Source organism: Schistocerca serialis, chromosome 1 (assembly GCF_023864345.2).
Source record: "Schistocerca serialis cubense isolate TAMUIC-IGC-003099 chromosome 1, iqSchSeri2.2, whole genome shotgun sequence".
NCBI lineage: Eukaryota > Metazoa > Arthropoda > Insecta > Orthoptera > Acrididae > Schistocerca > Schistocerca serialis.
This window is the reverse complement of record NC_064638.1, coordinates 893,128,309-893,200,397: the sequence shown is the minus strand read 5'-3', so window position 1 is coordinate 893,200,397 and position 72,089 is coordinate 893,128,309. Positions and strand designations below refer to the sequence as shown.

At 40.7% G+C, this 72,089-nt stretch overlaps 1 protein-coding gene across 1 annotated transcript; it reads right to left on the bottom strand.

Moving 5' to 3' along the window:
• Positions 1–17,895: 17,895 nt before the first annotated feature.
• On the bottom strand, positions 17,896–61,043 carry LOC126458477 (protein lin-37 homolog). Its single transcript, XM_050095574.1, has 6 exons — positions 60,877–61,043; positions 59,967–60,120; positions 37,644–37,844; positions 31,370–31,559; positions 23,056–23,204; positions 17,896–18,643 (listed from the first exon to the last, which is right to left on the bottom strand). Exons 1-6 carry the CDS (start codon positions 60,896–60,898, stop codon positions 18,628–18,630), a joined length of 732 nt encoding a protein of 243 aa, XP_049951531.1. The 5' UTR covers positions 60,899–61,043; the 3' UTR covers positions 17,896–18,627.
• Between the last annotated feature and the right edge of the window lie 11,046 nt (positions 61,044–72,089).

Sequence of the window (72,089 nt, the reverse complement as noted above, 5' to 3'; positions counted from 1 at the left end):
AGTTGATTTAAGTGGGAGGTGGTTCACATGGAGTATCTGAGTGCAGTGGACGTCTGCAGTCTCAACATGTGGCACTGAAACTGCAGTGGGAAGACTTGTGTCCAAACTTCCAGCACTTAAAGCACCGGGGAGGGACATATGGTTTAACGTCACAGTGGTAAACCATCACATTAACCTTTTCAGGCAATGAATCACCCTCAAAGGCCAAGATGAAGGCACTGCTAGCAATCTTGTTGTCTTTGAGTCCCCTGTAAATGCACTGGATGAAATGAACACCCCACCATTTTAAATTGGTGCGGAGCTCGTCGTCAGACTGTAAGAGGAGTTCACAATTGAAAATAATCCCCTGGACCATGTTGAGGCTTTTATGGGGAGTGATGGAAACAGGACTATCACCCAGCTTGTCACAGGCGAGTAACTCTCGGGATTGGGCAGGGCATGCTGTCTGAATCAACACTGCGCCACTTCACACCATGGACAGCACTGTCACTCTCCAAACTTACCCTCTTCAAACTTATCCTCAACAAAAAATTGAGGCTTCATAGGTAGAAAAGAGTCCCCATCGGTTCTGCTACAGACTAAAAACTGAGGTGAATATGGCTCTCTCCATTCTGTAGCTCTATGTTCCTCCCATGGTGTAGCGAGGGAGGGTAACGATTTAGGGTCATACCTGTCAGCATTGTATTGTATCATGCCCTTCTTAGAGACTATAGGTGCCATACAGTCACCTGCAAAAGATGACTTAATCCGCTTCATTGCGGGTCATCTGCCCTGATGCCACCTGCTCCGATCAGGGGCTCTACCCACGGGCGCCACCCAGCCACAGCAAAAGACAACTGGCATGATGGCCATTGCCGGGGGTCCTGATGCCCCAAGAAGACAGGCATCTACTCCTTGGCATATGTGGGGAGTTTACAGCTCAGGCATCAGCAGTGTGATCCCTGCATTGTCAGGGGGCTACTACCAAATGGGTACATGGTGGCCCCACCACAATGAACTGGCTACCGTGCTGGATATTGGGTGCAGAGAAATCCAATATTGTCATGGGGGTGAAAGAGGACGGGAGACAATGGAAGAAGATGACATACCCCAGAAAGTGTCCTTGCCCAAATAGTTCAATCGCAGGTGGAAATGCAAAGCCATGACAAGAAATTCAGGAGAATGAATCTAAGGGCACTTGTGCACCACATAAGGTGTCCTTCCCCATATGGCCTGCACTTCTGTAAAATTTTGAAAGTGGCAGGTCAAACCATAGAATGGGACCTGAACTCATAGGGCTGAAAAGTGAGTGACTCCTTTTAGTCACCTCTTACAACAGGCAGGAATACCTTGAGCCTATTCTAATCCCCGGACCCACAGGGGGGAGATCCAGAGTAACAAAAGGCGCAAGAGATATGTAGATGATGAAGAATAGTGGAGAGTGGGGAATTGTTCTAACCTGTGTAATACACAAAAACTGCTAACTGAAGGGGAACCGATTATGGCACAAAAGCCATGGATGTGCAGAAGTCAAAAAATGACGTGGCACAGTGATTGAGACACAAGTCTCACATCTAGGTGGAGAAGGGTTCAAACTCTCATCAATCCAACTATTTTTAGGTTTTTTTGGTTTCCCTAAATTGTTTAAGGGTGGTAGGACATCAAACGAGCTGACTTGGAATGAGACAGGTAACACAGGATATTTTGATTTCCACTGTCTATACTTTTACACATAAATTCATAAAACTTTGTCAGCATGACCAGGAAGGATTCAGGATTCACACTCATAGCAATGGAAGTTCAAATACATAGCCAAATAATTTTTTTTACATGTGAAATTTCATCATTTTTTTCACTTACTATTGGTTGCATTTGATGCCATTGTTGTTGTGGCCTTCAGTCCAGAGACTGGTTTGATGCAGCTCTCCATGTTACTCTATCCTGTGCAAGGTTCTTCATCTCCCAGTACCTACTGCAACCTACATCCTTCTGAATCTGCTTAGTGTATGCAAGTCTTGGGATCCCTCTAGGATTTTTTCCCTCCACACTGCCCTCCAATACTAAATTGGTGATCCCTCGATGTCTCAGAACATGTCCTACCAACCAATCCCTTCTTCTAGTCGAGTTGTGCCACAAACTCCTCTTCTCCCCAATTCTGTTCAATACCTCCTCATTAGTTATGTGATCTACCCATCTAATCTACAGCATTCTTCTATAGCACCATATTTTGAAAGCTTCTATTCTCTTCTTGTCTAAACTATTTGCTGTCCATGCTTCACTTCCATACAGGGCTAGACTCCATACAAATACTTTCAGAAACGACTTCCTGACACTTAAATCTACACTCGATGTCAACAAATTTCTCTTCTTCAGAAACACATTCCTTGCCATTGCAAGTCTACATTTTATATCCTCTCTACTTCGACCATCATCAGTTATTTTGCTCCCCAAATAGCAGAACCCCTTTACTACTTTAAGTGTCTCATTTCCTAATCTAATTCCCTCAGCATCACCCGATTTAATTTGACTACATTCCATTATCCTCGTTTTGCTTTTGTTGATGTTCATCTTATATCCTCCTTTCAAGACACTGTCCATTCCGTTCAACTGCTCTTCCAAGTCCTTTGCTGTCTCTGACAGAATTACAATGTCATCGGCGAACCTCAAAGTTTTTACTTCTTCTCCATGAATTTTAATACCTACTCCGAATTTTTCTTTTGTTTCCTTTACTGCTTGCTCAATATACAGATTGAATAACATCGGGGAGAGGCTACAACCCTGTCTCACTCCTTTCCCAACCACTGCTTCTCTTTCATGACCCTCGAGTCTTATAACTGCCATCTGGTTTCTGTACAAATTGTAAATACCCTTTAACTCCCTGTATTTCACCCCTGCCACCTTCAGAATTTGAAAGAGAGTATTCCAGTCAACATTGTCAAAAGTTTTCTCTAAGTCTACAAATGCTGGAAACGTAGGTTTGCCTTCCCTTAATCTATCTTCTAAGATAAGTTGTAGGGTCAGTATTGCCTCACAAATGTTCCAACATTTCTACGGAAAAAAAACTGATCTTCCACAAGGTCGACCTCTACCTGGTTTTCCGTTTGTCTGTATAGAATTCGTGTTAGTATTTTGCAGTCGTAATTTATTAAACTAATAGTTCGGTAATTTTCACATCTGTCAACACCTGCTTTCTTTGGGGTTGGAATTATTATATTCTTCTTGAAGTCTGAAGGTATTTCACCTGTCTCACACATCTTCCTCACCAGATGTCATGGCTGGCTATCCCAAGACTATCAGTAGCTCTAGTGGAATGTTGTCTACTCCCGGGACCTTGTTTCGACTTATGTCTTTCAGTACTCTGTCAAACTCTTCACACAATATCATATCTCCCATTTCATCTTCATCTACATCCTCTTCCATTTCCATATTTCCCTCAAGTATACTGCCCTTGCATTAACCCTCTATATACTCCTTCCACCTTACTGCTTTCCCTTCTTTGCTTCGAACTGGTATTACACCTGAGCTCTTGATATTCATGCAAGTGGTTCTCTTTTCTCCAAAGGTCTCTTTAATTTTCCTGTAGGCAGTATCTATCTTACCCCTGGTGAGACAAGCCTCTACATCCTTACATTTGTCCTCTAGCCATCCCTGCTTAGCCATTTTGCACTTCCTGTCAATCTCATTTTTGAGACGTTTGCTCTCCTTTTTGCCTGTTTCATTTACAGCATTTTCTCCTTTCATCAATTAAATTCAATCTCTCTTCTGTTACCCATGGATTTCTGCTAGCTTTTGTCTTTTTACCTACTTGATCCTCTGCTGCCTTTACTATTTCATCTCTCAGAGCTACCCATTCTTCTTCTACTGTATTTTCTTCCCACCATATTTGTCAATTATTCGTAACACTCTCTCTGACACTCTCTACAACCTCTGGTTCTTTCGGTTTATCCAGGTCCCATCTCCTTAAATTCCCACCTTTTGCAGTTCCTTCAGTTTTAATCTACAGCTCATGACCAACAGGTAGTGGTCAGAGTCCACATCTGCCCCTGGAAATGTCTTACAATTTAAAACCTGGTTCCTAAATCCCTGTCTTAGCATTGTGTAATCTATATGAAACCTTCCAGTGTACCCAGGCCTCTTCCATGTATATAACCTTCTTTTATGGTTCTTAAACCAAGTGTTAGCTATGATTAAGTTATGCTCTGTGCAAAATTCTACCAGGTGGCTTCCTCTTTCATTCCTTACCCCCATTTCATATTCACCCACTACTTTTCCTTCTTTTCCGTTTCCTACAATCAAATTCCCAGTCCCCAATGACTATTAAATTTTCATCTCCCTTCAGTATCTGAATAATTTCTTTTATCTCATCATACATTTCTTCAATCTCTTCGTTATCTACAGAGCTACTTGGCATATAAACTTGTACTATTGTGGTAGGTGGGGACTCCGTGTCTATTTTGGCTACAGTAATGCATTCACTAGGCCGTTCATAGTAGCTTACCCACATTCCTATTTTTTTATTCATTATTAAAGTTACTCCTGCATTACCCCTATTTGATTTTGTATTTATCACCCTGTATTCACCTGACCAAAAGTCTTGTTCCTCCTGCTACCGAACTTTACTAATTCCCACTATATCTAGCTTTAGCCTATCCATTTCCCTTTTTAAATTTTCTAACCTACCTGCCCGATTAAGGGAGCTGACGTTAAACACTCCAATCCATAGAATGCCAGTTTTCTTTCTCCTGATAATGATTTCCTCCTGAGTAGTCCCTGCCCGGAAATCCAAATGGAGGACTATTTTACCTCCAGAATATTTTACCCAAGAGGGCCATCACCATTTAACCATACAGTAAAGCTGAATGCCCTCGGGAAAAATTATGGCTGTTTTCAGTACCACCACAGCAAGGCCGTTTTGGTTAATGTTACAAGGCCAGATCAGTCAATCGTCCAGACTGTTGCCCCTGCAACTACTGAAAAGGCTGCTGCCCCTCTTCAGGAACCACACGTTTGTCTGTCCTCTCAACAGATACCCCACCATTGTGGTTGCACCTGTGATATGGCTATCTGTATCACTGAGGCACACAAGCCTCCCCCACAAGGACCACGGTTCATGGGGAGAGGGGGTGGGGGGGGGGGGGGGGGGTGAGGCCTTTGTTGCTGTAAGTACACTTTTCTTCGTAAGTAAGAGAGATTCTTCGATGAATTTTGCACAGTGCACAAACCATACTTACAGCTGTATGGAAGTCTAGAATTTATTTTATTTGTGATAAAATGAATGAGCTGTTACTTTTTAAACTTCATGTTTAAAAAAAACTCAAATTTTATAGATAATTTATCTCAGTTTTTACCACCGTTTTTAATAGATTTGGAAAATTCTACAGTTTTGCATTTAGGAGTTTGTGTTTAATGAGCATAGCGTGTCTGAAAGTAATAGGATATTTATTTTGGATGTTACTTGTACCTAAGTAACAAATTTGTGTTTTGCAGAAAATGGCCGTTAAAGTTTCTGCTTGTATTTGGCATTCTTTTAGAATTGTCCAGCACGATAAGCAGGTTCTTTTTCATTTCCTAAATCAGTTTTCTTCCATTTCACATTCCTATGATGCACTTTTCTTGATTTTATCACCTCCAAAAATAATTTGTCTGCTTTCACTACACGTTCTTTGTCTATCGCATACAAAGCTTTGATGCAGTTCACTCCGGGCTTAATTCCTATTTTCTCTAAAACATATTTCCTGCTTTGCACACCATCATTAAAACATGTAACTGCCTCATAAACACCAATAGCAAGTGCATTTCTTTCCGCAAAAAAAGGCTTTTGGAAATCTTTCCCATACACATTGGTTAAAACTTTCATCTGGGTTTTGGGTACTGCCATGGAGACATTTCTTCAATATGTTTTCATTTGCAAGGTCCTTGAATATAAGTTTGATGGCTTCCATTACAGCAGTTGGTAGGGAGTTCCTGTGAAGATATTCTTCTCTTGCGTATGAGAGAAGAATGCTGTGCAAAGGGGTGTGGCACTGCATCTTGATACACTTAAGACCAAATAATGTGTCTTATAATCTCTAAAATATATATGTTTTATGCATCAAACTATTCAGAAAGATGTGCGCTACAAAATAGGCATATTTTTGAAAAATTGATTTTTTTTTTAAATTTGTGACATCCTATTCCCCTTAATACTACCTTCTCCATCCTTGTAGAGACTAAGTTTACATTCCATCTCTAATTACCTTGTCAAGGAAGGAACATTAAACAATAATCTTCTTTCTTTCCTTCCTTTTTGTAAAGCAGTCACCACAGCAACAGCAGTATGCTGAGCAGAATTCTAGACACATAGGTTGTGTAGATGGCCACTGACCACAAGTTGGTGGTGGCCATTCATCAAAATGAAGAGGCTGCTTTCACAGGGGCCTCTGGTTGTCTGAGAAATCCCAGTGACAGAGGCAATTAAGAAATGGTGTGCGGATATATGGAATAGTCCTTGTAACTGGGTTTTCTATAGAAATAAGAACTATGGAGTAAGGATGTGCATAGGCACAAAGACAGCTAAGTATGTTACAGAGGTCATGCTGACAATGAAATGTCACTTTTGGAGGGATAGAAGGATAGTGGGAGGGATATTTCATACTTAAGCGCATATCAAGGGATAACCAAAGCCACAGCAGAGAACATGCTTAAGTTTTACAAGTCCTTTGTGTTATTGTGTGATTAAATGGTGTAAACTGGCAACCGCAGTGCAAGAGGTAATGGTAAGAGAGAGCTGTTTCTGGATAATATGGAGAGTACAGTGTCGGTCTGTAATGGCCTTGGGAACAAAAGAGTGGTTGTCAAGAGTGCTTGTCACTTGGAGTTGTCAAACATAAAGGTAGCAATTTATGAGTATAAAGTGGTGGCAGAAATTTCTGGATCGACATTTGTGGATAGTTAGGTGTGAGTGGAAAAGGATTATGTGTAGCTGGAGATAAAAACTGAGGCAGGATTCAGAGTTCACTCTGGGATAATTCTGGTCAGTTGAGTAGGTGCCAAAGAAGCTGCAAGACCCCATCCCTGCTGACAGATACTGATATAGTTCCCATATAGTTAGCTAACTACTAAGAGTACCAGTCATACACAAAAACTTGTACTGCAGCAGTTTGTACCAAGAATTCTACTCAACAAAAAAATCCCACAAACCAACTCTAATCTCAGTTTACTTCTCATCCTAGCCACATACACCTTAAAAGATTCTTGCATAATGTAACAAATCTATGTACTACATACATTTTCCATTGAATGGGACTAGGTGAATGGATTGTGGCAGATTTCTCACAGATGAATTTGGTGACGCCTTTAAGCACAGTTACGACAAGTTGAGCACTCAAAATACTTTTTGGCACATTTCATTTCAGGGCAAACATGGTACAATATTATATGTGCTGTGAACTGCAGGTGTGGTGGCACCTTACTTTAGTTCAAGAAACCATTCCTAATACACAATATTGTTTAATCTTGACTTCCTTTATGTTGCATTTATACATTTGACTCCTCCTTGATTAACAACTGAAAAATTGTGTAAATGTACATGTTCCCACTAAGCCCCAACAAGTCCTCATGCTGACTCCCAGTGAAGTTCCAATGCTTCTCAGCTTTTGGTGATTGTGGTAACCATTACATCTGTTGCCTGCTGGTTGTGACAATTGAATTCTTTGCAGTAACTTAACACCACTTCCTCTACAATGTCTGTTCTTTACTGTTAAATGAAATAAAAAATAAAAGATGAATCTACATCTACATCTGTAATCAGCAAGCCACCCTGAGGTGCATGGTAGAGGGTACGTCCCATTGTACCAGTTATTAGGGCTTCTTCCTGTTCCATTCACATATAGAGTGCAGGAAGAATGGCTGTTTAAATGCCACTGTGTGTGCAGTAATTATTCTAATCTTATCCTCAGAATCTCTCTGTGAGTGATACATAGGGGGTTGTGGTATATTCCTAGTCATCATGTAAAGTTGGTTCATGAAACTTTGTTAATACACTTTCTCAGTATAGTTTACATCTATCTTCAGGAGTCTTCCAATTCAATTTCTTCAGTATTTCTGTGACACTTTCCCATGGATTAATCAAACCTGCGATCATTCGTCCTCCCATTCTCTATATATGTTCAATATCCCCTGATATTGGTCCCATACACTTGAGCAACAATCTAGAACCAGTCGTACGAGTGATTTGTAAGCGGTCTCCTTTGGAGACTGATTGGACTTCCTCAGTGTTCTACCAATAAACCGGCATGTACCACCTGCTTTACACACAACTGTACCTATGTGATCATTCCATTTCATAACCCAATAAAGTGATACACCCAGGTATTTGTATGAGTTGGCTTTGGCTGGTTCTAATAGTGACTTATTGATATAGTCACGACATAGTATGTTTTTAGTACTTTTTTTTCGTTTTGTGAAGTGTAAAATTTTACATTTATGAACATTTAGAGAAAATTACCAATCTCCGCACCACATTGAAATCTTATCATTATCTGGCTAAATATTTATGCAGCTTCTTTCAGACAGGACTTCATTGTAGATAACTGTATTATCTGAAAAAAGCCTGATTTTGCTATTAATATTGTCTGCAAGATCATTAATACACAACATGAACAAGGATCGCAGTACACTTCCTTGGGGCACACCTGAAGTTACTTCTACATCTGATGATGACTCTCCATCCAAGATAACACGAATTTGCATGAAACATCAATGCTCCTGTTGTAGGGATCTGGCAGATCTTCAATAAATCCATCAAGGATGATTTTTGTTGTGGGCCTCAGGATACAGAATTCCAGAAGTGCTGAAATATTTGTAGGACTGCAGTCTCTGAGAATAGTAATGTCTCCAGAATTGATTGTGGCCACTCTGTCCTGAGACAACTGGACGGACAAGGTTCTTTGACAAGCTAGGTTGCTTCTTCTTGGATTTGGCTGAAAGCTGGGGGGTCTTCCAACACTGTCACTGTTCAGGCGCGCATAACACATTAGAGGCTTAGATGACCAACTGTGTGAGGAGTGCACCCTCACAAATGGATTCTTTTTAGCTTAGGTGTCTCTCAATGTAATTCAGATAATGGTACTGCACAAGGCTTCAGAGTATTAGCGTAACCCCTTCCACAATACACACAAATGAGATGATTAAAATCCTAGCGATAATTGTTGAAACATTCACAATAAGGTGCCAACAAGATTTGAAGTACTGTTAAAAAGCAGTGGAGCTCACATAATATCAGTCAGTTGCAGAAAGCTTGCTGAACCCCAAAATTGACAGCAATGAGGGTTATGGGAAAAATCTAAGTGTATATCAGAAGGATAGGCTAATGAGAATTGGATGAAGTTAATTTGTCACACTAGACAAGAAACTCAAATCCACCACTAAAATAAAATAGAAATATTTACATGTTCAGTAAGGGAGATGATAAGGCAGTTATGTCACATCTCTAAGAGGAACTCAAAACGTTTAGCTCCATGCAGAGCATATGGAGAAACTATGCCTCAAGTGTAAAGGAATCTGAATAGTCGATCATGCAATGGATAGATATGTGCTTATTAAAACATTTCATGATTTTAGGGACCCTCCTAGGTATACAGTAACTGTAAAGGAATCTCTACGGAAACTTACTGCATGACAGGTGTAAAGCAAAATATACGTTTACAGATAGAGAAATGCTGTATTGACAGCGTTTGGCTGTCAAAAGAAAATGCATGACACCTTCAGTGACTACTGTAACAAAATATTATCAAATGTTCTCTCTCAAAATCCGAAGAAATTTTGGTCATATACAACGGCTGCTGGTCACAATAAAGTTAAGTGTCCAGGCTCTCATGTATAACAGAAGAACTAGATAGAGGGTAGCAGATCAGAAGCAGAAATATTTAGCTCCATTTTCAAATTTTCCTTTACGAAAGAAGAGACATGAGTAGTCCGCAGTTTAATTCCTGCATCACTACTAACTTAAATGATAAAGATAGCAGTGTCAGTGGCATTGGGAAATTGCTGAAATTACAAAAAATTGAATGAGGCTCCAAGGTTCAAGGAACCCCTGTCAAATTCTATATAGAACTTGCAACTGATCTAACTCCCATTTAAAGCACAAAATACTGCATATCCCTTAAACAAAGAACAATGTCTAGCGGTTGGGCGAAAGTACGTGTCATCTGTTTACAAGGAGAGTGCCAGAAGTGATTTGCATTTATTGTCCAATCTAATTTAAGTAAATCTGTTGTAGAATCTTAAAACATATTCTGAGCTCAACACAATGAGATCTCCTCCATACCAAACAGCATGGATTCTGCAAACATCATTAATGTGAAAACCAAATTCATGCTTTTCTCACATGGTATACTGAAAACCTTGGATCAAGTCGACCTGGTGGATGCAGTACTTCCAGACTAAAAGCATTTGACTCAGTGCCATACCAACATCTACTATTAAAAGAATGATCACATGTAATATCAAACAAAATTTGAGACTGGATTAATGATATCTTGGTATGGAGAATGCATTATTTTGTTTTGGATATAGAGTCATTGACAGAAGTAAAAGAAACTTCAGGCATGCCCCCTCAAAGTGTACTGGGACCCCTACTATTCATGTTGAATATTAATAATCTCATAGAGTGTTACTAGTAACCTCAGACTTCTTGCAGATAATGTAGTTATCTGTAATGAAGTACTATCTGAAATAAACTGCACAAATATCCATTCATATCTTGAAAATATTTCAACACAGTGACAAAATTGTTTACTTGGTTTAAATGTTCAGAAATATAAAGCTGCACGCTTCACAAAATGTAGAACTGTAACATCCTACAGCTAAAACTCAAAAGGGTTACAATTTGTATGGACATGAAATGGTACAAAATGAAATATTCCATAGGCTTATTTAAAGCAGGTGGCAAATGTCAGTTCGTTGGCAGCTTACTGGGAAAATGCAGTCAGTTTATAAATCACTTTGAGAGTTCCATTTTCGATTCATTTAGTTTTTTGCATGTTCCATGGATCAATAACTGCAGCCTCTCACTATACAGTGATTTGTACTTAACTGTGTTCAGTCTCTCTGCCAAATGCCATATTATTGCCAGTTCAGAAATTCTTTTCTGGAGTAGGCATGGCCAAGCAGATATGATTTCTGTTAGTAAGTGAAGTTAATATTATTATCTGTTACTCTGGCTCTGAGCACTATGGGACTTAACATCTATGGTCTTCAGTCCCCTAGAACTACTTAAACCTAACTAACCTAAGGACATCACACAACACCCAGCCATCACGAGGCAGAGAAAATCCCTGACCCCGCCGGGAATCGAACCCGGGCGTGGGAAGCGAGAACGCTACCGCACGACCACGAGATGCGGGCTTATCTGTTACACTGTTTATATCACTAGACTTCGGCAGGATACAGTACTTCTTTCCGTGCAACATATAGACTGAATGATGGACAGTGAGAGCCATTTCTTATTCTCATATTATATTTATGAATCTTACTGCCGTTTTTGATCTGGAATTGTAGACAACAAACAATATTACAATAAATATGATTAACAGGGGATATTGAATGCATACAAAGGGCAGCACAAATGGTCACAGGTTTGTTCGAGTAATGCGAAAACATATGGAGCATGGGTCCATGGAATACGAAAATAGCTAAACTACTATCTATACAGGTTCACTATCTAATCAAAAGTATCCAGACACTTATTAGTGGGCATTAATATGGGGTGTGTTCACACTTCACCTTTATCACAGCTAGAACTCTACTGGGAACACTTTCAATAAGGTGTCTGAACATATGTGGACAAATGGCACGGAAGGTACTGATATCGGATGCTGGGTTCTGGAGTGAAGTTGATGTTCTAACTCACCCCAAAGGTTGGTGTTCTATTGGGTTCAAGTCAGGACTTGGGGCAGGCCAGTCCACTTCAGGAATCTTATTGTCCACATATCATTGCCTCACAGGTGATGTTTTGTGACAGGTTGCACTGTCATGCTGATACAAACAATCATCATCTCCAAACCGTTCCTATACTATACACAGCACACAATGTTGTAAAATGCATTCATACACTTGTGCATTTAGCATTTCATTAAGTGCGATAAGAGGACCACATCCTAACTATGAAACCACACTCACACAAAAACACCCCCACACTTTAGCACCACCTCCTCCATACTTCACTGTTAGCACTATACATGATGTTAGGTATGTTAGCACTATACATGATGTTAGGTAATGTTCTCCACACATTCACCAAATCTACACCCTTCCATCACATTGTTACAGTGTGCAGTGTGATTCATCACTCCAAATCACCAGTCATCTACTATCCAATGTCATCACTCTCCACAGCACCTCAAGCATCTTTTAGCAGCCATTATGCTAGCTGGACTGCTGGTAGCAGTTTGGAACTCGCAAGTGTTTCCTTCTGCTGAGTTCATGTGGTTTTTACAACCTCCCTCCTCAATGTTCAACAATCCCTGTCTGTAATTACATGAGATCTGCCTGATCTTGGTTTAGCTGTGGTTGTTCCTTCTCATTTGTACTTCACATTCACATCACCAACAGTCAACACAGGGAAATTTAGAAGGGTTGAAATGACCCTGATGGATTTGTTACTCATACAGTTTGAAGTCGCTGAGCTCTCCTGACCAACTCTTTTGGTTGTTACTGCTTCTCTACTAACAACACAATACTTCCAACTTCTTTTATACTGGCATGTCTGCCTTTCACGACACCTAGTGGTCAGTTCTACAATACAGGGTGATTCAAAAAGAATACCACAACTTTAAAAATGTGTATTTAATGAAAGAAACATAATATAACCTTCTGTTATACATCATCACAAAGAGTATTTAAAAAGGTTTTTTTTCACTCAAAAACAAGTTCAGAGATGTTCAATATGGCCCCCTCCAGACACACAAGCAATATCAACCCGATACTCCAACTCGTTCCACACTCTCTGTAGCATATCAGGCGTAACAGTTTGGATAGCTGCTGTTATTTCTCATTTCAAATCATCAATGGTGGCTGGGAGAGGTGGCCGAAACACCATATCCTTAACATACCCCCATAAGAAAAAATCGCAGGGGGTAAGATCAGGGCTTCTTGGAGGCCAGTGATGACGTGCTCTGTCACGGGCTGCCTGGCGGCCGATCCATCGCCTCGGGTAGTTGACGTTCAGGTAGTTACGGACAGATAAGTGCCAATGTGGTGGCGCTCCATCCTGCTGAAATATGAATTGTTGTGCTTCTTGTTCGAGCTGAGGGAACAGCCAATTCTCTAACATCTCCAGATACTGCAGTCCAGTTACAGTAGCACCTTCGAAGAAAAAGGGACCAAAAACTTTATTGGCTGAAATGGCGAACAAATGTACAACTAAATGAAACTTTATAGCTCCCTTAATTCGCCGACAGATAGTGCTTAGCTCTGCCTTTTGTCGTTGCAGAGTTTTAAAGTCCTAAAGTTGTGGTATTCTTTTTGAATCACCCTGTATAGTGGAGTGTCCAGATACTTATTGATCAAATAGTGTACATTACTGTTATTATACTCTTAGCATAGTAATTTTTGTTTCCATATCAGAATCCTGTATTGGCATGTCAATGTCCTATGATTAGTTTAAAATAATAGTTTAATCTCATGACCATGTGGCACACGAATTCATTTATTTAAATATTGTTTTCTGAAGAGAGGACCTTGACGGGCGTGGAATTATTATTACTATTCAGGGGGAGAAGTAGCTGCCAGGTATCACCATTGTAGACTGTATTAACAATTAACTATCATTAAATTAATTCCATTTGTGCTTATAAAAGGTATAAATGAACATGATAATTACCAGAGAAATTGCAATTCTGAAAGCAAAAGCTGCTCTCACAGTTCTGCTCAGTAACTGCTATTTATCTACTTCTGCATGCTTAGCATTGCTGCTGTTATTGCATATACTGTAAGCTTAGAGGCCTATTTACAACTGTTTAAGTTAGTAAGTTGGGTCATTAATTTTACTCAGATGTAGCTATTCAAATAATCTGCAAGATGATTTGACAGTAAGAGATGTTAGTAATTTTCTTTCAAATTCACAGAAATTTCCAATTTCTTGGTTTAAGTTTGCAGACATCTTGTTAAAGATCTTTGCACTGGAACACAGTATCCCACTCTGTACTTTGATATAAGGGCAAAAATCTATATTTTTTAAAAGTTGTGACTATCAATCTTAACTCTTCCATAAAATGGCTAATGGGGTTATATAGCATTCTTGCATTGCTTCTTTTTCAACAAAGGAATCCCAGAGAATGTGAGCAGTAATTCTCCAAAGTAGCAAAGATTTTTTTTCTGAGGACATAGGGTAAATTGTACTTTGGTTCTACAGGGGAGTTTCTTTCAGTCTTTCAGTGTAACATTGTTTATATGTATTCTCACATTTAGAGGAAAATCTTTTGGAAAAACAAAGCTTGCTTTACTAGCAATACATTCATTTTAACGTACTACAAACTTAAACAAAACCATCAAGTTCTTTAGGCAGTATAACACTCTTTCAATGTTCCAGTCAAGTGCAAGGTATCTTTCCTCTTGCAGCAAAATATGTCAAGGAGTTCCATTCCAAAATTGTGACAGCAGTTAAGTTGTCTACACATACCTAAAAGTCAGAATTGGCAGCTCACACATGGCTGAAAATTAACAATGATATTATGCTGAAGGCATCATGTTCTACATGGTCATCACATTATAAAAGTTACAGCTCCATTTAACATCCCACTTTCTACTGTGTGGGGGACAGACACACATTCATTATGTGCCTGTATCATTTTGATCACACAATACCATCTGTAATACAAAATAAAATTAACTTCAGATGTCTTCTTTAATGAATTTCATTCTCCATATACCTTCCAACACTTGTATCATGGCCATTTAAAAACCTTTCACTCATACCAGGTGCAGCAACATAATTTTCTTGTTGGTCATGCGCACCGTTGAGGCTGTTGCAGTTGTAGCAGGATGGGAGTGGTCTCACTTGGAAGACAGTTTTAAAGGGTTTTTCTCTTCAAGGACAGTCACCTCCATGTGTCGGTACAGTGAGGAGCATGTAGTTGTTGTCAAGGCCTACTTTTTGAACTGATGCTCTGTGATCACAACCCAGCGTGTCTTCCGCAACTGCTTCAATGAAGCCCAGTTGGTTTGTGTCCCAGACCAGAAATATATTATTACATGGGTCAGTTAGCTCAGACAAACCACGAGTATGCCAAGACAAAGAACTGGAGTCTCTCAGCCCATCAGATCATGTAAGAACACTGAGGCAGTGAGAGCTTCAATCTTGCAATCCCCACAGAGTTCTCTGCCCGTGGACTTTCCGGTCATTCAATGGGTCAAATTCTTCGTGACCACCTTTATTACCATCTGTATAAGTTGGCGACTGTGCAGCAACTCTCCGAACGCGACTTCAGTTCTTGGAGGAATCATGTGCCACACTTCTCGAAAATGTTCCTGAGGACACAATTGGTTTTTCAGCGATGAAGCCCATTTTCACTTGACTGGATGTGTCAACAAACAAAACATGAGCTACTGGACTGACAGCAACCCTTGAGAATTGCATTAAACTGTGGTGTGCAATTTCCTTAGCTGGGATTGTTGGTCCTTGGTTTTTTGAAGAAAATGACGCCCAGCAACAGTTTACAACTTGATGAATTGGACTTGCAACATCCAGGCAGAAATTGTCATCATATACACTGCTATGCTCATAAGGGTAATGAGAAACATCAGAAATTTGCTTATTGACGGTATGGACAATGTGGGGGACCACTTGTCTGATAGTTTTCAAAACTATGTCAAACAAAATGTAAGATATGTACCTATATTATTAAAACTATAATAAATCCTTATTCATAAAATGGATTTTATTGTGTTTTGAAATTAGGAAGTTAATGTTGCTGCACCCTGTAGTTTGACTACATAATAAACAACAATTTTTTGTAGTCCTAACAACACACTTATAGAAATGTCTTTAGTGGTCATCATTCCTTACAGAATTACTACTTTAAAACCGAATATTACACCAGAGGCAGGGTATACTCATTAGTGTCATATTAATAAATGAAGCATACATGAGGGACAAAGTATATCTTTATAATGTAAATGGATAGATACAAAATCTGCTCACCAAGCAGCACCAGGGGAACATACACATGAAAGGATTTAAGTTTTACAAGCTTTTGGAGCCAGTGGCTCCTTCGTCTGGCAGAAGAGTTGGAGGGGAAGGAAGAGGGGTGAAGGTAAAGGAGTGGAGAGTTTTAGGGAAAGGCGTACACTTCAGAAAAGTCACCCAGAATCCTGGGTCAAGGGACTCTTTCCTTCACATCCCGTCCGCTAAGTCTCCCCTGACCCGGGATTCTGGGTGACCTTTCTGAGCTGTACCCCTTTCCGTAAACTTCTCCAGTCCTTTTCCTTCACCCATCTTCCTTCCTCTTCAACTCTTTTCCCAGAAGAAGGAGCCACTGACTCCAAAAGTTAGTAAAAGTTGAATTCTTTTGTGTGTTGTGTGTTCCCTTGCCACTGCTTGGTGAGTAGATTTTTTCATCTATCCATTTACATTATATTAACAAAATTATATCTTTAGGAAGATGCAGAACTGAAAGAATTCCACATGGTTGGTTCAGTCTTCAGCAGGTATCAGTGGTGGTCTCCAAAAAGTAAATAGACAGCTATAAGGTAAATAGCTCACCAAACAGTGCCATCCAGCCTTCACACTTTCTGTGGCATTTCCATTTGAGTAAAGCAAACTTGCGATTCCTATTTCAATAGCCATCCAACTGTGAGGATGAAGACCTATCATTTCTGGAGCACTGAGCTGTTTTACATGGTGTTTGTGTTGCCATTGATTTGTGTGTAAGTAATCTGCAGCTACGTCACAGCACAAGGTCACAATGGCTCACTGGCTGTTTTCAGCGTGCTTCTCAGAACTGTGCTTGCAATTTTATTTCCTTACAATGAGCACTTCTGCAGTTGAACACTGAATTTAAGAATGATATCTTTGACCAAAACCACTTCCCCTACCAGCCCTGTTCAGTTCTTTCTGGCAAAAAGTATGCAAGAAAAGAAGGAGGCACTACGAGTATCTCTGCACTACCATAAAGAAGTAGATGAAATGACGTGTCCAAGCAGCCCAGGAATTTGTCACTTCCAATTTAAGACTTCTGTGCAATTGTCTAATTTTAGGTACCACAAGATTTGTTCTCACCACAGTGCATATTCTCCCATTTTAACCCAAAGATAAAATTTTAAAATTATAATCTACACCAAGGTCTGTACAATCACTGTTGTACATCAGTTTGTGATAAACCAACAGTTCATCAAACTATAAAATAATGGTCTCTTGTTCAAATTGCATGATGACTGTAACTTTGCTGGAGCAATACAGGGTGACTTGTAAAAATGATACATTGACCTGAGTATAGATTCTATGTTCACTGTCATGAAAGGTCAAGTGAGCCAGCTATTAGGCCAGAGGAAGGCTAGACATAAAACCACCTAAGTCTGTGCCTGGTAAAGCACTGTAATGTTCAAACCATTTGTTTCATTCTGAGAAATGCTCTATTATTTTACAATGACACAATTACTTTATAATATCAGCTGTTTATGCAATGTATTCCTACGTTCATAATTTGCGATGGAATTACTTGAGTGAGGTTATATTTCTGGTTAAAAATAAAGAGTCAAACATGCACCAATCTTCTGAGCTTCCTTAATTTCTAATCATTTTACTGAATCGACCATAACAGAACGTTACCGAAATTACTTGTTACTAGTGTTGTCTTCTTATTTTAGCTGCAATTTTCTTGGCCCAATCACCAAAACAACTGTAAATTGTAAGGCATAAAAGAAAAAAAATGATGTAAAAACTTTTTAAATTTCAAATATATTTATACCATCTGAACAAAATTTTGAGTTCTATCTGAACACAATTAACATTTTAGCTGTTACTGTCTGGCAGTCACTCAAATTTCTGACAGTATTCTACATTCTAGTTTCATCACACACAGTAAGGTACACACATATACAACAATTACTATTAAATTGCGTATTTTACACAGTCCACTGATCATATAATTCTACAAAAATTTAATCTTGTGGGGGAAATAATAATTTAGAGGTGTGTCAGTTTTAGCTGTATTAAATATTTGGAGATCAAAGAATTGGTATTTCACCAGTGGAGAAAGAACAATCCTCAAAGAAATATGTTCATAAGTTGTTGAAAAAAGTAGAATGGAATATAGTATTGATATGAGTACTGATCACTATTCAGTGAGTAAAAGAGATGCTAAACATCAGAAAGGCACAAAAAATGATGAGTTCTGAAAATGGACTGCCTGAAGTTTACTTAGCGACTATGGATGCTTACTGTGTGTGTGTGTGTGTGTGTGTGTGTGTGTGTGTGTGTGTGTGTGTGTTCCTTAGCCACAGTTTATATATAGTGTGCAAAGCGTACACAAGGATAGGGTAGCAGTTCTATGTGCACCATGTTGCTTTAAATGCGTCCTTTGTTCCTTCATACAAAAATCAGGATGACTGGTACTTAAGGTTGCACATCAACATATTTTTCTTTGTACAGTCCATGTCCTCCCTTTCATCTCAGAGATTCTGGGCCCTAAAATGAGAGGAAAAAAAATTATTACTAATGAATCATTTTTGAACTGCAGTTCACAACTTAACAATAAAGTAAACCATAACTATACACAGCACTACTGGTGCTCAACATGAGTTGGGATCCATCCAGTTTCTATAACCGTAGAATATGATAATTATATCAATATAATAGAAGGAAACATTCCACGTGGGAAAAATTATATATAAAATCAAAGATGAGGTGACTTACCGAACGAAAGCGCTGGCAGGTCGATAGACACACAAACAAACACAAACATACACACAAAATTCAAGCTTTCGCAACAAACTGTTGCCTCATCAGGAAAGAGGGAAGGAGAGGGGAAGACGAAAGGAAGTGGGTTTTAAGGGAGAGGGTAAGGAGTCATTCCAATCCCGGGAGCGGAAAGACTTACCTTAGGGGGAAAAAAGGACAGGTATACACTCGCACACACGCACATATCCATCCACACATACAGACACAAGCAGAAATATGTCTGCTTGTGTCTGTATGTGTGGATGGATATGTGCGTGTGTGCGAGTGTATACCTGTCCTTTTTTCCCCCTAAGGTAAGTCTTTCCGCTCCCGGGATTGGAATGACTCCTTACCCTCTCCCTTAAAACCCACTTCCTTTCGTCTTCCCCTCTCCTTCCCTCTTTCCTGATGAGGCAACAGTTTGTTGCGAAAGCTTGAATTTTGTGTGTATGTTTGTGTGTCTATCGACCTGCCAGCGCTTTCGTTCGGTAAGTCACCTCATCTTTGATTTTATATATAATGAATATGATAATTAAAAATAGTTAATAATACCAAACATGAAAATCTAAAAAAAAAAAAAAAAACATATAATAGGAAAACTTGTAAAACGACTTGGAGAGGCAGGTACTGCCATTTAAGGAACAATACAGCTTGGCAGACTGTCATTTGTTGTGTATATCAAAAAGCGCTCTATCACAGAACGTTGTTGTTTCTTGATATGTATCTCCACTACGTAGGATGGCAATTCTTCAGTTGATGGAAGCAGACAGCACCAATCATCAATCCTCTGCAGGTCTTCCTGCATTTTGTTACAGTCTTTTGGTATTGCAGCCTTCTTATAGATAACAGCATCATCTATGAACTGCCTGAGCCTCATAGAGCTACCAATGCTCTAGTTAGGGATTATTTCATTCTTTTGCAGTTATTCAGAATTTACACACTTTTTAACTTTGTCAAGTGATTTCCCAACTACATTTTCACTGTGAAGAATTGAAAACTTTTAATTCCAATGTCAACAGCTGGTGCATGGAGTCAAGTATGCCAACCAATCAAAATCTGGAAAATCTGGGGTGCTGTGGCAGCAGAATGACTCGATCTATATAGCTGAGAAAGAAAGTTCTACATAAATCTTCTGAAAAAATGCAGTTGTCTTTTCTTTCTACATTTTTGTTGCTGAAAGCAATAACTTCCTTTTGGATCTTGTTCACAATTTAGCTACTTTCACAAAGGTTCCATAACAGAGGAAGCTGTCGTGGAATAAGATTAGTGTGTACAATCTGTTCTGTAGAACTCATAAATTACAGTATTGTCAGGAGTATGAAGTTCCGGTTACCATTGCTGGCTGGCACGCTGGGGATCACCAGTTCAAAGCTAATCATGAGCATATATTTGTTACTCAGTATTTGTCAGTTTTAGAAAGCTCCAGACTTCTTATGTTTATAATTTTTACATACTCTGGAGCATTTGATGTTTCTGTAAATAGGAGCACCCTCCATCCAGAAGGCAGTTCTGTTCTGTCTGTATTTGGTGTCAGTAATTGTGGTATAGTCAATGGCTACACGGTGGCGCCCGCAGCTGCGTGGCCACGGTCTTTACGTCATACAGCCAACGGCCGGCACGCCCCGCTTATGTGCAGCTCTACACAGCTGTACAGCGCAGGCACGGGCCTCACACACTGAGTGCCTCCGCACTGTCATGGCAACCTTGGCCGGCGTCCTACCGAGAGATAGTTACGTGAGGCCGCGCCGCCAATCATAACAAGACACGACAAGCGGACTCGCCCTATATAGCCAGCCGCATACGCCGCCATGCCCGGCAATCTCGTGTTGGGCTACCTACGTGCTAAGTCGACGTCGCACTCCGGAACGACGCTACACTATGACTGTTTACCATACCGCACTTGGACTCTGCAGCCCAGTCGCTGCTCTTGATCAAGCACCAAGTTGTGTTGTTATTGTGGAACTGTTGGCAATAAACAGAATTTGGAACTCATGCCAATTGTTATTTGTTGTTTCTCCAATTACAGATACAACAGTAATAAAAATGCTTTCAGTGTGCTAAGTGTTCTACTTCACTGCAGAACCTGCACTCAGAGATCGACTCTATCCTGGTTATGACACGACATTTGGCGAGATGCTCGGTACTGATCCTGCTACCTCTCACACTGGTAACTGATTATGTTGAAAAGGTGCATCGATCTTCAGCACCAATCTACATCATCTTTCAAATGCACCTGAGACAGAACTTTACACCAACACTAGCGGTTCTAGTCCAAATTCAGGAAGGTGACAGCTTATGCTTCCAGAGAGATCTCAAAACCCAAGACATACCACTTCAGAACAAAGAATGTGTGCCTTGCAGTTGACTGGGCCATCAACAAGTTCTGGCCATACTTATTTTGCAAATTACCATCACTGTGATGCACACTGTTCTCTAAGCGGGTTGAATGGCCTGAAGGATCCGTTGGGTCAACTGGCGAGATAGCACTTAAGCTTCAGGAGTATGACATCACAGTGGCATAAAAAGTGGACGCAAACATGAGCTGACAGCTTTTAAGGGAATCCTTTGACATAACTGAGCAGTGTGGGTGAAATCTCAGTCATGACTGCTGCACTGAATGAGACTCTGTTGAACAGAGTGGAGCTCCAGCACTGCTGAGAGCCACAGACGCCTTGAAGTAGGAGAAGTTGATCAAAGGAGAATTCCAATTAGTAACACTAAGAGGAGCTATGATCAATTACGATGTAAATGGTTCTCATCATGCCAGCTCTTCTACAGCTAGCTATCCTGAAAGTGCTTCCATGCCACTCCAACATGTGGTCACCTGGGATTCATGAATACTCTAAACAAAATCAGATGCACATATTACTGGACAGGTCCCTTGCAGTTTGTTAAGACTCTATGTGAGCCATCAACTTAAGCACTTGCCTTGACTACCTCCGGGACACATGATACGAAATCCAGCTGCAAAAGTGCCATTCAACCAGACTGGAATCGATGTCTTCGGGAGATTCTTGAAGTTGACAAATGGGAATCTATGGATAATAGTCTGCACTGATGGTCTCACTTTCTATGCTGTCATCGAAGCTCTATCAAATGCTGAAGCTCCAGAAATAGCAAAGTTCATTGTAGAACGCATCATTTTGAAAGTTTTCCAGTTGCGACTAATATCAGAGGTAATTTCACATTGTTACATCACCTACACGATGATAAGTGCCTATCCTCAGCTAAAGAAAGGCCTAACAGGAGGCTATTAGACGTCTGCATACACCATAGTGAAGCAAAACACTATAGGCTTTACACTGTCCTTTCTGCTCTGAAGTTGTGAGGCTGAAACGATAATGGATACACGAAGTATAAAACTGGCTCAAATATGAACTCTGAACTCCTATAAGGACAAAGACCGCTAGAATGACAAACATCAACCAGTGGGATACAGCCCAGGAGGATTTTTATGCCTGTGGGGATAATGGGACTACTGGAAAAGTTACTAAAATGGTACTTTGGGCAGTACCATCTCCTATGTTGCTAATCAATGTCACATATGAAGTCAGGATTATGATCCATTGCCAAGCAGACAAAAGTGTAGAGATTCCATCCAAGTTCTCCATACAAAGTCCCAGAACATTAAGGTGCAAGCCGATTCTGAGGGCTTTTCTTTCAAAGAAACAGAAGACAGACTCAAAGACTGTGAATCTTAGATCTGAGACGCTACCTTCAAACATGACCTGAATGCAAGAATCCTCAAGCAAGGCCATAAAGAGGCACACTGACAAGTCTAGATCTGGGATGCAGTACTTGGCTCCAATAAAAAATAATAAAACCCAGGTCGCTGTTTCTCCAGCAGAGGGAGCAATGCCACAAGCCGAGCTGCATGCAGTAAGGAGCAGCAGTTATCACCACTAGCTGGCATGCTGCACACCACTAGTTCAAATCTGATTGTGAGCAAATATTCTTAGTGTTTGTCATTTCCAGATGGTTCTCAAAATTTCTTATGTTTGTAATGTCAGTAATGCATGTGTTTTTGGTGCCAAGTGCTGTACTTTACTGATGACCCTGTATTCAAATTTGGACTTGATTCTGGTTACAGTGTGACAATATTTATTTTAACAGAAGTACTACAGCAATAGAATCAAAATTCTGTGAAAATCTCTCCTTACCTTTTGAATATTGCTCTGAGAATATTGCCACTATCACCATATCGACTTTCATTATATTGAGCAGCTGCAATCCATTTTTTTCTTACAGCTGCCCAGCGAGTTAGATGTTCTTGCAATAGCATCTCCTTTGGCACAGCAGGCTGTATGTCCTATGTCATAAGAAAGTCAAATGTTAGGTCTGTCATAACAATGGACTTAAAATTTATATTTGTAAAATATGTCGCATCTACAGTACATACAGATGTACTTCACGCATGGATGTTTATTACGATACTCAATTTACTGCACATTACTGGATATTATCATAAGCTTAAGAGAATAAGCAGCTGCTGAGTCCAATCATTTATTCTATGCATCACATGAAAGTGAAACTTTCTTAAGGTGAAATATGCTTAGAACAGGAAAAGTAAAATGAAGCCAGGTTCACACACAACTAATGTGATGCCATTACTTGGGGCATTTCGTAGCGGCACTGTGAACTACCGTTCACACAGGACATCACAAATTCTACGAGATGCACAGCTTTCAATATGGCATTAACTGAAATCATAATATGTGAGGGTATTAATATTATAGTGCAGGTTACGGCATTACAGCTGTGGTAAGAGTTAAATACGAGGAAGACAAAACGCAAATGTTGGCTCCAAAAATACATTTTGCACAGGGATAAATCAGGGGCCATTCCATATGAAATCATGCAACATAACCTTATTTTCAAATGTTTTCCTAATCAAAAACAGCAATGACACTTAGATCAAATGTTGTCAAATCTTGTGCTGGAAAAGAACTGAAGTAAGTGATTTCCAATTTAAGTTCTGATAAATATGTGCACCCCGAAAGTTTGAACAAACTGTTTAAAGTATTTCCTTTCCCCATTCATACTGCTAAGGATATATCCCACCTTGTACAGAACTGAATGAATTGTATTTTTTGTAAGTTCAATGATAGACCATTTACTGAGAACCAATCAACAATACTTCTGAATATATCTTTTATTGTTCCTCATGCTGCCACAGCTCTGCTCAGCTTGGTTATGATGCTTGCATCAGCGGCTAAGAGCACAATGTGCACTCTATCAGAATAAGATGGTAGGTCATTTATATAGTGGAAGAGGAATACAAAGAATTGAACCCTGTGACATGCCAGTAGTAGTTTGTCCCGTAATTTTGAGAGCTGCAAGCGCTCCCTAGCATGGGCCTTTGCTTCCTAACAGTTAAAAATGAAGTGAACCACTTAGTCATTGAACCTCTAAAGCCATTAACTTCAACTCTCTCCAAAAGTATGTTGTGATGTCTCAGAAAGATCTGAAAAAATCGTGGTATGTGGAACCTTATAATACATTTACACACATCAAAAACAGTTTTGCATCACTCCGGTTCCCAGAACTCGAGAAGACAGACGTTGACTGTGACTGTGGATATTGTATTACAGACACAGTCCCTTTGACTGTCAGAGACGTCACTAAACCACCCCAAGATGTAAACAACCATGCACGAGGAGCGCCTATTAGACGGAGGGGGTCTAGTAATTCCACCAGGAAGGAGGTACATGGCTTGTGTTGTCTGTAGTTCAACCATGCCTAGACAGTCAATACCACAGTCCACATTGTTACTTTGTGCCAGGAAGAGATCTCAACAAGGGAAGTGTCCAGGCATCTCAGACTGAACCAAAGCGATGTCGTCAGACATGGAGGAGATACAGAGAGACAAGAACTGCCCAAGACTACTACTGCAGTGGATAACTGCTACCTATGGATTATGGCTCGGAGGAACCCTGACAGCAAAGTCACCATGCTGAATAACGCTGTTCGTGCAGCCACAGACGTCATGTTATGACTCAAACTGTGCACAGGCTGCATGATGCGCAACTTCACTCCCGACGTCAATGGCGAGGACCATCTTTGCTATCATGACACCATGCAGCAAGGTACAGATGGGCCTAACAACATACCGAATGGACCGTTCAGGATTGGCATCATGTTCTCTTCACCAATGAGTGTCACATAGGCCTTCAACCAGAGGCAATCCAGTCAGGCTGAACACCTTACACACAGTCCAGCAAGGAGGAGGTTCCCTGCTGTTTTGGGGTGGTGTTATGTGGGACCAACATATGCCGCTGGTGGTCATGGAAGGCGCTGTAATGGTTGTACGTTACGTGAATGCCATCCTCCAACTGACAGTGCAACAGTATCGGCAGCATATTGGCGAGGCATTCATCTTCATGGACGAAAATTCGAGCCCCATCGTACACATCTTGTGAATGACTTCCTTCGCGATAGCGACATCACTTGACTAGAGTGGGCAGCATGTTCTCCAGACATGAACCCTAACAACCATGTCTGGGATAGATTGAAAAGGGCTGTTTATGGACGACATGACCCACCAATCACATGCCAAATCGCCGTTGAGGAGTGGGACAATCTTGACCAACAGTGCCTTGATGAACTTGTGGATTGTATGCCACAATGAATACAGGCAAGCATCAATGCAAGAGGACGTGCTACTGGGCATCAGAGGTACCAGTATGTACAGCAATCTGGACCACCATGTCTGAAGGTCTCGCTGTATGGTGGTACAACATGCAATGTGTGGTTTTCATGAGCAATAAAAAGGGCACAAATGATGATTATGTTGACCTCTATTCCAATTTTCTGTACAGGTTCCAAAACTCTCAGAACCGAGGTGATGCAAAACTTTTTTTGATGTGTGTATTTTAATACGTTGTCAGCGAAATAGCAGGTGGCATGTCAGTGTTTCAGGAAACCAAATTGCTACCGATTCAACTGCCGGGGCTGAAAACTTGATGCCCAAGGTATCATGGCATTCTCCATACATCTACGTCTATGTCTATACTCTGCAAACCACTGTGAGGTGCATGGCAGAGTTTACGTCCCATTATACTAGTTACTAGGGTTTCTTTCTGTTCCATTCACGCATGGAATGTGGGAAGAATGATAATGTGAATGCCTCTGTGTGTCCAGTACTTATTCTAATCTTATCCTCACTATCCCTATGAGAGCGATACATAGGGGGTTGTAGTATATTCCTAGAGTCATCATTTGAAGCCATTTCTTGAAACGTTCTTAATACACTTTCCCGGTATAGTCTATGTCTATCTTCAAGATTCTTACAGTTCAGTTCCTTCAGTGTCTCTGTGACACTCTTCCATGGATTAAACAAACATGTGACCATTCTTGCTGCCATTCTCTGTACACGTTCAATATCCCCCGTTAGTCCTATCTGGTATGGGTACGACACAACTGAGCAATGTTATAGAGCTGGTCACACAAGTGATTTTTAAGCAATATCCTTTGTAGACTGATTGCACTTCCCCAGTATTCTACCAATTAAGTGAAGTCTACCACCTGCTTTACCCATGACTGAACCTATGTGATCATTCCATTTCATATCCCTACAAAGTATTAAACCAATATATTTGTATGGGTTGGCTGATTCCATCAGTGACTTACTGATATGAAAGTCAAAGGATACTACGTTTTTTTCGTTTTTTGATGTGCAAAATTTTACCTTTCTGAACATTTAGAGAAAGTTGCCAATCTCTGCACCACATTGAAATATTATCAAGATCTAACTGAAGATTTATGAAGCTTCTTTCAGATAGTACTTCATTATAGATAATTACATTGTGGTGTCACCGCCAGACACCACACTTGCTAGGTGGTAGCCCTTAAATCGGCCGCGGTCCATTAGTATACGCCGGACCCGCGTGTCACCACTGTCAGTAATTGCAGACCGAGCGCCACCACATGGCAGGTCTAGAGAGACGTCCTGGCACTCGCCCCAGTTGTACAGACGACTTTGCCAGAAGGGGATCACTGACAATTACGCTCTCAATTGCCGAGACGATAGTTAGCCTAGCCTTCAGCTACATTTGCTACGACCTAGCAATTAATATTATGAAGCATGTATCATCAAGAGCGATGTTCTACAATTATGGATTAAAGTTAAGTATTCCAGAAGCTACGTACTTTTCTTTATAGCATTCATTACGTATCCTGTTTCAGACCTCACGCCAGCCTGCGTTAGTTTAAGCGCGTGCCTTTCGGCTTCCTCTCATTGTGTCTAGGCTGTCTTGCCTAGACACAACATACATCATCTGCAAAAAGTCTGATTTTACTATTAATTTTGTCTGCAAGGTCAATAATACATAATATGAATAGCCAGGGTCCCAACACATTTCCCTGGGGCACACCCAATGTTATGTAGAATGTGAGAAGCTTCTGGAATATTCTGCATCTGCTGCCATTTTTTATTGGCAGTCTAACTTCCCTTTCTACATCCAGTACTTACCAACATGCTGTGCCTTGTAAATAACCATAATATCTGTGTTTTACGCTAAGTGAAATTTCAGTCTTCTTTGTCGTCACTAGGGCTGGAGGCTGCAGGTGGCAGAAGGATAGTGGAGAGTGCAAAGGGGATGGCAATGGGTAAGCGCACCACTACAAGTGGAGGTCCATACCCGGAGAAATGTCGTCACCAACCCTGCCATCCGACTGGCCAGATGCCAGACGACCATGACAGTGATTTCATGATAGTGTGTGGATGTAACTGATTCGCATTGCGGGTCATATGCTCCCTATCCACATCCACCACAAACAACTGGCAACCTTTGTGGTCCACCATAACACATGGCAGCCAAAGGAGCGGCCTTAACAGCAGCTCTGGGAGGAAATTGTGGTGGGCTGCAGCAGTCCATGGCATGCAACTAAGGGTGCAACAAATCCAGGAGACCTTGCGGCTGGTGTTCATGCGAACGTTCCACCAGGCTGCACCTGTGGACCACTGTCACCTAAACAGTGCATCATTATGAGGAGAAGCAGACGCTGACTTCTTCATTTGGGTCTTAAAGGTACAAACAAAACAGTTCACCTCCAAGTTAGAAGCGGGGTAAAACAGGGCGGTAGTCAGATGCTGGATATCATTGTGAATGCAGAAGTCTTCAAACTCCCATGACACAAACTGCCTACCATTATCAGACATGAGGATCCTCGAGCTTCTTCAATGGCTAAAATAACGGACAATGTGCAAACAGTGGCAGTCATCGATGTGGAGGAGATCTTGGTTAAGTACAGGAAATTGAACAATATCTCGACCAGTAACAACCATGTGCTGACCAAAAAAGGAGCTGTGCAATATATGAGCACACTGTCCCAATGGTGCCCCAGGACCGCCCAAGGAATGAACTAGCACAGTAGTACAGACTGATTTTGTGCATAGGCCCCACAGGTCTCCACCAAAAGTACTGTGTCACAATCGACCATTGGCCAGTAGACACGACGTCGCACCAACGACATAATAGAGCCATATCCATTGCAATACACACAGTAGCTGGAGTATGCAAGGGCACCACACCACTGGTATGACCTTTCAACAGCACAGCTCCTCCGTGGCAAGTAGGAGGACTCTCTGGATAACATTGAGCTGATCACATTAGAGGAGAAACATATGCCATGTCCAATCCGCTCCCAAAGAGAGGCACTACAGCTGACCCATCTGGGACGCCAAAATGATTTTCCATAGAAGCAGTCAGCACCCACGGCTGTTGTGACCTCTCGTGCTGTCAACGGAAACTCCAACAATGTGTGCTGCAAGGCACCATCCATCGTGAACATGAGAGTCTCCTGCTGATTGAACTGTAGCTGCGACAGCACATCAGCATTGGCATGCTAGGCGGTGGTGTGGTAATGAATGTCTTAACAATAGTTACTGAGAAAGAGGGTCCACCATTGCCATCAGTGGCCAGTCCTATCATGCAGTTTGGAACAAGGGTCAAATAAAGAAACCAGCAGTTTGAGGTCAGTGATGAGGAGGAACGATGCTCCATATAAGAAAATGTGAAACTTTTTAACACTGAAAATAATAGCTAGCACCTCCTTTTACAACTGTGAATAATTACGTATGCCAGCAGAAAGCATCTTCGATGCGTAAGTGATGGGCTATTTGGTGCCATCCCAGTTCTGATGGGACAGGACTGCACCAATGCCATACTGGGATGTGTTACGGGCCAGGATTAAAGGATTACCTGGTGTGAAAGAAACCACACAGGGCACAGAACACAGACACTGCTTGAGAGACTGAAAAGCCACCTGAAAATCTGTAGAAAAGATAAAGTTTAACACCCTTCTGGCGAAAAAGGAAACAGGATGACAGATGCGCATGGCCAGGCAAAAGAACTGAGCATAGCTCAAAATCTTACTCAAAATAGACCGGAGCTGCACTGGCAAGCTGATGATGGCAGTGATGTCGTCGTCCATGGGAACGAGGACATCTTTGGTAGGCACATGTCCAAAAAAATGCCTCTTTGGAGAGAAAAACTGCACTTTTCCAGCTTGCAATAAAGAACATTTTCCAGGAGGTGCTGGAAAACTGATTGAAGGTTTCGTAAATGCTCCTCTACGGTAGGGCCCTTCACCCAGATGTCATCAAGGTAATTGATGCAATGGGAAATGCCCTAAATCAACTGCCCCAAATAGTGTTCATAAATTCCTGGTATACATGAGACTCTGAAAATCAAGTGATTAATTCCAAAAGGTAAGTGATTAAACTGGTAAAGCCCAAACAGGGTGTTGAGGACCAAGAAAGTCCAAGAGGCTGCGTTCAGCAGAAACCGTAGGCTGCACGAGTTTATGTGTGAAAAATATTGGCCCTCCAACAACTTTGCCAACACCTTTACCTTGCACACTGACCACCTGTTTAAAATCACTGGACTAGCACACGGCACTGTTGAGTTTTTGAATTACTACCAAAAGGGTAGTCAACTATCTCAATGGAGTAAGAGAGATTGAGCACTGATCCTGCCAACACTGCAACTCAGCCTTTATCTTCTTTCGTGCATGGCAAAGGGAATGGGGCCAGCAGCTTAACAGAAACAGCCCACAGTTTTCTCCAATAGTGGGCAGTATGACCACAGTAAGGAGTCCAAATCATGATAATGTACCTCGTCAACAATTTGGAAGCCAAAAACAGAAAAAGCACAAGCCCAAAAACATTTTGTGCCAACGATGAATTGACCACTAACAATGTAAGTCGCTGTTCCCCATTCTCATAAAGTGCGGAGACAGAGAATTCTCCCCACAAAAGAATGCAGTATTTACTATAAGACGCATCCCAACTATGCAACTATGGGCACTCCAAGAGCCTGCACGTATCTTAATTAATGAGGCTGACCATCACTCCCACTTCACCTGGAAATTCAACCAGCCACCTCCCCACAAATGTTAACAAAATACACTGGGATGAACGTGTGAAGGCTGCCCCATGAGCCCAGTGAAATCACAGGGTCATGCAATATCTGACTTGCACTTGGTGACTGTCACAAACAGCTGCCAAATGGCCTATGTGACAGCATACCCCACACAAGGCTTCTACATACAGTCAGTCTCGCTGAACCTGCAACAAATGACAACAGGAAGAGGACTGCTAGCTCACCAAACAAGCAGAAGAAGAATTATGCTGAGGATCTGAAAACCGCCAAGACTGTCGCGCATTCGCCGAGTTTGGTGTGGGTGAAGGCAGACAGTGAAGCAAGGCCACTGTGCTGAAGTTGACAGTGTCAACACAATGTAATTTGGCGGTGGTGGGGCCACTGGGTTTACCACTTGGGGCCATTTTCCGTGCACAGGTAATTGAGCCACCTCCCAATTACAAGAAAGGATGTCCACTGCCGTCGCCATCGGCTCATGAGTCTCCAATCTGGGCAACATTGGGTAAAAAAGGGTCAGACAGGGTCAACATCATTGTCTTAACCTCAAGATGCTAACCAGGCTAGTGAGTCTGCATAAGAGGTAGCACATTTAGGACACAAAATGACACTTGCAAGAGAGAGCCTGCAAATCAGTGATCCAGGCTGCAAACAACTGTCCAGATCACTTGTGGGGCAGGGTTAACTGCAACCATTCTGTCACCACACGGGTTTCATGTCCAAAATACTGTATCACCAAGTGACAAACCTCATCAAAGGGGAGTTTCTCGAGCTCAGTGTCAGGCTCAATTTTGATTACTTCGTATAAACCCACTCTGATGGACTACAGCAAGGCTGCCTTATATACTGGATCGTTGATATTCCTTGCCTGGCAGTGGACCAAGAATGGGCGCAAGTAATTCTCCCACCTTTCTGTAGACTCACTGAAACCAGCAAGCAATGTCAGGGCCAATGGGGATGGAGTTACATTCAAGTTAAGCATGTTCAAACACACAGACACAATGATTTTAGAGTTTTATTATTAATATAGATCTTATTTATTACACAACATGTCAATGCTACAGTAGTAATATGTACTGCAATTAACACTCACATAATCAAGAATAATATCCTCTGTACATTCCCTGGGTAACGGTGATGGTATTCGAATGTTGACTTGATAGTTCTTTTGGTCTAACTGCAGGGGTTCTGGAGGAGGCATCTTGTACATGTTGCGTACAGGATCCTTTGCATTTTGTTCCATTACATCCTCCGAAGGTGGTTCTGGCGTAGGTGTTCGCATCCTACAATGTAAATCACATCATCACTACGGCTGTCAGCGATTCTAACTTCTATTAGCTAGAAAGTTAACTGCTAAGTAGAGAGAGAAAAATCATTGCCACTCCTGCATAACTATGTTTGAACACAAACCATAAATATCATGCAAAAATGTATGTGTACTCAGTGCTCGCCAGTTATCATGCGCTAATGTACTAGGGCACACTGTAAATATTGCACTAAAATTATGTCATTTCTCTTGGGAAGCAAGCCAGTAATTTCACTAAAATTATGCTATTTCCCATTGAGTGCAAGAAAGAAATCACACTAAAATTAAGAATTTCTCTCGGAAGGCATGCTGGAACACAAATAAAATGGATGAAAACATGTTCTGTTCTGTAGTGCTCTCTCCATGATGATTTGAAATCAGTGTCTACTGCTGAAATGATGGTCACCCTTTGTACACAGCGAAGGGACACAGCTGCCTGTTTTTGATTGCGCATGCTCTGATGTTATGTCATCCCTTCTAGCACTGTGAGTGCTATGTTGCTCACAGCACCAGGTCAGTATTTTTCTTTGAAAGTGTTTGTGTAACATATCGTGTAAGAACAGAGTATGAGGAATTTTTGGGGAGCAGTTAACCTAACAGTGCCGTGTCCGAGTGATCAAGTACTCTTACTAGCAATTTGGTGGGTCAGGTTCAATTCTCACTTCTAACATGATTATTTTCATTTTATTTTATTCTTTGCCATGTTAATGATTAATTACAAAATTCAAATATATTTAAACTTCAATTTATTTATGTAAAAATAATATATCCAATTTACTTTCAATTAATATCCTTATAAGTCAAAAGGTTATAGGGCACTAAATTGTAGCACATTGGTAAAATTTTGCACAAGCCACCACTGTGTGTACTATTATGATTTTTCTACACTAACAAGGGAACCTCCCTATCGCACCCCCCCTCAGATTTAGTTATAAGTTGGCACAGTGGATAGGCCTTGAAAAACTGAACACAGATCAATCGAGAAAACGGGAAGAAGTTGTGTGAAACTATGAAAAAATAAGCAAAAAATACAAACTGAGTAGCCCATGCGAAGATAGGAAACATCAAGGATAATGCAAGCACATGAGCGCCGTGGTCCCGTGGTTAGCGTGAGCAGCTATGGAACAAGAGGTCCTTGGTTCAAGTCTTCCCTCGAGTGAAAAGTTTTTCTTTATTTTCGCAAAGTTATGATCTGTCCGTTCGTTCATTGACGTCTCTGTTCACTGCAATAAGTTTAGTGTCTGTGTTTTGCGACCGCACCGCAAAACCGTGCGATTAGTAGACGAAAGGCGTCTCCAATGGGAACCGAAAACATTTGATCGCAAGGTCATAGGTCAACCATCCCATAGGAAAACATGTCTGATATATTCTATACGACACTGGTGACGGCATGTGCGTCACATGACAGGAATATGTTGTCGACCCACCTAACTTGTACACTTGGCGAATGGGTAAAAAGATTCTTCTACCTTGCCCGATTTAGGTCTTCTTGTGGATGTGATAATCACTCCCAAAAAAGTGATGAAAACATAAGAGTTTGTCACATAAACTGCAATAAATGAATGCAACAGTTTCACGGTCGCACAGTTTTCGCTGTGCACTGTCAAAACATGTTTTTAACGTTTTCAAATTTTTCCGTGTATAGACCGTCAAATCCTGCATATGTCCAAGCAAATCTGAACATGTCCTGGAATTTTGGAGAGTGAAGCTGATTATGTGTGAGTGCCTGAACTTTGATAATTGTATGAAAATAAAAAATTAAACTTTTCGCTCGAGGGAGGACTTGAACCACGGACCTCTTGTTCCGCAGCTGCTCACGTTACCCACGGCACCACGGCACTCGTGAGCTCACATTATCCTTGATGTTGCCTATGTTGCGCATGGACTACTCAGTTTGTATATTTTGCTTATTTTTTTCATTGTTCCACACAACTTCTTCCTGTTTTCTTGATTGATCTGTGTTCAGTTTTGCAAGGCCTCTTGACTGTGCCAACTTATAACTAAATCTGAGGGGGGTGCGATGGGGAGGTTCCCTTGTAATAATGTGTTAATAGTCTGACCATGTTTATATACAAGGGCCGTTTGAAAAGTTCGTGCCAAAATAAAAACTACTAACGTGTTTGGGGGTAAACCTTTATTATTTTTCAACATAGTCTCCTATTAGACTTATACACTTTGTCCAACACTGTTCTAATTTGTTGATCCCTTCCGAATAATAGGAATTGTCCAAGTCTGCAAAATAGCTATTAGTTGCTGCAATCACCTCCTGGTTTGAATAAAATCTTTGTCCCGCCAGCCATTTCTTCAAATTGGGGAACAAATAGTGGTCCGAGGGGGCCAAGTCTGGAGAATAGGGGAGGGGGGGGGGGGATGTGAAATGAGTTGGAATCCTATTTCCATTAATTTTGTGACCACAACTGCTCAGGTGTGTGCTGGTGCACTGTCATGATGGAAAAGGAAATTTTTGCGGTCCAACTGCCGGCGTTTTTCTTGTAGCTTGGTTTTCAAATGGTCCAACAACGATGAATAATATACACCTGTAATAGTTTTACCATTTTCCAGATAGTCGACGAGGATTATCCCTTGCGAATCTCAGAAGAAAGTCACCATAACCTTTCTGGCCGAAGGAGTGGTCTTTGCCTTTTTTGGTGCAGATTCTCCCTTGGTAACCCATTGTTTAGATTGTTGTTTGGTCTCAGGAGTATAGTAATGTATCCATGTTTCATCCACAGTGACGAAACAATGCTCAAAGTCCTGCGGATTCTTCCTGAACAGCTGCAAACCATTCTTGCAACACTTCACACGATTCCATTTTTTGTCAAGTGTGGGTATTCGCGGAACCCATCTTGCAGATAGCTTTCTCATGTCCAACTGTTTATGCAATATATTATGTAGCCGTTCATTCGATATGCCCACAGCACTAGCAATCTCACGCACCTTAACTCTTCTGTCTTCCATCACCATATCATGGATTTTACCAATGATTTCTGGAGTCGTAACCGCCACAGGGTGTCCAGAACGTTCAGCATCATTTGTGCCCATATGGCCACTCCGAAAATTTTGAAACCACTTATAAACTGTTCCAATCGAAGATGCAGATTCACCGTAATCTTTATCAAGCTTCTCTTTAGTCCCCTGAGCATTTTGCCTTTTATAAAGTAGTGTTTAATCATCACACAAAATTCTTTTTCGTCCGTTTTTTGACAATAACTCGACTTCTTTGATTCACACGAATGCCAAATGAAAGAAATAGACCACTATGGCTGAAACTTGGTGTGCATTCTTTCCAAAGATGCTACTAACTAAACATGACCTCGATACGCGCCGGTGGTGCCACCTCTCGGACTTTGCACATACTTTTCAAACGCCCATAGTATTAGCAACATTAATTCGACATTAATGCAATAGTTACCTTCTACAGGTGACCTCATGAGCCAAAAACTGATTCATTAAATAAATTAATACTGGAGAACATTGAAAATTTGTGTTATAAACAACTCAGTTATCTCTATCTATAGGATTAAGGTTATCTTGAATGAAGACAAAGTTCAGTTTTGCATTGCCAATGTTTTTCACAACCCAAGCTGATTTGCAAATTGGGGCTGAGGTATTCTGTCCACTCCTTCTCTTGTGTATTATCAAATATTATGCACTTAAATGGACTGTTCTTTCAGATACCTCAAGTGTGGCAACCAACAAATTGTTTGATTAGGCATAAGGCCAATGGCATCTTCAGTTTCATTTCTGGAAATGTAAAAACAAGACACACACAGAGAAAAAGTACACAGATTTCTTTTCAGTGTAAAATCTAGTACCAGTATTGTCTGCCCATTTCTCCAGCCTCTTAACGATCAGTTGTAAATTCTGAGAGATAACTGAGGTTTGAAGAAGAGAAGAAGATTGCAACATCAACCACAAATAAGGAACTCCTTATTATTGATGTTACACTACCAATGGCTTTAAAAAAAAGTTTCATATTTTCTTTGCCACTGTCAAAGTGAGGCGGTTGTGGCAGACGGAAAGTTATTGGAGGGGTTTGCAGATTCCCTTGGGTGGACTTCAAATGTAATATTTTCTTTTCATTATTGAGTTCTTTGGTACAACATTCTCCTTCAATGGTGATCATCATTGCTTAATTGTAATGAAGACGGCTTGACTTTGCTCCATGTCTGCAGAGATGAATTTGTGGTTTCAGGGGTATCCTGTGAGTATTGACGTTGGTTTGGGGAGTGGGGTGGGGGGTGGGTGAGACCACTGCCTTTACAGCAACTTCAAAATGCTTTTGTACATGCAAGTTTTTGCAGCAATTTAAGTTGGTAAAGTATGTATTGAGGAATCCTTTTACAAATTGCTGTTTAGTTACTGAAGAACGATATTACAAAGCTTAGTGCTTTCTGAGAATACAAAAAAACGTAAAGTTTTACTTCCCAATGAGGCATTCTTCTTGTGACTTAATTCCTCAAATTTTTTTTCATTAATATATAATCGACAGTAAAGATTCTAAACAGCAGGATTGTTTTTGCAGTTCAAACAAAATGGAAAACCTGAGCAAGAGTGTCCATCATCACGTACTGTTTGACCACATTTTCCACGTCACACATCCATTGCTTGCTGTGGTGGTGTCTCATTTGAAATAGTGCATTGGGTTAGTGATACATGACGTTGCTACCAGGTGAATGAACTCAGGTAACTGAAATGTGTGAATAAATGTTTCACAGTAAATCACATCAACAACTTCCTTACTAAAATTGAGTGTGTTGTCTTATTCATTACAGTCCAGGCATTTTTCATGCACTTTTTCTGGGGACTATATCTCTTTAGACTGGAGTGATTTAACTACAGAGCTATTCAAAAAGAAGGAACAGATTACAAACATTCATTGCTTCCAAACTACAAAAGATAGAAACACAATTCGAATGTTCATGGAAAGAGAAAAGTTCAAATCATTAAGCATTCAATGCCAGCACCATGTATTTCTTGACAAATATCAAACTGGTGGCTCGTTTCCTGCCACACACAAAGCAGGGATCTGTCATCATCAAATTTACAGCTTCAACTATGCAATGCTGCAGACATAGGGGAGATAAAAGTGCTGTCTTTTATGTAATCTCACAGATAAAAGTCACAAGGTGTGAGGTCTGGAGACCTGGGGGGCCATCAGCAATGAAGTTCATCCTCTGCTTCTCCTCTTCCAATCCAACGTCCTGGAATGGTGTCATTTAGGTAACGTCAGACGAACTTACAGAATTTCTCTAAGCATGTTCAATGTGTCAGGCATAGAGGGGGATAAAAACACAGTCTTTCACATAACCTCACAGATAAAATGCACAAGGTGTGGGGTCTGGAGCCCACTGGTGATGAAGTTCAGCTTCTGCTCCTCCTCTTTCAATCCAATGTCCTGAAATTGTATCATTCAGGTAATATCAGATGAGCTTACAGAATTTTTCCAAGCACATCCGGCATTACCTGAGTTGATCCAAACAGAGCCCCACTTATCTGAACAAGACTTATTGAACAGGGTGTAGCAAGTGCCTCAGAAGTTGCCAACTATCAAATGTTTCATTTGAACTGCCTCCCTCCCATTCTCATAAAGCACATCTTACAGAGGTTGAGGTAATTTTTAATAAAATTTTGTACAGTCCTCTCACAATAGAGGCACGTTAGTCAAGACACCAATCCCCGAGACTCAGGAAATTGCACCACCATCCAGTACAGTAGCACCCAAGGCACACATGTGGCTTACTTAATAAAATAGAATATTTTAGAATAGAACCTAACAAGCATTACTCTCCCATTTCACTTCAAATCAATGGCTGATACTGGCTAAATATTATGCAAAATATGACAATGGATGGCACTCAACCACTTCTAATAATACCACATTATTTAAAGTTGCAATCATAAATTGGGTTAGATGTTACTATTACACAAATTTCTTTGAAAATGCACCAGACCAAAGTTGTTATCAGAGCTTTAAGAACTATAACTGTAAAATAACCTGTGGAGATCTTTATCTTGCCTTATAGCGAGGTACCTGTTAGTAAACATACCAGGTACTCACTTTGGTACAAGGTTTGTGTTATGTGGCTGATTAGCCATCCAGGCACGGCACACTGGGTACAATGGAGCATCCTCCTTGAACTGGGCCAGGTCAACGCTTCTATCAAACAGCTTCATCACATAAGTGTGATGGAAATCCCCTTCTTTAATGGTTTCACGTCGACGTCGCTTGCGCTGTGTCCGAGATCTGTTAATGGCTTCCCTGTATACAACAGAAACATTTATCTGTGCAAATAAGCTTATGCAAGGAAAAAATATCTTGTTTAACATTTTCAGAGGCACTATCTGCAAAGCACACTTATAAGTATCAGTCCTACGAATTAGCATTACATAACACAAAGACAGCACACGTAGTTTCAGTCTGCAAGTCTAAAAGAGTCCTAAAACAGTGATCTACCTTGGTAATATTGTTAACTGCCTTTTTGTAATGATTTATCTGTATTATCCAGACATAAATAAGAAATATGCAATTAAAAAAGGAATAAAGGAAACAATTCACTGAAAGGCAGAAGCGCTGTGTCATCAACAGGTACACAAACGAAAGGTACAGAGCTTGGCTAGCTTTCGGAATGCACTTCCTTTTTCTAGCTGTAGGAAAAACATGCCTGTCTCCCTAAACTGTGTTTACACAACTGCCAGCTCTTTACTAGCCCACGGTGAGCCCACTGCAGTGTGTGTGTGTGTGTGTGTGTGTGTGTGTGGAATGGGATGAATACAGCCTTGCCACCCGTGGTAGATGCATCTGCAGACAGGCAATACCCTCCACACTTGAATCACAAGCAGATTTCCAGTGTCATATCACCCCCCCCCCCCCCCCTCTCTCTCTCTCTCTCTCTCTCTCTCTCTCTCTCTCTCTCTCTCTCTCTCTCTCTCTCTCTCACACACACACACACACACACACACACACACACACCTGATCCTCATATCCATAACAAGAACCAACCACAAAAAAGCAACCCCCCCCAACCACACACACACACACACACACACACACACACACACACACACACACACACACACACACACCTGATCCTCATACCCATAACAAGAACCAACCACAAAAAAACAACCCCCTTGTCACTCAATACCGCCCCGAACTGGAATGACTGGACAATGTCCTTCATCAGGGCTTTAATTATCTATCATCTTGTCCGGAAAAGAGGGACATCCTACTCAAGATACTTCCAACCCCTCCAAAACTAGTGTTCCACCATCCACCCACCCTCCACAACATCCTAGTCCATCCATATGCCACTCCCACCCCTGATCCCCTGCCAAGGGGGACCAATCTGTGAAAAAGCCAGATGCAAGACCTACCCAATCCACCCACCCAGCACCATTTACCCCAGTCCTGTCATGGACTTATCCTACCCCATTACAGGCCGAGCCACCTGTGAAAGCAGCCATGTCATATACCAGCTCTACTGCAGCCACTGCACCTCCCCACAGTACACTCACCAAGGGCCAGTAAAGAGCTGGCAGTCAAGTGAGCACAATGTAGGGAGACAGGCGCATGCATGAGAGTAAGTGTATGGGTGTTTGTGTGCACGTTTTTCCTACAGCTAGAAAAAGGAAATACATTCCAAAAGCTAGCAAAGCTCTGCCCCATTTGTTTGTGTGCCTATTGATGACACGGTGCTTCTGTCTTTTGGTGAGTCACCTCCTTTATTCCTAAATAATTCGTAATTTTCAACCAGAACTTTCTGTGCAATTAAGAAAGTGTTGCCATCAACAGAAAGGCTAGATGCAGTGTTCCCTTACTACTACCAATACTACTACTTCATTGGTGCATGCCTATATTTAATAGCAAAAATTTAAATAGCAAAAAACTCTTTTGAGAGCTGAGTGGAGAGGTCTTCATTACTGCCTAATGAGGATTAAGGAAACCAGCCAGATGAGATCCCAATGTCCAGTTCAGATGTTCGCACCATACAACTAGTAAGTCAATTACATGGTCTGTAGATAATTAGAACAATTCTTTTATCAAAATGATGTGGGACAAGTCAGTTAACAGGATATGTGTAAGTAATTAGTGTTGACATGAGTGAAATTGTTTTAGCTCTAGTCATGAAACTACATTTAAAAATTATTTTTTCTGGCTACCAGTTTTAAATAAAAATTCATCCATGAAATTGAAGGGGTTGTCCATGAGAAACAGTTTTAGGCTGCATCTTTCTTACTAGAAACAAATACAACAGACTGCCCACCAATTCGCACCATAGACAGCGTGATGAGAAAGATACTGTAACCTCAACAATAAATTATATCTTTTAGGTACGTTACCGTATGGTTATCTTTCTAGGGTTAATACAGAACGTTAGATGTTTATTCAAAACACAAAAATGAATTAAACTTATTAAAAACAACAAAAATAAATGTTTATAAAGAAATTTGACACGCAGTTTTGTATATTTTCTTAAAATTTCTACAATACTGCAACCTTACTCATGAAATACCAAACACAAGTTACACAGGACAATCTTTATTTAAAAATATTTGGTAACTGTCATCTGACAAACATTTTTCTTCTTCATTGCTGCTACATTATGAATTCGATTTAATTGTAGCATATTCATGGTATCCAGCACTGTTTTCTGAACCGTTTGAAAGCCATTTCCAGACCTTGAAATGCTTTCATGTGAGGTGGTCCTGCATCATTTTCCACATCCACATTTTCTTATGTTTCATCTTTTTGCATTTCCTGCCGTTCGTTTGTGTGCAATATGTTTTCAACAATTTTGTCATTCAACATGATCTGAAAACCTTGATCATTACTGTCACAAGTGAGCCACTTTATCCTATCATTAGAGCCATGTTCCTGGCATATTTTGTGTTTGTCACTAGTTCACTTAAATCCTCCACACAGAATCATCCAAACCAGTTACTGAATTTTCATCCCTCTGTTTCAGTATTCAGATCCGAATTTTGTTCACAGTCTTCCTTTCAATCAAAACCAATACAAGGACAACCAAGTAACACCACTCCTTTAATTCATTTGCTTGATAAAAAAATGACTTATGTTACCTTCAACACCAGATAACAATCTACATACAAGTTGTTTTCCATAAAGTTGTTTTAATATTTCAGTAACACTTTGATCCATTGGTTATAGTAGGGATTACATTAGAAGGCCCCCACCCACGAACCATGGACCTTGCCGTTGGTGGGGAGGCTTGTGTGCCTCAACGATACAGATAGCCGTACCGTAGGTGCAGCCACAACGGAGGGGTATCTGTTGAGAGGCCAGACAAACGTGTGGTTCCTGAAGAGGAGCAGCAACCTTTTCAGTAGTTGCAGGGGCAACAGTCTGGATGGATGACTGACTGATCTGGCCTTGTAACACTAACCAAAATGGCCTTGCTGTTCTGGTACTGCGAACGGCTGAAAGCAGGGGGAAACTACAGCCGTAATTTTTCCCGAGGGCATGCAGCTTTACTGTATGATTAAATAATGATGGCGTCCTCTTGGGTAAAATATTCCGAAGGTAAAATAGTCCCCCATTCGGATCTCCAGGCGGGGACTACTCAAGAGGATGTCGTTACCAGGAGAAAGAAAACTGGTGTTCTATGGATCGGAGCGTGGAATGTCAGATCCCTTAATCGGGCAGGTGGGTTATAAAATTTAAAAAGGGAAATGGATAGGTTAAAGTTAGATATAGTCGGAATTAGTGAAGTTCGGTGGCAGGAGGAACAAAGACTCTTGGTCAGGTGAATACAGGGTTATAAATACAAAATCAAATAAGGGTAATGCAGGAGTAGGTTTAATAATGAATAAAAAAATAGGAGTACGGGTAAGCTACTACAAACAGCATAGTGAACATATTATTGTGGCCAAGATAGACACGAAGCCCACGTCTACTACAGTAGTACAAGTTTATATGCCAACTAGCTCTGCAGACGACAAAGAAATTGGTGAAATGTATGATGAGATAAAAGAAATTATTCAGGTAGTGAAGGGAGATGAAAATTTAATAGTCATGGGTGACTGGAATTCGAGAGTAGGAAAAGGGAGAGCAGGAAACATAGTAGGTGAATATGAATTGGGGGTAAGAAATGAAAGAGGAAGCCACCTGGTAGAATTTTACGCAGAGCATAATTTAATCATAGCTAACACTTGGTTCAAGAATCATGAAAGAAGGTTGTATACATGGAAGAACCCTGGAGACACTAAAAGGTATGAGATAGATTATATAATGGTAAGACAGAGATTTAGGAACCAGGTTTTAAATTGTAAGACATTTGCAGGGGCAGATGGTGACTCTGACCACAAACTATTGGTTATGAACTGTAGATTGAAGCTGAAGAAACTGCAAAAAGGTGGGAATTTAAGGAGATGGTGACCTGGATAAACTGAAAGAACCAGAGGTTGTACAGAGTTTCAAGGAGAGAATAAGGGAACAATTGACAGGAATGGGGGAAAGAAATACAGTAGAAGAAGAATGGGCAGCTTTGAGGGATGAAGTAGTGAAGGCAGCAGAGGATAAAGTAGGTAAAAAGACGAGGGCTGCTAGAAATCCTTGGGTAACAGAAGAAATATTGAACTTAATTGATGAAAGGAGAAAATATAAAAATGCAGTAAGTGAAGCAGACAAAAAGGAATACAAACTTCTCAAAAATGAGGTCGACAGGAAGTGCAAAATGGTTAAGCAGGGATGGCTAGAGGACAAATGTAAGGATACAGAGGCTTGTCTCACCAGGGGTAAGATAGATACTGCCTAAAGGAAAATTAAAGAGACCTTTGGGAAAAAGAGAACCACTTGTATGAATATCAAGAGCTCAGATGGAAACGCAGTTCTAAGCAAAGAAGGGAAAGCAGAAAGGTGGAAGGAGTATATAGAGGGTCTATACAAGGGCGATGTACTTGAGGGCAATATTATGGAAATGGAAGAGGATGTAGATGAAGATGAAATGGGAGATATGATACTGCGTGAAGAGTTTGACAGAGCACTGAAAGACCTGAATCGAAACAAGGCCCCCAGAGTAGACAACATTCCATTAGAACTACTGACAGCCTTGGGAGAGACAGTCCTGACAAAACTCTACCATCTGGTGAGCAAGATGTATGAGACAGGTGAAATTCCCTCAGACTTCAAGGAGAATATTATAATTCCAATCCCACAGAAAACAGGTGTCGACAGATGTGAAAATTACCGAACTATCAGTTTAATAAGTCACAGCTGCAAAATACTAACGCGAATTCTTTACAGACAAATGGAAAAACTGATAGAAGCCGACCTCGGGGAAGATCAGTTTGGATTCTGTAGAAATGTTGGAACACATGAGGCAATACTGACCCTACGACTTATGTTAGAAGAAGATTAAGGAAAGGCAAACCTACGTTTCTAGCATTTGTAGACTTAGAGAAACCTTTTGACAATGTTGGCTGGAATACTCTCTTTCACATTCAAAAGGTGGCAGGGGTAAAATACAGGGAGCAAAAGGCTATTTACAAATTCCACAGAAAGCAGATGGCAGTTATAAGAGCCGAGGGACATGAAAGGGAAGCAGTGGTTGGGAAGGGAGTGAGACAGGGTTGTAGCCTATCCCCGATGTTATTCAATCTGTATATTGAGCAAGCAGTGAAGGAAACGAAAGAAAAGTTCGGAGTAGGTATTAAAATCCATGGAGAAGAAATAAAAACTTTGAGGTTCGCCGATGACATTGTAATTCTGTCAGATACAGCAAAGGACTTGGAAGAGCAGTTGAATGGAATGGACAGTGTCTTGAAAGGAGGGTATAAGATGAACATCAACAAAAGCATAACGAGGATAATGGAATGTAGTCGAATTAAGTAGGGTGATGCTGAGGGAATTAGATTAGGAAATGAGATACTTAAAGTAGTAAAGGAGTTTTGCTATTTGGGGAGCAAAATAACTGATGATGGTCGAAGTAGAGAGGATATAAAATGTAGATTGGCAATGGCAAGGAAAGTGTTTCTGAAGAAGAAAAATTTGTTAACATCGAGTATAGATTTAAATGTCAGGAAGCCGTTTCTGAAAGTATTTGTATGGAGTGTAGCCATGTATGGAAGTGAAATGTGGACAATAAATAGTTTAGACAAGAAGAGAATAGAAGCTTTTGAAATGTGGTGCTACAGATGCATGCTGAAGATTAGATGGGTAGATCACGTAACTAATGAGGAGGTATTGAACAGAATTGGGGAGAAGAGGAGCTTGTGGCACAACTTGACTAGAAGGAATCGGTTGGTAGGACATGTTCTGAGACATCGAGGGATCACCTATTTAGTATTGGAGGGCAGCGTGGAGGGTAAAAATCGTAAAGGGAGACCAAGAGATGAACACACTAAACAGATTCGGAGGGATGTAGGCTGCAGTAGGTACTGGGAGATGATGAAGTACGCACAGGATAGAGTAGCATGGAGAACTGCATCAAACCAGTCTCAGGACTGAAGACCACAACAACAACAACAACAACAACAACATTAGAAGGCAAAAATTTTACTGTAAATATACAATTTCCTCTCTAACAGTTCAGTCGTAAAATGGGTTGGTGCATTATCCAGTAAAAATTTCGCTCTGTTTACCAATTTCATTTATTTATTTTATTTTTTACTTCATGGATACAAACGCTGTCATACCAGTCAATGAATATTTCGCCAGTCATCCATGCACTTTTTTTTATATATATATGAATTAAGGGAACTCCGTTACTTCTGAAGCATCTAGGGTTTTTAGGTTTTCCAATGAGGAGCAAAGGCATTTTATGGGTCCTGGTAGCATTTGACAAAACTAATACCGTTACTTGCTCTTTACTAGTTTTACATATCCTGGAGCAGAACTCTCTCACCAAGAGCCTAAAGATTTTGATGGTAACGATTTACGATTTCATCCAGTTTCATCAGCGTAATAAACAAAGTCCCCAAGCCATACTCATTTTTGTTCAATTCTTTTTTAAAACCATTTCTAAAAGAATTTTCTTGCATCTACATTAGCTGACTTTTTTTTCACTTTGCATTTCCAATTTGTGAATTTCATGAGATTTAAATCTCTGTATAATCTCTACTGCTTGTCTCAAATGATTAATTACAAGCTATTATTTCATTTAAATGTAATGCCTTTTCACCATGCCCTGTAGACAGTTTTTGTAAAAAGCAACAAAACAAAGTAATGTCTCTTCATTTTTCGATTTCTTCATGACTTTTTGTCGTTAAACTCTCTCTTCACATCAAGTTTGCAGGTGTACTTATTGTAGAAGTACCTTCACCATACTTATCAGCTAACTTACGACCCTCTCCTTTTGTTATTGAATCAATAATTTTTATTTTATCTTTATGCAATAACACAACTCTCTTGCACTTTGACATTCTTAAACACAGCAGTGGAGTGAATGGCAACTGTCTAAATCAAGGGCAGGTACAGACTGAACTATAAACATATATGCTCATGGTTGACAATCCACATAATTTCTGAGTCGATATAACCGAGGTCCAGATAATTAAGTATTCACTGTGCATAAAATAGTGGACTGATGCATGGAGCACACTAACACACAATAGAAAACGACATTCGCCTTGTAACTATTTTTCCAGCAACAGTACACACATTCACACACTCAACCGCCCAGACACCCAAATGCACACTTCCGTGGTTACAGGAGTGAGTCTTTGGGAGTCTGCGTGAAGTGTATATATTATTGCTATAAAAAGAGTTAGTGCTCGAAAGCTAGCGTGAATGCTGTATACTGTTTCCGATACTTGTTATTTAGGAACAATAAATTGCACAACTTCAGGATCTGGAGATAGTTTAGTGAAGCTGGATGATGAGTTAAATATTACCAAGTGGGATTTAGTACGGCTACCAGAATTTTTCCAGAACAGAATTAAAATTATTGCATATGTTTTGCTACAAAGGAGTAGACCAAGGGGAAGAGGAAGGGGGATTCAGGTGTTGTCATTATTGTAAATAAGAAAATTAAAACAATGTTAAAGGTGCTGAAGGACTCACAGGCAATTAGTGAGATTTCTTTTGAAAATAAACAAAAGATATTCAACGGAAATTTTCTTAGAAGTCTTCGCGCCAATGGTAATACATTATTAAAAAAATCTATTACAGTCATCACGGCACACATGAAGTCTTGTATCAAATATGGAATTCAATAGAAATAACTATGACATAAATCGAGGGAACAGTAGTTGTTATAACTAAAAAGAGGGAGAAACATAACTGGAAGAAGATTACAACATTTACTTTACTGTTAGGCTGAAAGAAATGGCCATTTGCATTAATTTATTAGGGAAAGAGTATAAGGCTGACAAATGAAATTGCTTCAGCTTCTTTTTAAATGCAACAGGGCAGATTTCACTTTGTGTAGAGTACGTGGTAGCATTTTCCATAATTGGGCACCAGCAACACAGGAGTTTACAAATGTTCTTGTTTTTGGATGTGCACTTCTCGGAGAAATTGCGTATGATTATAAAGATATAACAGGTACTTGATCTCTCCTGAGGTATCCTGTGGCACACATAAACAAAGCATTTGGTAGTCATGCAAATTCTATGATCTACCTTGTCATAGATGGGCAAATGACACACTGGCACTGTCAAATATACAGATGTTGAAGATGTAGCCCACACAGGTACTAGGGGTAGTTTTAACTGCCTAGAATTTTTATTGCTTGTGCTGTGTTGTATTACATCACGGCAGTGTAGGTTTGCCAGAATAAGATACTGCAGAAGTTTATGTTTCTGACCCTGCAGAAATATGTTCCAAAACCTCTAAAGAGTACAGAGATAAGCCAGAGTCTTTCTGCATGTGGCGACAGTATTTTCTGCCCAGTTGAGATTATCACCCAAAAATATACCTAAATTCTTCATAGTTTTCTGACATAGTATTGGGATACCATCAAGAACAGAAGACATTTTTTTGTGAAATTCAGAATTAATTAATTTTTAATATGATACTACAATTACTTGGAACTCTCACATTTTCTTTAAGTCCTAGGTTGTGCACCAATCAGATCATTATTTGAGAGAGAGAGAGAGAGAGAGAGAGAGAGAGAGAGAGAGAGAGAGAGTTATTCTTTTGGGCAATGGTTGTCTTGATTTCTTCAGGTCTGGCACCTAAGTTGGGTTGGGTTGATTTGATGGAAGAGACCAAACAGCGAGGTCATCAGTCTCATCTGGTTAGGGAAGGAGGGGGAAGGAACACGGCCATTTCCTTTCAAAGGAACCATCCCGGCATTTGCCAAAAGCAATTTAGGAAAATCATGGAAAACCTAACTCTGGTTGGCTGGACACGGGATTGAACTGTCATCCTCCCAAACGCGGGTCCAGTGTGCTAACCACTGCGCCACCTCGTTCGGTGGCACCTAAGTAAAGCTGGAGGCTGTTGACACAGAAATGTGTGAAGAGAACAGAACTGCTGAGTCAAGTAGCATCCAGTAGCCTCATGGGGACTATGGCATGTCTGAGGCAATAAATTACCTTAATTAGCAGCATGTGTGTGTTACTGTGTTTATGAAAAGCAGAATGTTGTTAGTCGTATATGTTGAGCTTGCATTCAGTTAACTGATTGTGAACACTATATTCCAGGACTTTAAACTCAGCAAATAAAATATTAATTGGCCTTAATCACAATGTGAGTGTGGGTTTTTGTTCTTAGGGATAAGTCAGTATGCTTCTTTTCAGTCATGAAAGAAAAAATGAAATACGTCTGTCAAGCCTGGTACTAATATAACTTAACTGGATTGATAAAAAAAAAAAAAAAAAAAAGACTTACCAATCAGTGGCAGAAGAATACACATATAAAGGTACTGAAATGTACAAACTTCCTGAGCCACTGGCTCCTTCTGCCGGCCTCTTCTTTCCCATTCAACACTTCTCCAAAAGCTTGCAAATTTCAATATCTTTATACATGTGCTCTCCTGCCACTGCTTGGTGAGTAGATTCTCTATCTGTCCAATTACATTACATTTTCCAAAATTACTTTTCACATTGCTACTAGGTTATCTGTTACATTCTTGATCAGAGTCATGCCCATACTGTTGTTATCAACCATTTCAGAACAGATTCTCTTTACTGTTTTTCTTTCTGTGTTTATTGTAGTATGTAGTCTGAGTGTTCTTACAGGCGATACTTCCTTTCTGCATCAAGGTTGACTGGTGTTGACAAAAATTAATTCAGTTCATCAGCTGAGACCTGAGAGTGTGTTTCTGGTTTTGTCTTTCTGATACCCAAGCCATGGAGATTCTTCCACAGATTCACAAGTTCATGTAGTTGCACAGAATGAAATGGGAGTAACTGAGTTTGTGAACATATTACTTGAACCTGTTTCAAAGCTTTCTATATTCTGATAGTCTGTCAGTAGATGATATGAGATTTCTGTAGCTTCATTACAAGATATGTTATCAAGACAATGTTCCTCCAAGCCATGTGATGTTAACTTATACTTTGGTGGCCCTGATAAGTATATCAAGAAATTATTCACGTAATAAACAAAATGTACAGGATGAGATGGACCTAAACCAATTTTGAATTACAAATGATCTTTAACGTACATGATGTAAAGTAATTGCTGGCTTGAAAGAAAATTCTTGTTGTATTCTATCCAAAGATTGGTTTGATGCAGCTCTCCATGGTACTTTATCTGGTGCAACTATCAAATTACCTCTGATTAACTACGGCAACCCACATCCATTTCAAGCTGCTCATTGTCTTTACCCTGTGATCTCCCTCTAGTATCTCCCCAACCCCTCTCTGCATACACATTTTCCCCATTACCAAATGAATGATTCCTTGATGTCAGGTTGTGTCCTAACAACTGATCCTTTCTTTTAGTCAAGTTGTGTTATAATCCTCCCCCCCCCCCCCCCCCCCCCCAACCTCAAATCAGTTCAGTAGCTACTCTTAAAGTTACTCCATATCCCTCTTTAACCTTCACCATTCTCCTGTAGCAACTATTTAAAAAGCTTCTCTTCTTGTCTGAATTATTTATCTTCCTCATCTCACTTCCACACAAAGCTACGCTCTGACCACATACATTCCAAAAAGGCTACCTGACACTATAATTTATATTAGAAGTTGACAAATTCCTCCTCTTCCTTTTTCCTGGTGTTTATCCCATACTGGATGCCCTTCTTGTCACCCCACCACCCTTTCAGCCTCACCACCAAGGATTGTGTGTACACCACGTGTCTGTGTCTAGCGTTATCCCACATGAAAGTGTGTGTTTTATGTTTGCTTGATGCAGGACGTGGGTACCAAACCAGTGTACACCTGGCTGGATGTGGGAGACTGCCTAAAAACTACAACCAGGTTAGCTGGCACTACAGCCCACATCATAAATCAGCCAGATGGAGTCAATACAAGGCCAGCATGGGTGGCTCACTGGCTGGATTACAGTGATGAATTTCAATGTTTCAGAAATGCTTTTATTACTACAGTCAGCCTACATTTTACATCCTCTCTATCTTGTCCATCATCAGTTATTTTGCTGCCCAAATTGCAACACTGTTCTACTACTTTTAGAGGCTCATTTTCAAATTTTACTCTCTCAGCACTGTCTGATCTAACTCTACTACATTCCATTACCTTTGTATTACTTTTGCTGATGGTAATCTAAGAACCTCTTATCAAAGCACTTTCTATTCTGTTCACCTCATCTTCCAAGTTCTTTGTCATTTCTGACAAAATATAATCAATAACAAACTGCAAAGTTTTTATTTCTTTTCCCTGCACTTTAATAACCTCTCCAAATTTTTCCTTATTTCCTTTACTGCTTGCTCGATACACAGATTGAATGACATTGGGGTAGGCTACAAATCTGTTTCCTCCCTTCTCAAACACTGTTTCCCTTTCATGCCCTCTCACTCACGTAACTGCCATATAGTTTCTGTATGAGTTCTAAATATTCTTTGCTACCTGTATTTTATTACTGCTACCTTCAGGATTTTGAAAGGCGTATTCCAGATTTACAGACATCTACATCTGTTATAAATCTAATAATGTATGGAAACTTCTAGTTAAGAATTGTGATGTACTTCGGAATAAAGGAGACAACTCACTGAAAGGCAGAACTGCTGCATCATCGATAGATACACAACCAAAAGGTATAAAGCTTGGATAGCTTTCAGAATGCACTTCCTTTTTCAAACTTGTAGCAAACACACACACACACACACACACACACACACACACACACACACACACACACACACACACACACACGTTTGTCTCCCTATATTGTGATCGGTCGACTGACAGCTCTTTCCTGGCCCACGGTGAGTGTACTGGGGTGAAGTGGGGATATGGGGTGGGGTGAGGGAAGGTTGGTGAGAGGCAGGAAGCAGGGAGGGTGTTGGGGAGGAAGTGCCTATTGACTCATGGGGGAGGGGGGAGCCATCAGTGGGCTAGCTAGGGGTGCAGGTAGATGGGGCAGGTGGCAGATGGCTGGATATGCGATTTCACAGACTAGGGCATGAGACAACAGCACAAAACTAGCTGATGATGAGTATGATGATTTGAGATGAGGGGCACTTGACATCATTGTCATCAGCACCCTAATCTCATGGGTGGGGAGGAATGGTGTCCCCACATGCGGAGCAGTTTATAACGTGTTAAAGTCTATCTCCCTTCCCCACCAATTTAGGGACGAGACCTGACAGTTCACAAAATTTCACCACCTATGGAGCACTGGAATCAGTATCTGTGAGGGATGGTGGGCAGATCTTCAGTGAGACTGAGGGCTGCCCAAATATCAGTATACAGAACACATGTTGCCACAATATGCTGAACTGAAAGTGGCATGCCACAAACTTCACAGTGTGTTGGATCCTCCTGCTGGTGGAGGTAGCCATGTGTTAAAGGGCTATGTCCGATGTGCAGTCTGGTAAGCAGAACCTCCTTATAGCAGTGAGGCTGACCCTGCCTTTGTGGTCGATTTGAATCGCCGCAGTTTGTTTTCTGACACCTGCAACCATTCAGTCTCCCACTGACACACACTGCATCTGTCAGAAAATGAAATGATGGCATGCAACAGGATGGAACATTGCTGGACAGCACCAACCCGACATACTTCCTTGGCCACTTTGTCATCCATGTTGTTGCCCAGTATTCCGATGTGGCCAGGTACCCAGCAACTCCTTACCAAGGTGTTGGAGCCGCTATATGGATGAGCTGAATCAGCCCATCTACTAGATATATTTAGTGAAGTGCTCACAATGCGCTAAGCGAGTCAGAACAGACGAGAAACCTTGTACAGTGATGTTTGTGAACCCTCTGCAGTGCCATCAGAATGCCATATAATTCCGTACTGTAATTTATAAATTGTTCAGGAAGACACACTTTAAATACCCTGTTAGGGAAAATAGCAGAACAACCGAGGACATTCTCTTGCTGGGATCCATCTGTATAAACAATGTTAACATTGTGGTATGTACTTAAAATGGACGAAAACAAAATTGTAAAAATATAATCTGGAATAAAAGTTTTCTTGTTGTATGAAAGAGGTATAAAATAATTTTTGATTAACCTACAATGAGGAAGACATTTTGAGACGAGAGTCATTTTCAAATACTGACATCAGTAGGAAAGATGGGTTAACAGTTCATAACCACTATAACTGGTTTATTCAAAAGCAACTGTCTTTATTTTTGTTTCACATAGTGCCTATTATCATATCTTTCAACATAAAAGAATTTACAAAGATAGTGACTTAAAACTGAAAGAACATAAATAAAAATATATTCATTTGATTTTGTGACTCAAAATAGTGCACAACAAAAGATCTTCAATTCACATAAAATACATTCATAGCATTGTAAAAAGTGTTCATTCTTTTAAGCAAGTCATCAATGAAGAATACTGTGTCTGATAGGAAAGTATATAAGTAATCTATGCTTGTGCTGGGAGCAGGAAAAAATCAATAAAACATTTTCATAAGGGATCCAGCAAACATCTGCATGAAGTGGCTATGAATAAATTGAGGAAGGTCCACTTGGTGTCATGAATTTGACCTTAGCGTCTTTATGTTCTTCAATGATTTCCAGAATTTTTTCAAGCCACCACTAGTCTTCTGTTTTTGTTTTGAATGGCCAGTGTCGGTTGGTCACAGTCAGTGTGCTCCCTGCCGCCGTTGGATAAGCAGCAAGTCGTATACTCCTCGCTCACTCATTTGTTACATAGTTTAATTCTTAATTTCTTTGCGTGTTTTTGGTACTTGCATTGTTTAATTCATAAATCTAGGGCGTATTATAGTATTTGAGAGTTGTAGCATCGCGTTTTAGTACCTGAATAGTGTAAAATCGCGTAGTCTCCTTCCGCCGCCGAGCAGTGTGTCAGCAGTGCGCAAGTAGCAGCATTACTGCATTTACTAGGCAATCTTGTATTTTAATAACCATTTAAATTTTGTGTCGATTTGTTTGCGCACTCTGCAGATTAGTTCAGACGTTCTTTGCACAACAGTTTTTAGCATGGATAGGGACTGCAACTGCTGTGTTCGGATGCAGGCTGAGTTGGCATCCCTTCGCGCCCAGCTTCAGGCAGTGTTGGCTTCGGTCACACAGCTTGAGGCTGTTGCCAATGGGCATCACTGTGGGGGTCCGGATGGGGGTTTGTCGGGGACGGCCAGCTCGTCCCATGCATCCCCCGATTGGACTACGACTGTGGTTGCCCGGGATACTGCCCGCATTGTGGCTGATCCCTCACCTGTGGTAGAGTGGGAGATGGTCTCAAGGTGTGGCAGGGGGCGAAAGACATTCCGGAGGGCTGAACGGAAGGCCTCTCCAGTTTGTCTGACGAACCAGTTTCAGGCTCTTTCTCAGGCTGATACTGATCTTCGGCCTGACATGGCTGCTTGTCCTGTTCTAGAGGTTGCCCCTCAGTCTGCAAGATCCGGGCAGTCGCAGAGGGTGGGCTTACTGGTAGTTGGGAGCTCCAACGTCAGGCGCGTAATGGGGCCCCTTAGGGATATGGCAGCAAGAGAGGGGAAGAAAACCAATGTGCACTCCGTGTGCATACCGGGGGCGGGAGTCATTCCAGATGTGGAAAGGGTCCTTCCGGATGCCATGAAGGGTACAGGGTGCACCCATCTGCAGGTGGTCGCTCATGTCGGCACCAATGATGTGCGTCGCTATGGATCGGAGGAAATCCTCTCTGGCTTCCGGCGCCTATCTGATTTGGTGAAGACTGCCAGTCTCGCTAGCGGGATGAAAGCAGAGCTCACCATCTGCAGCATCGTCGACAAGACTGACTGCGGACCTTTGGTACAGAGCCGAGTGGAGGGTCTGAATCAGAGGCTGAGACGGTTCTGCGACCCTGTGGGCTGCAGATTCCTCGACTTGCACCGTAGGGTGGTGGGGTTCCGAGTTCCGCTGAATAGGTCAGGAGTCCACTGCACGCAACAAGCGGCTACACGGGTAGCAGGGGTTGTGTGGCATTGGCTGGGCGGTTTTTTAGGTTAGATGGCCTTGGGCAAGTACAGAAAGGGCAACAGCCTCAACGGGTGTGGAGCAAAGTCAGGACATGCGGGGACCAAGCAGCAATCGGTATTGTAATTGTAAACTGTCGAAGCTGCGTTGGTAAAGTACCGGAACTTCAAGCGCTGATAGAAAGCACCGAAGCTGAAATCGTTATAGGTACAGAAAGCTGGCTTAAGCCAGAGATAAATTCTGCCGAAATTTTTACAAAGGTACAGATGGTGTTTAGAAAGGATGGATTGCATGCAACCGGTGGTGGAGTGTTCGTCGCCGTTAGTAGTAGTTTATCCTGTAGTGAAGTAGAAGTGGATAGTTCCTGTGAATTATTATGGGTGGAGATTACACTCAACAACCGAGCTAGGTTAATAATTGGCTCCTTTTACCGACCTCCCGACCCAGCAGCATTAGTGGCAGAACAACTGAGAGAAAATTTGGAATACATTTCACATAAATTTTCTCAGCATGTTATAGTCTTAGGTGGAGATTTCAATTAACCAGATACAGACTGGGACACTCAGATGTTTAGGACGGGTGGTAGGGACAGAGCATCGAGTGACATTATACTGAGTGCACTATCCGAAAATTACCTCGAGCAATTAAACAGAGAACCGACTCGTGGAGATAACATCTTGGACCTACTGATAACAAACAGACCCGAACTTTTCGACTCTGTATGTGCAGAATAGGGAATCAGTGATCATAAGTCCGTTGCAGCATCCCTGAATATGGAAGTTAATAGGAATATAAAAAAAGGGAGGAAGGTTTATCTGTTTAGCAAGAGTAATAGAAGGCAGATTTCAGACTACCTAACAGATCAAAACGAAAATTTCTGTTCTGACACTGACAATGTTGAGTGTTTATGGAAAAAGTTCAAGGCAATCGTAAAATGCGTTTTAGACAGGTACGTGCCGAGTAAAACTGTGAGGGACGGGAAAAACCCACCGTGGTACAACAACAAACTTAGGAAACTACTGCGAAAGCAAAGAGAGCTTCACTCCAAGTTTAAACGCAGCCAAAACCTCTCAGACAAACAGAAGCTAAACGATGTCAAAGTTAGCGTAAGGAGGGCTATGCGTGAAGCGTTGTATTCGAAAGTAAAATTCTATGTACCGACTTGACAGAAAATCCTCGGAAGTTCTGGTCTTACGTTAAATCAGTAAGTGGCTCGAAACAGCATATCCAGACACTCCTGGATGATGATGGCATTGAAACAGAGGATGACACGTGTAAAGCTGAAATACTAAACACCTTTTTCCAAAGCTGTTTCACAGAGGAAGACCGCACTGCAGTTCCTTCTCTAAATCCTTGCACAAACGAAAAAATGGCTGACATCGAAATAAGTGTCCAAGGAATAGAAAAGCAACTGGAATCACTCAACAGAGGAAAGTCCACTGGACCTGACGGGATACCAATTCGATTCTACACAGAGTACACGAAAGAAATTGCCCCCCTTCTAACAGCCGTGTACTGCAAGTCTCTAGAGGAACGGAAGGTTCCAAATGATTGGAAAAGAGCACAGCTGGTCCCAGTCTTCAAGAAGGGTCATCGAGCAGATGCGCAAAACTATAGACCTATATGTCTGACGTCGATCTGGTGTAGAATTTTAGAACATGTTTTTTGCTCGAGTATCATGTCGTTTTTGGAAACCCAGAATCTACTATGTAGGAATCAACATGGATTCCGGAAACAGCGATCGTGGGAGACCCAACTTGCTTTATTTGTTCATGAGACCCAGAAAATATTAGATACAGGCTCCCAGGTAGATGCTATTTTTCTTGACTTCCGGAAGGTGTTCGATACAGTTCCGCACTGTCGCCTGATAAACAAAGTAACTGTCAACTGATGAAAAACCTCTACACCACCTTTGTTCTCCTGGACCTGATTCATGGTGCAGTTGCCGCAATGCCCAGTACTCAAACAGTTCATACAGCCATAAACATTCCATCCCAGCAGCAGTCATGGATATGATAAAACCTATTTACAGAGACCTGGCAAATCCTGAATTACTGGAGAAGTGTCTGCATGGTCTACTCAAAATCCCAAAGAGCCGTTCAATAATCTTATATGGACTTGCTTACCAAATAATGTTTTTGTTGGAATGAAGATACTAAAGTAGGGGTCAGTGATGACGTTCTTGCTTTAATGATGGTAACATTAGTAGGTTGAAAGTGCTACAGCATATGGAAATTAATCCTGGAGCAAACTGCATCAGAAAACTTGAATGGATGGACGAAGTTCGCATTGATAAAGCAGAGTATGCAGCACAACTGACCACTAAGGAGTCCAGAACGAAGAAAAAACTTTGAAAAAGATCAAGAGGATAATATACAGTATGGTGCAGGGTGCTTCTGAGTGACTAAAAATAAAATAAAAATAAGCATATATTAAGTGAGTTACAGTCTTTTGAAACTTTAGAAGCTGTTCCTCAAAATTTACGTTTTCTGTTTCATTTTCTCCTAAATCTTAGAAACCACTTCGAGTAGGGTATTCAAATTTTCAGGGAGTAATAACATACATATCCTGAGTCTGCTGAACTAAATGAACATAATGTTACATACAGGGTGTTCAAAAAGCCTCTCCGCAGTGCCGTTTGATTGTTAGCCGCGTGTGCCGTATGCTGCAGTGAATATATCGAAATGAATCTCAGGGAAATACAAGTTATTACTTTATTGAATATTCAATTTTACATACAAATTTTCACATTAAATGTTGAAAGTGTCCCCCCTGTTTCGAATATACAATTCAATTCGTCTAATCATATTTCCAAACACAAGCGGTAACATTTATTCTGTAACAGAAGCAGTGAGAGTGGATATTGCAGTTTTCAATTCATCGATGGATTTTGGACGGTTTTTATAGACAGTTGCTTTCGCTGCACTCCAGAAGAAGAAGTCACGTGGTGTTAGGTCAGATGATTGTGGAGACCACCAAAGTTCCTGTGAAATTATGTGATCACCAAAAACATCAGCAAGCAATGACATTGAAATGTGAGCTGTATGCACGGTTGCACCATCTTGTTGAAAATAACCATTCAGTATTTCACATAACACAAGTTCTCCTATGAATGGGTACAGAATATCACTGCAGTATCATTGTGTATTTATTGTTTTGTTGAAAAATATGGGACCCACAATCTGACGTCTAGAAATTGCAATCCAAACTCCTATTTTCACAGAATGAAGTGGTTCCTCATGAATACACAATGGATTTGCAGTACTCCACATATGAGAATTTTGTGAGCACATGTACCCGGATAAATGAAACTACACCTCATCAGTGAAAAATATCTCGTTAAGAATATCTCTTCCGTTTTGTTGAACTAAATTTTTGAACCATTGACAATAATGCAGTCTCTTGCCATGATCAGTATTTTTCAGTTCTTGTACGACTGTCACTTTGTATGGGAGAAGTTCTAATTTTTTCCTTACAGCTGTGTGGGCCATTCCAACACTAATACCAATTTCCTGGGCGAGTTTTCTTACTGACTTGTTCGGACCTCATGGACATTATATCAGAAATATCGAGTAGTTTAAACTCAGACAAAACGCTGGGATGACCACTTCTTGGTCCACCTGTCACTGAACCCATACTTCGAAATTTGTTAATCAAATCTTGCACAGTATCACGATGTGGGAGTGTTGTCTCTGGGAAAACTGAATTAAATGTTTGACAAACTGAAACTGTGTTTACAGCCAGCTTTGAACAATTGTTCGACTAAAAACACACATTCTTCAATGGTTAGCATTTTAACAATGACAAAAACGAAACAAACGAACAGAGGAGCTAATCTTAAACATTCACATCAACATGTAAAGACACACACCAATGATACTACTGACGTTGGCTGAGATAAACGAAACAGTGGAATGTTAGGAGACTCCACTTGAAGGGAAGTAAGCCAGGGAGGTGAACTATCATATGGCACGTGTGGCTAACAATCATATGGCACTGTGGAGAGACTTTCTGAACACCCTGTACAATTAAAATTATTTACAATAACGAACAAAAAAGTACACAAACTTTTAACCATGTAATTAAAAAATCGTATTTCCGAAAACAGTGGTTGAAATGCAATTATCACAGTTCAGTCGACTCAAATCATAATACAGTTAAATGTCCTGTAAAATTTTCATGTCAATGGCTACAGTGGTTCTTGAAATACAGGGAAGCTAAGTCACTAAATTTAACACTGTCGGGCTAGGGCATTCCAACTTCCCTTAAATAGTAACATTACATGTTTCCAGATTTCTTTTAGTAATGCATATCAGTTTAACTTCAGTGGTGAATTAAACACAAAGTTTACAAGCTCAGTCTCACCATATTACAGTAACCATAAATGAATGTTAACGAGTACAGAAATAATGTGCACTACAGAGGTGGTGGAGACAATGTCAGAGCATGCAATGACCAGGAAATGTTCTAGTTTATTTCACACACGATTCTCTGCATAGCAGATGTTAAATTACAGATATAAAAGTGTTGCGAATACCAATGTTAGCAAAGCTAGTATAGTGTAATCCTGATTCTGAGAGCTAAGACAATGCATCGCAAAACAAAAAGTGGAGATATTTTAAACTACTTCTCCAAAACACCTCGACTACGAGAAACTCTGTCCTCTCAGGCCAGGAAAATGGATGATCCACCGCTGTTCCCATCTCTGCAGTTCTCAAACACTAGAAGTATCATTGTTAATTCACAATCACCTTTGCCAGATCTTGAAGGAAAATCAACTTCTTTCACTGACACATCAAGCTTTGACACTCCATCACCAGGCAGTATGACATACATGATTAAATGCAATCAAATAACAAAAAAGATGAACACCACATGAAGCTACAACATTTTCAAGGCCTTTTTGTGCCCAACACAATTTATAATTTTTCCCAAAATATTTTTGGCTAGTACTCTCTCCCAAAGAGGATGGGCCTTCTGTAAGTATTGTGCGTTTTTCACTAAGATAAGTTCAAGTTAAGATAGTCATCAAAATGTTGGATCCCTGGTAACCTCTAAGTTTTCAAAGCGGAAGCATGCTATTAAATTTTCAACATCCATGGGAGCAACACTTACCGTAAGGCTGCTGTAATCAATGGTGACAATTTTGTTCACATGATGGTGAACAAGACAAAAGATGGCCTGGACCACGGCTTGGTGGAGCAGGTGGAAAAAAAATAGAAACTGCACAGTATCTATCATGGAGGTGGAGATTCTTTGTTGACATCACGAGATTACATTAAGGGGACACGGCGAATCTACTGAAGTTGACAAACACGATGATGAGAACATGGGTAAATTTCGCTCCATTCTAAAATGTCATGTGAAAGGTGATGAAAACGTACAAGCAAATTTGGAAGGAACTGGCAAATATGATAATGACATTTAGTGTCCCAATCCAACATAAGATCATCAGTTGCATCAAGAAATTGCTTCTGGGAAAGATTTTTCAGCACAATAATGATGTCAAAGGTTTCACGGTTCTTGCAGATGAAAGTTGTGACTTTACTGGAATAGAGGAACTCTTTCCTTGTGCTCATTATATTTCCCTGGCTCTCAAGATTGGGGAAAATTTCCTGCAAATTGTTTCAGTGGTTGATGTGACTGGCAGATTAGTTGGGGTCTATAACTGAAAGTTTTTGCTGCCCAAATCACGAAACTCATCTACTACATTAAATTTCTATTTCCTAATCTAATTCTCTCAGCATCACCTTGTTTAATTTGACTACATTTCCTTCTTTTGTTTTTGTTGATGTTCATCTAATGTCCTCCTTCCATGATAGTGTCTATTCTGTTAAACTGCTCTTCCAGGTCCTTTGCTGTCTCTGAAATATTTACAATGTCATGGGAAAGCCTCAAAGTCTTTATCTCTTCTCTCTGAACTCTAAATCCTTCTCCAAATTTTTCATAAATGTAATTAAACTTCTAATTAAATGTAAACCCAGTAAAAAAAAAGGCATCGCCCCCCCCCCCAAAAGCGAGAGAGAGAGAGAGAGAGAGAGAGAGAGAGAGAGAGAGAGAGAGAGAGAGAGAGAACTGTAAATATGCCACTGATTTCTGTCAATTACAGTATAAAAGTAGTATCTAGTTCTTTGCATCCAAATCAACTTGCATCAGGAACTACTAAAGAAAAGAAAACAGCAAGTAATATTTTAGCAAATGAAACTGCAGAATTTGTAACGACATACTACCCTCTAAATATGTTTTCTCATCAAATTTCTGAGATGATGATGACATCATTGCTGAAAAACAATTTGTAATTTCATTATAGTTCATTATTTCTTACTTATCATATCCCTCAGAAAAGCAAACTTTAATGTACTCTCAACTTTAGTGTATAAGAACTAACAATATCTATGTGTAAAGATACAACACGTATCAACTGTATTGCATCAAAATGGCTACCAAAAATAATAATATTAATAATAATAATAGCACAACATGTAATTTTTCTTGATTACTGAATGGTTTTACGGTTATTACACAGAAATGACTATGTATTTTTTTTTAGATAGGCCAATGACCAAGAAATGTACAAGAACGTACAATTATTGGATAAAGACCATGACATTATTACAGTACTATACTGTAAACATACTTATTTGTTTCATTTAAGAAAATCAAGAAAAACACAGACTTCCTGAAACTAATTCATTTCATTTACAAGTTCTTTTTCTCTAAATCATAAACTGTAATGTGTGGTGCAGTACAACTCTGCATTATAACTGAAAATATGACGGCCTATTTGAATTAAAATATATTTCTATATGTTTTTAGTCTGTAAATGTAACATAACATGAGGAGCAGATACTTTACCTTGTATACTGCTCCATGGCTTACTTGGGAGAATCAGTTAGCCTCTTACGTCTGATTGTGTAGACTGCTTTTACATGTTTACTCACACTGTTGGTTTCTTGACTGGGACACTGACTCGAGCAAAGGAGTCTGACTGAATTCCTTCATCCTGGCTTGATACTGAAGACTCGTCACTATGTTCTAAGACTTCCTGCAGGGCTCCCTTGAGACGATCTCGTGCATTTAGCACATCTTCACCACCTATAAAATATAAAACGCAAGTGTCAAGCACTTTAGAGAAAGCAATATACCACCAAAGTTGTGATTATTCAAGTAAGGTGTTGATAAAAACAAGAACATCAGTATGGAAGGTAAGAAAATACTTGTAAATACAAATTTTAAATTTATTTCATCAGTTATAATTTTAAAATTAGACACTGGAGGGGAATGTAAACAAAAAATCGTCAGACAACACTGAACTGAAAAGATAATAAATCACATCACTTAACAACAATAGTTGGACTCAACAGTTTCACTTCTTTACAATAACTGGGAAGTATATAAGGCGGAGGCACTGGATTTCCTTATTGCGAAGTTCCCATAATAGGCTTTCTGCAAACTGAATCGTCCCTCTCTCCACATATTTCGTTGAAGATTCTGTCCTGAGCATTCAAACACTACATGTATAGCAATGCACATGCAGTACAATATATCACAAATTGTATTTTTAAATAACTGTCTCTTTGATACACTTTCGCAAACATCGTCAAGCGAACATACACTTGAAGGCAATAACTAAATGATTAAGTTATTTGAAACTAAGGACAGGCGGATTTTTTGTAGAATTACCGCGCGCTTGGTCTGCATAGCACCACTCACACGGATAAGTCCCGATATTTTGCTTATACCAAGCATGCTACAACAGCTTATCATACTAAAGTATTACGGAAGATTTCAAACTACACAAATGTTTTCGTAGATACATCGACGATATTATTGCACTATCAAATAACGTACCAACACGCACTCGTCGCTTCATTATAACACTATTTCCAACTAGCTTCGGGTTGCGGCAGCTCTACTTTCGCCGTCAATATTTTGAATTTACAACAGAGCCCTCTGCTGGTTTGCTGCGATTATTATTCTTTTCTTTATAAACATCTGCACACCGTGTTTTTCGAACGTGTCTCTATTTTGAATTTGCAACAGAGCCCTCTGGTGGTTAGCTGCGTATATTACCCTTTAAAAACACCTGCACACCGCGTGTTTTGAACGTGTCCCACAGTGCATGAAAACGAACAACAACGGTTGATGCCTGAGGAGAAAGTAAATCCAAATTTCAAAATAAAATATTCACAAACAAGAATATTATAGTGCCTCCATAATTTGTTTTGTGAGATGTGTCACTGACTGCCGGTTCTTGACAGCCTTATGCCAGGCGAGACGTGCGAATTGTTGTGCTCTTGTATTAGTTTAGTACAAAATGCTCTTTAATATATGTATTAATGCGTTTTTAAACATACTATTAAATGTGTGACTTTACGTTACGTATTATCGTTAGTTGCTGCGGAAATTGAAGCTGCATGTAATATTGTAGTATCAAGTAACGGCAAAACAGTGTAATACAGGCCTCATGTCTATCAACAGACTCATCTCCTAAGGTAACGGAAAACTTAAAAGGAAACCTCAGTTCGCTCGTACATAAATTCCCTAACGATATTGTAACCGTGAGAGGAGACTTTAATCATCCAAGATTCACTCGGGGTAATGTGTCGTGGGTGTGACAAGACAAGCTGTGAAACATTACTAAATCCCTTCTTTGGAATCTATCTAGACTAGATAGTTCAGAACCCCACTCGTGATGGAAATATATCAGATGTAATGGCAACAAACACACCTGATCTGTTCGAGGACGTCCCCATCGGAACTGGGATCAGTGAGCAGAGGCAGTGATAGCGACAATAAATACCAAAACACAAAGGGCAACTACAACAAACAGAAAAGTTTTTATGTTCAGCAAAACAGACAGAGAAACATTAATGTCATATCTCGCTGAGACACTTGAAACTCGTAGCTCAGAACAGGAGCAAGTAGAGCAACTATGGCTCAAGTTTAAAAGAATATTTGACCGTGCACTGGATGGATATGTACCCAGTAAGCCATTTCGTAATGGGATAGATCCTCCATGATATAGTCAGTGTAAAAAATTTTATGAAGACATGGAGACCACTGCATAACTAAGGTATAAACCGAAGTAAAGGGCTATGGATAGACACTGAATGAAACACATTTGGCAGTCAAGAGAGCATTGCATGTAGCCTTCAGTGACTATCGTAGCAGAGTGTTGTCAAACGATGTTCCGCAGAACCCAAAGAAATTCTGGTCATATGTTAAGGTTGTTAGGGACAACAAACTTAGCGTCCAGTCACTCATGAATGAGGCAGGAACTGAAATTGAGAGTAGCAAAGTAAAATCAAAAATGCTTTCCAAATGTTCCTTTACAAAGGAAAACCCGAGGAGTATGGCCCCAATTTAATTCTCGTGCCACCGAAAAGATATGTGAAACAGATATGAGAATCAGTGGCGCTGAGAAACAGTTGAAATCGTTAAAACTGAACAAAGCCCCAGGGCCCGATGGAATTCCTATCAGATTCTACACATTATTGCGACTTAGTTGGAACCTCTGTAAACTCTAAGCTATCTTAGATGACCTCGACCAAAAAGCTGGGCCCAATAGTTGAAAGAAAACGGGTCGCACATGTCTATAAGAAAGGTAGCAAAAGTGATCCACTAAACTGCTACCCAATACCCTTGACATCGATTTGTTGTAGTCAGGTATGGATAAGGTTTCAAAATGGTGCAATGATAACGAACTTGCTTTAAATGTTCAAAAATGCAAAACTGTGAACTTCACAAAATGAAGAACTGTAGTATTCTATGAATATAATCTTACTGAGTCACATTTGAAATGTGTAAACTCACACAAATTCTTGGGTGTAACACTTAGTAGTGCTATGAAGTAGAACGATCACAGTCTCAGGCGTGGGTAAATCAGGTAACAGACTTCGGTTTATAGGTACCATACATAATATGGAAATATAATTAGTCTCCAAAGGAGATTACTTACAAGTCACTCGTGCGACCCATGTTAGAAATTGCTCAAGTATGTAGGACCCATACCAAAAAAGCTTTGCCGGGGAATTACACATATACAGAAAAGGGCAGCACGAATGGTCATCGGTTTGTTTGAGCTGCAGAAGAACGTCACAGATGTTGAAACAATGGAGCTGGCATACTCTTTAAATGACTCTAGGAATATACTACAACCCTTATATATCGCTCTAATAGGGATGGTGAAGATAACAGCAGATTAATCAAAGTATATACAGATGCATTTAAACAATCTGTTTTTGCCGTGCTCCAATGTGAATGGAACGGAAAAAAGCCCTAATAACTGTTACAGCCTTACCGTCTGCCATGCACTTCTCAATGGTTCTCCGAGTATAGGAGCAGATGTAGATAGATGTTGGCAAAAGTGCTTTTTTTGGTGCAGCACATTTTGCGATTTTGACTGAGATAAACTAACGCTGCAGTGGTCATCCTCGGCACGTTAGTGTAGAAGTTGTCAAGGAATCAGCTAAGTAAACGTCCGTGCCATGTGCATGTTTATTTACATGTAAAAACCAACTTCGGAATTTTTCTGTTTGTGAGATTAAATGTGCTACATTCGTGCGTCGATTTGAAATTTTAGATTATTTTACTGTTCGTGTCGCTTCTGCATAATATTTCATTGATTGTATCGATACTCGTTTGTATTGTGAAATTTCGAACATCTTCGATGAAGCACTGTGCTGCTACGTTCCCACCCTCCCCGCTTCGGTCAACCGTACAAGTCAGCGAATATCAACGAGTTACCACCTCGGCCGCTGTAGCGCTAGTAGTAAACCCGAACGGGACAAATATCAGAAACAACAACAAAACAAATGGAGCGAACTTTGTGCTTAGTCGTTTCTGTCTTTTAGATTTGCGAGGGAAATACGGAAGCGTCCGATCCCACCCGTCTGCTTTGACCCATGACGTCACAAATATGGCGGAAACAAAAACAAACGCACACACTTTCCACAAGAAGCCTAATGACACTAACAGGACAAGCGCGGGAAATGGGGTGTTTTGGGTGGGGGGCAAACTAAATATAAACAAATTTAGACGCCTTGCGTAGCTACAACGTGTAAGTGAAGACAGCCATGCATGAATACCCACCCACCTCCCCAGGGGTCGTAACCCCTGCAACCCATAGAAGATAAAGATGCTTCAGTAGCTGATTAGTGCTTTTTGTCTTTAAAAAAAAAATCTCACGTAATAGAACGAACAGATCGGAAAGATAAATATAATAAACTAAAACAGAAATTCGTGGAAACAGATAATTAAAATAAGTAATAAGTGTTTTTAAATTTAAAAAAATCTCACGAGATAGAACGAACAGATCAGAAAAGTAAATAAAATAAGATAAAACAGAACTGGAGACAGCCACACTCAAACCAAACTCCGCGCCGTCATGACGTCACACACGACAACACCCTTACGTCACGGGTCAAAGCTGACGCGTGGGATCGGACGCTTCTGTCGACCCTTTGCGAGAGTATATTTTGAGGTGTGATAACGGAATTACGGTGGATTCATATCATTAAATGGAGGTATGTAACCATAATAATTTATTATGCTGCACCACTACAAAGCTTGCGTAAATCGGATGTACAGTCCACGCACGATACTGTGGCCGATGCGCAGTGGCAGTGACCAATTTTCGTCCAAAGCACGGGCGAATTCATTCGTTTGATTAGAAGGGGAGGCCGCCGACAAGTGTTTACCACGTTTCGGCCGGTTGGATAGAGGCGAGCGCTTTGCAGTTTTTCTTAAAAGGACTTACAGAAACTGTTCGGTAAAAAATATCATTTTTGCTTTATTTGTAGCTTTATATGTCAGGTTCATAATGGTGTGCCCACCACTTGGTTAGTGGTTATAGTTATCGTGATATTTATGTGGAAGTAAGACACTGCGTGAAATTCGGAAAAGTTAGCATTGAAAAATAGAGGGGTCCATGATTTTGCGTTTGATGCATATTACATAATATGTTGCTTCGTATGAAATTTAGCTAACATGTTGAATTTTTTAAACTTTCCTGGCAGATTGAAACTGTGTGCCGCACCGAGACTCGAACTCGGGACCTTTACCTTTGGCGGGCAAGTGCTCTACCAACTGAGCTACCCAAGCACACGACTCACGGCCAGTTTCATATCAGCGCACACTCCGATGCAGAGTGAAAATCTCATTCTGGAAACATCTCCTAGGCTGTGGCTAAGTCTTGTCTCCGCAGTATCCTTTCTTTCAGGAGTGCTAATCCTGCAAGGTTCTCAGGAGAGCTTCTGTAAAGTTTGGAAGATAGGAGACGAGGTACGGGCGGAAGTAAAGCTGTGAGGACGGGGTGTGAGTCGTGCATGGGTATCTCAGTTGGTGCCGGCACGGTAGCTCTCTGGAATAAAAAAAAAAAAAAAAAAAACTGAGTCAAAGAATCAACGATCAACTTGAACGAATGTCTTAGAAGAAGAAGTTGGTAGAGCACTTGTCCGTGAAAGGCAAAGGTCCCGAGTTCGAGTCACGGTCTCGTACACAGTTTTAATTTGACAGGAAAGTTTCATATCAGCGCACACTCCGCTGCAGAGTCAAAATCTCATTCTGGACGTTGAATTTTTCTTTAGACTTGGGAAGAGATGTCACTAATCTCGAGAAAATAGATCGCTGTGCCAGCGATAAAGCCAAAGTGAAACATCAACAACATCTCTCGTATTTCATACACTGTTTCAGATATCAAAATGAGATTTTGGCAAAGAGGCATGCAAAGAGGAGAGTATTTTGACATATCGTTATTATGCAAAACTTCATTATCTACCGTGTTATTCCACTAACTACAGACTTTTTCGATGAAAGAAAGTAATTTTTAAGGGCCATCATTTGGTGGTGAAACGAGAAATGCTATGGGTTTTGGAACAATGTAAGTGAGGACATTAAACGTTTTTTAGTACAGAGGATGTGCATTTTCATAAACAGAATTCTCTCGCAGTTGTGTTTGCACAACATGTTAGTGAGGCGAGACTATGAAAATTCCGCTGTGTTTTAGAAAAGAAGCAAATCTTAATACGGCAACCAGAGAAATGTCTAGATTTTACTCAAAATTCGTCGCACATGACGCATCTCTGAAAGTTACAAATGGTTAACTAGCCAGGAGAAAACAAATCGCTGCATTTTCAGCGGAATTCTTTCTAGATACTAAACAAAGCAGAGATTACAGGCTATTTTGAATAGTCACCATACAGGTGTGGGCGTCGAGTGGTCCCACTTAATATTTACAAAAAAATATGACCATAGGCTTCAGTTTAGAACGGCACTTCTCCTCCAGCACTCCGCATTTCCCCTACAACGCTTCCCCATAACCCTTACCACTACCGCTTTCCCCACGTGTGACTTGCCATCTATGCATCTATCAGCCACGGTATTCTGTGCGGACTCTACGTTTCGTGTTTCACATGCCATCTCTAGTTTGTCACTCCTTCGGGATACTTGTTCAAATTAGTTATTTCTTATGATCTTACCATACATTACATTAACACAGTAATGTCTCGTTACAGGTGTCACCTTACTGACAGCATTGGTGTACTCTTGTGTGGCCTTTTGCACAGGCAAAGGTGGTAATGTGACCTCAGAGGACAATTGATTAAAGCAATATCAAAAGCAGATTTCACACCTAACTTAAACTCTAGATCTTATGTGGCATGTAGCCTTCATTTCCTAGAATCTGACCATCGACTCGATTAAAAATTAAGAAATTGCAGGATGTTGTTGTTCCAAAGTTTTTCCCTTTGTATCCAGCTTATAAAGTCGGACAAGTTAATCAAGAATGGGAGCCTACTACCACACATTCATTGAATGTGACATACAAAAAATGAAAATTTGAAAGCACTGAGCAAATCAATGATGAAAGCATTACCTCGGGGGTCTCCCTGCATGAATATCACAACAATAATAATTGCCATTCCATTCTTCCAGTCACTTCCAGTGTGACATTTTAGACGAAAAGATGATCAAAATAGAGCAAAATTAATTGCATCTGAAACTTTTATGCTTGAAAAGAAACTCAGTGAAACCACTCATGGTTGGAGTCTTACAACAGCAATTATCACAAAACTTTCTCACATACAATTAAAACAGTAGACCAAGATCCATCTAACGCAAAAACTTTCTTTCTTCTTGAGCAACAGCAGATTTCAAGCAGTCCTCTCCCATACGCACAGAAGATACCATAAAACATTGTATAGTGTGGAAAGCAGTATCACCCGAAGCATACAGATATGTTAGAAAGATATCTTGCATTTGCCTCATACGAGCACACTATCTCACTATTTAGATGACAATTCATGTGAAGCGGGAGTACAAACCTTGTAAAAGAGAGATTAATCTTAGAAGCTAAACGTTTGAATGAGACTGAAAGATTTTTTGTTCTTTGATAGCGAATGAAATGACAATAAAACAACAATTACGATATGGCAGAAAGCTGGATACTTTAATTGATAATAAAATGACATCTGTTAACAAGAGCTATCAAAATGCTAGAGGTAATTCATCTGAAGTTAAGAATGACAAGCATGTGAGCTAATGTGAAATTCTCACCAACAACTTACTATGTTCCTTAATAGTGGGCTTACGCACTAAGTATAGGCTGCCTGCTGCGTACTTCTTCATCAAAGAAATCTCAGGCAAGGAACTGCATAATTTGACACTGTCTGACATCAAAGACATTGAGGAGTGAAGTTTTCTTATAGTACGTGTAGTTACTAGTCACAAGACCAATGTAAAGATGATGAGATACCTTTCCATTGCTAGTGTTTGGAAGTCACTCAGCCAATGATCCAAACCAGCCACTATTTCTTGTGTTTGATCAATGCTGCCTTTAAAAAAATGTACAAATGTACCAACCAACCTTTCCTTCGAGCAGCAAATAAATTGGCACTTTGCATCAATGGCATGGCCATGTTATCTATTAAACTCACTCCTGGTGAACTGTTCATGTGGTCCTTCCACATGGCCAGCATCGAATACTTAGTACTTGGAAATGATTTCTTGATTCACTTCGGCCTGTTGCCTGATTCCTGTCATTTGCTTTATTTCGCGATGCTTCGGGTACACAAATTGTGTGTTCAGTCCCTCTCTCAGCTTCCCCTCCCCTCAGACCCCTGATAATGCTGACACAACTCTCATCAAGAGTTCTTCTCTGGTGAACTGCCTCATTGCTTCCATCGCTCAGCTTCAATCGAGCGCCCTGCAGTAGGTGATTTTCACACTCGCAATTCAGAATTGAACATCACCTTCTTGGCAGCTAGGCAGGCCCTTGCTGATGCAAGATGCCTCATACGCCACCCGTATATGCTGCCGTACTTCAACACCAGCAATGTGCCTCTTACAATTCCCGTGTGCCTGGCTTCGTCCGCCCGATGGTATCTGATTAATGACTCTTGTGTGCTACCAATTCCTTCTTGAGACATCCCTCTGTCATGTTCATCGGTTCAAATGAAAGCTAATAGGAATGGAATGGCACCTTAAATTGTTATGACAGGCAGCCCACCAGAGCATCATAAAGCATGCTGCCCCCCTCCACACAAACTACACCTTGCTAAGACCGCAGCGGATGAACTTCTGTGGGCAGGCATTGTTTGCCCGTCAGACAGTAATTGGTCTTCTCTCACAAACTTAGTCCCGAAGAATGATGGCACATTGCACCTCTGTGGTGACTATCATCATGTCAATGAATGTACCATAACAGACAATTATCGTATCTCACACATGCAAGACTTCACCCAGCTACTTAGCAGAGCACACATTTTCAGTGTTTAGCAAGGCATATTTATAAATACTTATGGAACATTGTGATGTGCCAAAAAGAGCCTTTATGAATTTTGTTACATGCCTTATGGCCTCAAAAACATTGCTCAAACTTGGCAACATTTCATAGATTCACTTGTCTTTAACTGCTCCTACTGCTACGCATACCTAGATGATGTTTTCTCATTTTCTCCTCCTCTGACGAAGAACATGAGCTACACGTGACCATGGTACAAGACTTGCTGGCGTGTAATGGAGTTGAGATTAATAATGGTAAATCACAACTTTGACACACCTCTGTTACGTTTTTTTGGGTGCATCGTCTTCTGTGAGGGTATGTGACCTCCAAAAGGTTGGGTTGACTGCATCCATAATCGAACATTCCCAGCGACTTTTCACAAACTGCACTGGTTTTTGGGGACCATCAATTTTACTTACACAATCTGCCAATTGCGACAGCTATTCAAATCCCTGACACGTTAGCCAGCAAACAAACTTCCTGTAATTGCTGGGTACAGTGGTTTGACGAGGTGATGTAAGCTTTGGAGGATCTCAAAAAAGCTTTAGAATGTGCCATAACTCTTGCCCACCCCTTGCCATACGCTCGCATCTCTACTAAAGCAGATTCAAGTGATTTCAAAATAGGTGCAGTTCTTCAACAGCATGATGGTAACACAACTTAGCCACTCCATTTTTTCCCACAAAACTATCTTCGGCTCAACATAAGTGATTGGCTTTCAACAGGGAACTTCTTGTGGTGTATGAGGCCATGAAATATTTCTGCAAAGATACTGAAGGAAGGAACATAACAATTTTCATGGATCCCCTTGTGGATTTATTCGCAACCCTGCCATTGACTTTCCTCCATGCAGATTTCAGTTGATGGATCTCATTTGTAAGTACATGATGGATGTCTGACATATCCATGGCTCAGAAAATGTGGTGGTTGATTATCTGTCATGTGTAAATACTATTTCATCTCCTATTAATTTTGATGAACTGGCCCACTTACAGGACAGTGATATCGAATCTATGTCAGATCTCTTCCACATCCCTACTGATAGTGCCTTGCACCCCACCAGGATTGGTCAGGCTGTTATGGTGCAATATGTCCATGGGCATCATTCAGTCTGTTGTCCCGGCTGCTGTATGTTGCCAAGTTTTTTCTGCTTTTCATAATCTTTCACATCCTGGTGCTAAGGCTACTATGCATCTCATCACGGGACTTTTTATGTGGCCAGGCATGAAGAAGGACTGCTTTGTGTGGGCTTGCACATGTGTGCTGTTTCAGTGCAGCAAAGTCAGCAGACATACACAGCCCCTTCTGGGGAAATTTGACATTGCAAGAGGCTGTTTCTGACATATGCACCCTAGGCCTCACCACACCATTATTCCCATCAGATGGATTCAGATATATCTTGTCCAACATCAACTACATTGCACAGTGGGTGGAGGCAGTCCCTCTTGCAGACATTATGGCTGATTCTGTAGCATGAGCATTGGTATCTTTCTGGATAGCTAGATTCCGGCGCCCTACATCCATCACCAGTGATGGGGTTAGGCAGTTTGGAAAATAAAATAAATAAACACTATTGTTTAGAAAACTCTGTGTACTGTGTGGCGTGGATAAATTTCACACTGCAGTGTACCACCCTCAGAGCAATGAGAGTGTCAAGCATTGGCACAGGAATCTGAGAGTGGCCCTCATGTGCCACGATAGTGAGCAGTTCAACGCCCCTCCCTGGGTCATGTTAGGAATCTGTACAGCTTATAAGACAAACCTCCAGGGGTCACTTGCTATGGTTCTGCTTAGCAAGACATTAGTCCTCCCATCTTAATTCATCAATGGTGCTGCTACCATCTACCTATCTGACCTTTCCACTCTTGTCAAGTGTGTGTGGTTGCACATAGCTGCTATTCATAAGCCTTCGCAATGACCAGATACCCATCTCCTGGTTTTCTTGCGTTCGGCTCTGGACTCACGAGAGTTTATTATGTTATTGGATCAGATGGTCAAACTGACACTACAGCTGCCTTACTCTGGCTTGCATTGGGTATTGCCATGCATGGCGGTACTATGGACATCCTTGTCAATGGCCAAATCAGACAGTTTCACTTCAGCTGGTTAAACCAGCTTAGATGAATGAGGAATCTATCACACAGGCTCTTTAGTTAAGTTCTCCACTATCACACAGTGGCCCTAAACCCACATATACCACCACTCTGTCTTTTAGCTAACCAGATCTTGCGTACATTGAGCCTATGCCCATTAGTTGTGTGTGATAATCCCCCTCCCTTGCCTCACTCAGACTCTGTGTGTAATGATCCGCTGCCAGAAACATACTTTGAATGTGACATTACATCATTGCAAGTATTATCATCTGCTGTTCCCCCAGTGTGTTCTAGTGTTTCTCCCAAGCTACAATATTCCCCTTCCTCCCCTTCCTCTACATTACCCCCTATGACTACCATTGATGGTTATTTGCTTTTCTATCAACACTTATGGGTGCCCACATGATGAGATTTCCTTGCAGCTCCAAGATGGTTCACTCTTCATCCTTCATGTAATGGACACTTTGCAGGAGGTCACACCCACTTCACATGTTCGACCTATACTTGAGTATTGCTCATCAGTATGGGATCCGTACCAAGTCGGGTTGACAGAGGAGATAGAAAAGATCCAAAGAAGAGCGGCACGTTTCATCACAGGGTTATTTGGTAAGCATGATAGTGTTGCGGAGATGTTTAGCAAACTCAAGTGACAGACTCTGCAAGAGAGGGGCTCTGTATTGCAGTGTAGCTTGCTGTCCAGGTTTCGAGAGGGTGCGTTTCTGGATGAGGTATCGAATATATTGCTTCCCCCTACTTATACCTACTGAGGAGATCACGAATGTAAAATTAGAGAGATTCGAGCAAGCACGGAGGCTTTCCGGCAGTTGTTCTTCCCACGAACCATACGCGACTGGAACAGGAAAGGGAGGTAATGACAGTGGTACGTAAAGTGCCCTCCGCCACACACTGTTGGGTGGCTTGTGGAGTATAAATGTAGATGTAGATGTATCCATCTTGTGCACAGTCCCCATTCCAGATGGGATGGATGTGGCTGGAATAACAGTGACATTTGGCACCAACAGGATGCTCAAGATACATGTCCCCCTCTTCGCCACTCTGACGCCACAACCTCCTGTGCTGGTCCATTTCACATGTCCAGGTTGACTGGTCAGTCCTCCCTACTGGATGGTGCATTATACCTTCTCCAGTCCACCCTGCATGGACCTTCCTGATTCCACGAGAAATGG

Coding starts and splice junctions, on each gene's coding strand:
- LOC126458477 (XM_050095574.1), bottom strand. CDS start 60,898: ATGAAGCGACGAGTGCGTGTTG. Junction 60,121..60,876: donor GAAGCGACGAGTGCGTGTTG/GTACGTTATTTG, acceptor TATATTTTATAG/GTGGTGAAGATGTGCTAAAT. Junction 31,560..37,643: donor AACACAAACCTTGTACCAAA/GTGAGTACCTGG, acceptor TTTACATTGTAG/GATGCGAACACCTACGCCAG.